General features: G+C 33.7%; 1 protein-coding gene across 1 annotated transcript; it reads left to right on the top strand.

The window, feature by feature from the left end:
• The first annotated feature begins 19681 nt into the window (after positions 1-19681).
• On the top strand, positions 19682-28699 carry LOC138337985 (uncharacterized). The gene is made up of 2 exons (XM_069288433.1): positions 19682-19969; positions 28619-28699. The coding sequence occupies exons 1-2, from the start codon at positions 19682-19684 to the stop codon at positions 28697-28699; spliced, it is 369 nt and encodes a 122-aa protein (XP_069144534.1).
• Positions 28700-72089: the final 43390 nt, after the last annotated feature.

Genomic DNA, 72089 nt, shown 5'->3' with positions numbered 1-72089 from the left:
TTCATCATAGAATGACCAAGTAACTACATATGATAGTTATATAACACCCTTATAAATCGTTGTTTCAAGTGTTATAACATATTATTATTGTATAATTATGGTTCAAATTACTAAAATTTGGTCTTATTGGATATTTTTTCATTCTAAATTGCTTAATTTATTGATTAAGTCATCATTGAAATGAGATATGTAACAACATATGCCGTTCTATTCGAAAAATTGCAACATAAATGTCATATGTGACAACATATGTATATCATAAAATTGTCTTTGAGGGGTTAATAAAATTAAATTGTCACCTAATTCAACATGTAACACAAATATATAGTCCTACAACATGTTTAAGTACAAAATTATAGTCTAATCCTCAATTCTATCAATGATTTTTTACAAAAACTATGATATCAATAGTTAATCATACAGTGATCAAGTAACTTCATATGAATATTACATAACATCGTTATAAATCGTTGTTCCAAGTGTTATAGCATGTTTTTATTGCTTAATTATGGTCAAAAGTACTACAATTTTGTCCAATTTGACATTTTCCATTTTTAAATCGTTCAATTTATCGATTAACCCATTCTTGAAGTGACATATGTGGCAACATATGCACCTCCTTTTGGAAAAATTGCAACAGACAAGTCATATGTGGCAATATATATATATATATATATATATATATATATATATATATATATATATATATATATATATATATATATCATAAAATGGTTTTTTTGGGTTAATTCAATTAAATTGTCACCTAATTCAACATGTAATACTAATACATAGTCATACAACATGTCTAAGCATAAAAATATGATCTAATACAACAACTTTCATCAATTTTATCAATTATTTTTACAAAGACTATCATATCACTAGTTCATCATACAATGACCAAGTAACTTTATATGATGGTTATATAACACCCATGTAAATTGTTGTTCCAAGTGTTATAACATATTTTTATTGTTAAATTATGGTCCAATAAACTAACATTTGATCTAATTTGACATTTTTCCATTCCTAAATCGCTTAATTGTCGATTAAGTCAACCTTGAAGTGACATATGTGACAATATATGCATATTTTGTTAGAAAAATTGCAACAGACATGTCATATGTGGCAACATGTACATCTTAAAATGTATTTTTTTGCCAGATAATATTTCAAAAGGAATAACAACCCACCTATCCTACAAATAAATAAGTGATAAAAATAACTAAAAAGTACTGATTCAAAATCAATAACTATTATATTTTATCTAAGAAGATATCAAGAATAAATTAGAAATGATGAGGGCGACGACGCTTTGCTGTAGAAGAAAATTGCAACATATTACAAATGATGTTGTAGAAAACATAGCAACAATTTGAATTGTAAAGAAATAATGGAACAAGAAATAAGAAAACAAAAATTAGAATGAAAAAATTAATTTGAAATATGAAATGAAATAACCTTTTATAGAGGAGAGGAGAGGAGAGGAGAGGAGAGAGGCAAAATGAAAGGACGATTGTTTTAGATATTTTTATTTTATTTTTTTAAAGTTTTTTTTGTTAATTCACAGTGTGACATCTGTTGCCACATATAACCTTTCTGTTGTGGTACATGCAAATAATTTTATAGTTTTTTTTACAACAAGAATTATATGTTGCCACAGAAAGCACATTTGTAACAATGAAATTTTGACATATATCTCCTTTCTGTGACATATGTTACCACATATCTCCTATCTGTGACATATGTTGCCACATATCTTTTTTCTGTGACATATGTTGCCACATATCTTCTTTCTATGACATGTGTTGCCACATATGTTCTTTATGTAATATATGTTGCCAAATATCTTCTTTCTGTGATATATGTTGTCACATATCTTCTTTCTGTGACATATGTTGCCACATATCTTCTTTCTGTGATATTTGTTACTACATATCTTCTTTTTGTGACATATGTTGCCACATATATCCTTTCTGCTGGGGCACATATATATAATTTTGCGGTTTTTTTACAACATAGGTTATATATGTTGCCACATACACCACATTTCTTCTTTTTCATAATAATTAAAATTTTTTCAATAAAAAATCATTAATATTATCAACAAAAATAAACACTTCACCAATTGTTTTATACAACTTATCAACAATTTTTTTTACAATGGTATACATACCCATCAATCTAATCAATGGTGGATATTGTTGCTTGACATCACAATTGACGACTTCAACTTTTTTTCTCTTTCTCTTTCGCTTTCTTTTTCAGTTTCTCTTTCTCCATCTCTAGGTCCTTATCATTATCCTTCCTGTTCTCCTTGCCTTTTGGGTTTTACTGTGACATAAAGCAGTAGTCATTGTTTTTTTTTCACTAATTAAAGATAGTGATTGAGAAATAGATTTTTTCAATCTTCTACACTTCAAATATTTATGGACAACTGAATAATTTTTTTTTAAAAATAATATGAACAAAATGATCATAAAAAGAACAACAAAACAACAAAAAATGAATTATCAGTGAATGTTAACATTACATATACATTTTCTTAAATTATGGCTTTTGGGTTTGTTAATTTTCTTTCTAAAACAATAAATAATATGTATCATTACACTATTATTCATTTTTCACATCCATATAATGATTTATTCTCGATTAAACCAAATAAAAAAGCGTAGTATTGTTTCAAAATTGTAAAATCTCTCAAAAAAATGACTTACTATTTTAAGTCAAACACAATTTTCAGTTCAGAAAGAGGAGAGAGTCACGACCGGAGATGAGAGGGAAGATAAAATAATGGGGGAGAATATTTGTTTTCATAGTTGGATTTTCAGATTTTCTAAAGAGGAAGAAGAAGAGAAGAGATAACATTGAGAGAAGAAGAAGAGAAAAACCTATTTTCATTTTTTTTTCCAAAAAAGAATGGTTTGGATAGAATTATAAAAGTTGAAAAAATGAAGCACTTTTCTGTATTTTAAAAAAGATTTGAAAGTCTTGAAAATGATAATTTGGTCCCAAATTTAGTTAATTACATTTTAAAAATGATTTGACTAGTATTTGGTCAATCTGTTACCAAAAACCAAATGAAGAGTTATTTGACACCTTTCATTTAATTTTCTCCCCAAACGTGTATAATACACCAAACGACCCCAACGTTTTCTTCTTCAGACGTGAAGGAACCTAGAAATTCAGCGAACGTCAACAATTGGCAGCAGCTTTAAACGGGCGCCTACAGCAGCCGTCGTGTCCCCCCTCTTTTCCCCCTTTCATGGAGTTCGTCTTTTTCCCATCCTATTTACTATTGCATTGAAAAATCACTTGGTTTTGAATTTCAAACTGGAAAAATCCACCCATTTTCCCCCTAAATCGACCTCAAAATTCCTGTATATAAACCTCCATCTTCTTTAGTGTTGGGGGCAGATAAAATCGGGAAGAAAAAAAAAGATAGAGAAAAATCAGGGAGAAAAGAGAGAGAGACAATTTTCATCCTCTAATTCATTCCTCGAATGGCTTCGAAAGTTGAAGGTGAAGAGTTCACATATACATAATTTTGAATTTTTCGAGTTCATTAGAATCTCGTAAAGTCAAGGTGATGGTAGAAGCTTCAGTGTTAAGCCCGTCGAGTCTTAGTCGCTGCCTCGAGAAAGGTACTCTCGCTTACTTTTATAACTCCATTTCAATGTAGCATATTGGGGTGTGTTCGATACTCTATGGCGAAGATTGTTAACAAGAGTGTGTTAGTTCGATTGTTTGCTAGTCTATAATCTTGTTTTTTTTGGAGTTTTAGGCTACCAGTTTGAATCCCGCATCATTGAATTTTTCTGTAGTTCTGTTTGCTGTTATGTTCATTAGTTCGAATTTTTATCCATATAACTAGGTGAATATCTGCCTCGCTTAACTCGAATTTCAGTTTTAATGTACTACTGTACAATTTCTATTTCTTCACTACTTACTTATAGTCTTAATCGTCTCCCTTGTCATTTTGATTCATCGTTATAGATTCTCATCCATGTTAGCTAATCTCGTAGAGTTGATTTCAATTATCACATAGCTTGAATGATATCCATCTCTATTTTGTCTTTAACACATGATATTAATTCTTTTCACTTCTTTGCTGCCAAGTTTTCTTATTCTTTTCTTTTCACCTTTGTTTGTGTGTGAGTAAGTCGAAGGAAGAATTGATTTATTTCGAAACTAATATTTTTGTTTTAAGATCTCTCGATTGTGTCTTTTTTTCCCTTATCATCCTAAGCTTGTTTCTCGGTTTATTTTTTTAGGTCCTAGTGTGTCTCTGGTTCATTCTTTTTTAAGTTTTAATTTGACTAAGCTTGACTTACTCGTTGATTCTCTCTATCTTTTAGCCATCTTCATGACTAGTGTTGGATAGAACTTAGTTGGTTTTTTATATAGTGTTATATTCATTTGATTTCTTCCTGTTGAGTATTGAATGTGTTCTTCTCTTGGATTTTATTTTTCTTTCATACTGTATTCCTGCATTTAGTTCATATATCAGCAATGGTGTAGGAATTTTGCCAACTCCTTGTTAATTAGTATTTTAGTGGACGTATAGATCGGAAGTCAGGATCATTGATTTGATATATTTTCTTACTCTACACTTGCATTATTTTGTTATGGTTGCATTTGTCTCTTATAAAAAATGATAAATTCGTTAAATCGTTGGTTTATTGTTAGTAAACAATATCTTTGATAGGAGATTTGATACTTGATTCTAGTATGTATGAGTGTGATGTTGGGACTTTGTTTCTTAGTACTATATCTGAGTCTTGTTCTTTAAATTTATGCATAGATTGTCATATGCTTCTTTCCCTTAGTTAATCTGTTTATTGAACTAAGTGTTATTACTATTTATTTTCAAGCTAGCAAATGCTCAAAAATGCCGATTTGCTCACATGCCACATTATCTAGAAATGCTAATATATTGGGTTGTATTCATTATTATTAGCCTATAACTTTTTTATTTTTCCCTTAAGATTTGATTGCTGATATGTTGTGACATGCTTAGAGAGTAATATTAATCGTCTTGTTATTACTTTTTCCTCCGCAAATGCTATATTTTTCATTTATTCTTTTGACACATGAAACTTGATCTGAGTTCACCATGAAATCCCATCTCCTCTCCTTGCATTTCTCATTGGCACAAATGCCCGACTGTACCTTTTATCGAGTCAGCCAAAGCAATAGGATGATGATACAAGGGCTGGAAATTGAAAACGTTGTTCCAGAAAGTTGTAAACACTTTATATACACTGGTATACAGATTCAATGCAAAAAATACTAGGAAAAAATGTAGATACAGGTTTGAGGCGTCAAGGTGGACTGTATACAGTGGGGATATGGGTTGATATGCAGCAATGGTACTGATTTGCAAGCTGTATACACTGATATACGACTTAAATATATACAAAAACGGGATTTTTGGTTAAACCCCAAACATAGAAGCGAATTAGGCCTAAGAAAAGCCTAAATTTAACCTCTCTCCTTTACTCTTAAATTATTTGATTGTGATTATTCATCTTTGTTGTTTATTAACTCGAACCATTATTTTGTTTTTAGTTTAACTTAATTAAATTCCCCAAAAGATGAACTAATTTCTTTTATGTTTGTTTGTTTGATTCAATGAAAATTTCATTTTATCAACTCTTGAATATATTTAGTGAAAAACTTTTATTTATGCTCCAATTAATTCAAAATAGTTTTTATTTCTTACTTAATCAAATTGTTTCAATTGTTATAAAAATGATTCGACAAAAATAATTTTAAATTAATCTAGTTTTGCCAAAATTCTAATTACCTGTAATTACTTTGATTAGTATCCCTTTTTCTTAAGAAATTAAAAATAAATCTTTATTTAATTATTTTATTAAATTAATTTTTTTTTAAGAAAATAGTCAAGAATATATTTAACTTAGTCGTAGGATAACTGTCTTATCCGGCGCTTCTAATGCCTTAAAGACCTTCTTGAAGCGTAATAAGAATCTATTACCCATTTTATCTATATTTTTTTAAAGGCTTAACATGTTAGAGTCTTTTTAAATCAAGTTTTCTTTATTTCTTTAAAAAATTAAGTGGCGACTCTTTTCAAAGTATTTTTCTTCAATTGTTTTATACTTAGAACATTTCAAAAAGTGTTTTTTCTAAAGATAGTAAAATCCATAACACTCCTATCAAGTGAGTTGGAACTCGTGGGAGTCCTCACAATCTCCCCTGAAGGTACCGGCAGTGCCAAACTTTGGAATACAAAATCTTCTACTTGCGCAATGGAATCTCTAAGTCTAGCCACATGAACTAGTGGCGGTTGAACCTCTGGTGCCGTTGCGACAAGCAGACCCTACGGCAGAGGAGTGAGAATTGAAGCTGATGCTGGTGCTACTGGGATGTGCCTATCGAATATCCCCAATAGTTGCTAGTATCTAAGTTAAAAAGGCATGAATATCAGGAGCTGCAACATGTGGTGGTGGTGGCAGGGATGGCCTCGACCCACTGGTGAAATACCTCAGAAACCCAATGATCTAAGCTAGAGTCTTGCATAGGAATAATGACTTGAAAATAGTTAAAATGATGTTTCTAGACCTAAACGAATTTAATTAACTTGGTTTGGAAGTATTAGTACCTAAACTTCAAGAAACAACCTTGATGTTTGACGAACTAATAACCTAAGTTAGTGAGGTGCTAGTGCTACTTATGTAGTTCAAAGGATACATTTATGGAGAAGTGCCTAGCTTAAGGAGCAAGCCAAGACCAAGAGCCAAGGCTTCATCAAAAGAGAGGCTACTGCCTCAAGCTCAACGGGCAGGATTACGACTCGTGGTCAACTTCACGACCCGTCAAGTTGTTCGTGGAGCTTCCTTAGACTTAGGGGAAGGATCTCCAAGTGTCTTAGACACTTCCCCAACCTTCACAAGGAGGAACACGACTCGTGAAGGTGGGTGTGGAGTTGCTTTACTTTGTCTGAGTGAGGGACGTTTGGAGGGACTACTGACCAAAGCACGACGAGCCACTTTACGGGCTGTGGTGCATGGTCATGGGCAAGGGGAAGTGGTCGTGAACTTCAATTAGAGTCTAGGATTGATGTCCCGTTTTGTGAGACTACTGCCTCACACTTCATGAGCACCACCACAAGCTTTTGAGCTCTTCACGCTCGTGGTGCCTGGATGGGGTCTGTATTTAAGAGTCAAGTTGGACTTAAATTTTAACAATCCAACTAAGTGAGGGATGTTTTGGGTATTTTAGGGGTTGAGTATATATTTATTTTAAAGTCATTTTTACCCTACTTAACCAATCAAAAACAAAACCCCCAAATTGAAATTAAAAGCTCCCCCTTTATGTCTACCTAAATATTCCATTGAAAAGGATCAATCTTCAAGGTTCTCAACCCATTTTATTGGATAAGTCTCTATTAAGGTATGGTTGTTTTTACTTTTGGGATTCCTTTCCCCAAGAGGTCCTTTCAAATATGTTTACAAACAAAAGATCTAGGGTTTTACTTTTTACATGGATCTTCTTCTAAAATGAAATCTATGAATCAATTATGATTAATTAGGGTTAGTTGGGTTTGTTTAGGTGTATAATGATGATAAATAGTTGTTGTTCACTTGAAATCCCCTTGGACCCATGTTTTTTCCCAATTTGATAAATCTTGAATTTAGTATGTTGGGTTTGTTGAGATGATGATTATGATTATTATTTTATGACTTCATCAATTGCCTTATATTATGTGTTTGTTATGCATGATGGGTTTTGATTGAGGCTTCAAGTGCCTGAAAGGGAAAAAAAAGGTATGAGTGTTGTTCCTCCATGGAACCTATATATGAAAAGTAAATCACTTAGGCGATGATGATTCTATAGTTATGTGTTGTTGTGGTAATGATGATAATGTTCCCTTATCCTTAACCCTATACACTTGATTTAGGGATAATATGTGTATGCATGCTAAGGTAAGATTGTTATATGATTGAAATATAGTTCTCATGATGATAATGTGTGTTAAAGTGAAAGGTTTACTCACTTGCTAGTGTTTCTAAAGTGAAAGAATTATTCTCACTTATGAATACCTATGAGCTCTTATGGTAAGATGTTAACATGAATGTCTAGTAAAGACTAGTGTGATCTTATGTAATGATTAATATTACTAATAAAGGGAATAAATGCTAGCACTGAGAGGACATGAAAATGAGATGGAAGCTTTTACGTCTAGCAAGTATGGCCTCCCACAAGGGTTCCTTATACATTTATCAAGTACGGGTTCCCGATAGATGTATTGTGTCATGAAATGGAAACCTTCTACGTTTAGCAAGTTCGGGTTTCTAATAACAATCTCCTTGTCCCTTTACTATGTGCCTACTTAGGATTATAACTTAGTGGATCCACCTAGATAGCTAGTATGAAAGGTTCCACCTTAGGTAAGTGGAAGCCCTCTATTTTCGGTGTGGGAGTGGAGTAGCGGATTCCATGTTGCTAAGATAATCTATGTTGGTTATTGCAATCTTCCCCTAAATGTAATAATAAATGAGTGAATTAATGAAATGTTATGAACTCTCACTAGGATTTTTTGAGGGGTTCTACATAGTGGAAGGGAGGCTATGGGTTTTTTTTTTGCATTGCACCAGTATTGCTTGGGTTGCTTACATGTTAGGTTGATATTATGTTGGTTTGGCTTATGATCCTTACTTTATGTGCATATTGGGTTTTGCTTGACAAAAAGCATCTTTTTAACAAATATGTCCTTTTATGCATGTTTTAGTGGTTTTATGTTCATAGTATCCATACTTAGTACGTATGATATACTAACCCATATTTTCTTACCTTTTCCCAAAGTTTAGGTTTGGGTCGTTGAGGTATTTCTAGAGGAAACTTGGATTTTCTATCTCCAAGTGGTGAGTCCTCAAGTCCGAGGACAATACACCTATATTCTAGATTTAGTTCACTTTTCTTCTGTTGAGAGACTATGTTGTAATATCGGATTATAAGGCTTCCTATTGATGTAAGGGCTAAGTCCCAATTTCTTAATTCATATGTCTAGATGGTATTATGAGACAAACTATAGATTTTATTTTCATATATAAAGTGAAGCTGAACTTCCAAAATAAAAGTTTTAAGTTTTTCGCTATTATTCTATGATATGTGCAATGATGAATGTTAAGGGCTTGTACATAACCTCCAAGAGGTCGAGTACGCCATGTCTTACTAGGGGGTGCTCTCTGGTCATGAAAACTAACGGTGGAGGTACATATGATGCATGGAGATCCTCCTCCCTATCTCGAGCCGGTGTTGTGGCCCTTCCTCGACCTCGGGTCAGTGTCTACCCCAAGCTGAGGCTCTGTCTGCAGGTCCTCGAGTGCATCACCTTGGGCTGTAACACCTCACATTTGAGCCATCCTGTGAAAGAGTGGAACAAGTGATATTTCAAGGAACCACTAAGACACAATCTGCACAAAAGTGAAATGAAAGAGAAAATCTTCCTAAGCACATTTTATAGCCTCCCAAAGATAAGCTACGGACGTCTCTGCAGGACTATACGAGACATTATCTCTGTATAAGTGAGACCGGTGAACATGTCTTTGATACCAACTTTTCATGACCCGATTTCTCGAGTTATGATGTAACCTACTATAACCCACAAGTAGGTAAGCCAACTCGTAACCCGTAATGACAAGCAATGGGTCTGAGGGAAAAAACTAAACAAGAGTAGGTAAAATTTAAAAAACAATACAAACAGGTGGAAGAAAACCAAAACATGTATATACAAATAAAGATCCCTCTCAAAGCGTGGAAGACACTAGTACAAAACTACTAACAAAACAGAGTACAAGTCCCAATAGTGGACAACAAAATTGGAATGTCTTGAAAGGTACAAGACATGTTTATATATACAGATGGAGACTTAAATAGTACAAAATGTTGTGTGCTTACCCCCATATTTGGATCACACTGCTACAAACCCGATCAACACTGACTATTGGTTCTCCAACCTACATCATGAAAATAGTTGCAAAGCGTAGCATGAGTACTTAAACAACAGGTACCCAGTAGGCATCATAGACATACTGAGCTTGAAAAGTAAAAACAATATGAAAAGAAGGAATAACACAAACAGTCAATAGCGGAAGTCTAAGTAAACAATGGTCTACAAAAGAGTGTATAAAGAAATAACTAACGTAATCTATAACTTAACTACACCTAATTGTACCCCTAAAAGCCCAGAAGGTACACTAGTGCGCAAGTTTAATTAAATAAAACATGAATGGACCCCCATAATCCCGAAGACTACATACAATAACTATAAGCAAAGAGAACTCCATATGAAAAACCAAGACTAGAGAACATCGGACTAGAACGCCAACCCCAATTAGTAGAATCTAATAGTACAGAGGTCGAACCTCGAACTAGATGCTCACCAGAAGTAGTGAAGTAATCAATCACAAGTATCAAGTAACTAAGCCCAAAAATCTAACCAGATTCTCTATATAGGTATCCATATGATCCTGGAAGAACCTTGAACTTGATGGTCTTCGAAAGTATCAATGAGGTTGAGGCTGGAGCTTGAATATGGGTTCCCAACAAATGTGCCAATGTAGTTGCTGAAAGAGTCCCAATATATTCATGATTATTAATATCTGTGGGCATTCCACGCTTAGTCATTTAATGTAAGTCCTTGAAACCGAATCGAAACCAAACTTTAAATCGCGGAGAAAAACCTAATGTCGCCAACGTAACTCATAAAGTTGTAGGATCATAGAAAACGTGATAACTGTCGTTGGAGCAGGAGGATTTCCTAGCTAAGGCCTAAACTATCAGACTCAAGTCTGCTACACCAGTCTACAAGGACCTTAGACGTTCGAGCTACGTCAGGGAAAACCTAAGGCCTATTGATTTTGAATAATGCATTTCCAAAACAAACCCTAGTCAAACCTAAACTAAGGCCCAACATACTTCAAATAACAGTAATCAAGCATACAAATACTCAACATCGAAAATAGGGTCAATTGAGAACATATAGCATGCTCACAGTTACTCGATAATTCTCAAAATAGGCCGAAAACATGATTTGTAAACACCTATGCATGATTCTGTAACTACCAACCTAAATCCCTACTAACCAACATGCATTCACACTCTCGAGCTTGATCAAAGACAGGGAAATCATAGCCTTTTGTAGGCCAATTAGACACTCTTCAAAATCAGTTTTCCAGATCTTTACGTTTCTGAATGACCTCTAAATGCTTCCACGCTATCATAAATAGATTCACAACGTTATTACAATTGTTTAGACACCAGAATTTTGAGAAACTAAGACAAACCAACTTCAGGGTCAAAATGGGAAGAAGAGGACCCGCACTGGAAATTCCGTAATTAATCCCAAACTTAGGTTCTTGAACACCCTCCCAAACTTGTGTTCAAAATCGGAATACGATTCCTATGCACGAAACAGTCCCAACACAAACATGCAACGGAAAACTCAAAGTTACACTGAAAGGGACAATAGCGGCAGCAACTATGAACAAGAAATTACAAGAAACGAGGGTCCATATGTTGAAATCAAACACACCATGACAATCATCAGGGAAAACCCCACAATCTAGACTCTTGAAAAACCCAATTCAAAGCTAAATTCGCAAAGAAATCATCTTCCGAAATTTCCCAAATATTGACCTCGAAAATGAGTTATTGAAGCAACTAAATCATAATTCTTACCTCCAACTAAGCTTTAAATATGAATTCCAATCACGCCAACACGTTCTCCTTGAAAAATCGCTTAAGATCGTTACGAAGGTTTAAAGTTTGAGAAATAAGGATGAAATGCGGTTTTAAAAATACAAAACTGATCGCTAAAAAGCCTAGAAATATGGTCGTAAGAATCCCAAAATCTAGTCTCTAAAAGAGCTTCACTAGATTTCAGGTTTGGCTTTTTCTTCAAAGTCTTTGACAAGGTGCTCGGAATTCAATCAGGACCCTATAAAGATGAAACAGATATTCTACCCTACTAAATTTGATATTCAAACTCAATAGCGTAGTCAAAATTTACATAAGAGATCATCTGGATAAAGAGTATGTTTAAGATCCAAAGGCCATTTTAAACAAAAATCCATCCATAGGATCAGAATGAGTCTGGAGGCCATTGAAGTCAAAGAAAAGGTCATTCTACACCAAACTCGACATTCCAGGGCTAAAGCGCTGATGGAATTTTTGTTTGAGGGAGTTTCTCAAGATTGTTGACCAAGTCAACCTTAATCTAAATATCAAAGGGTAAAACACTAAATGATCCAACCTCGCACTGAAGGCCTCAATACTTGTGCGAACCGTGCTACTAGGGTTGGGCATAAAGATCGAAAAACAAAAACACCAACCCAAACCAATCCAAATGATTTTAGTATTTTGGTTTTTAATATGTATTTTCATATTTTTCGATATTTGTTCAGCTTTTGGCATTTAATTTTTGTACTATTGGGTATTTCAGTGTACCAAAATATTTTATTTACAATATTATTAATATTTTATTAATATAAATAAAAATAGACAGAAATCAATTAGGTCAAACGTTAGCCTTTTACTTTTCTAATTTGCAGAATAGGAAATTCAGAGTAACACTATAGCAGGCAGCCACACATACCACACAACTTTCCTCCAGTTCGATCTTTCAACCATCAATCACGTTCCACGGTACTTGCCACGTCTTCTAGTAACCGACCAGTGGCCAACCATCACACACCACACAAGAACGCCTTCGACCAACATCATACAACAACGACCAATATCATGCAGAAGCCTTCGATCACAAGCGGTCGGCGAGGCGGCGACCACCATCAGGTATTTTTAATATTTCTTCTTCCATTTTAAGTTACAAAGTTTCAAAATAAATATTTCTTCTTCCATTTATTTTTCTTTTTGATTTCGCTTTGTTAATAGTTACTTGGTTAGTGTGTGAATTCATTGTGAAATATTTTTTTATATAGGTGGTTGAACAAAATGTAGGTGTCGCTGATCAAAGTCGAATAAGTATTGCTGATACTACAAATAATACACCTACTAATAGTAATGATGCATCAATTGGCACAAAGGAACCCATAAAAAAAGAAATGAAATGGATCCTAGATCTCCTGCTTGACAACACTTTGAATTTTTGTTGAAAATATTTAGTAGTTAAAGCAAAGTGTTTACATTGTAAACAAAACTGTGCTGTTAATACAACTAGAAATGGAGAAGTGGATTGAGACAACATTGGACTAACCAATATAAAATGTATAAGGCTCCGCATGTTGCACCTGACATTAAAAATTGTTAAATATTCAAAGTAACTGTTCTTCTATAGAGACTTGGAAATTTGAGCAGGAGATAGATAGGAGAGATTTAGTTGAAATGATAATTGTAAAATCTCACAACAAGAAACGAGTAGAAAAGAGGTTCAAATCTGGAAATATATATTTTTGGAAAGAATAATTAAAATTTGGAAAATTGACCAAGTTGAAAAAGTGAGTTTCGGCCATTTTCAAACGCCCATAAATTCTAGATCAGGATGAGTTAAAGGTAGACTTTCTTATGGTTGGAAATCCCTTTGAAATGTCTTTCCAACAGTGCCAATTATGCATGATTTCAATATCGTATGAGTGAGTTATAACTATCGGTAGTTGCGATGTTAGAATAAGGAATGTCTAATCTGGATTTTCAAATGGTGTTTGGGTCTTTTCCTTACCCCTTTTTTAATTTCTTTTTTGTTAATATTCTTAGAGTCTAAACTGATAGAATTTAGTTTACACTTTTACCAAAAGAGTTAGGGTTTTTAAAGAAGATAAAAGAAGAGGAGAAGGGGAGAAAGATAAGAGGAAGCAAGAACGTTCAAGATAGTCGAACATCAACTTATGGAATTTGTCGGGGGTGATCCATGTCAAGGTATGTGAGATATTCCCGTGTTGGGTTAGTGAAACCACACACCAACTTGTTTAATTCATTGATTGAGTAGAATGATTATTGAAAATTAAAGTTCTTGAAAAATAGTGAATTCTTATTGGTTGAGTTGTTGCATGTCTATAGTTTATTTGATTCATGTTTTCGGGTTGTTTTTTGAGTCTTATATATTGGGTATTGAGGGTATTCGTGTTTTTAAGTGTTTGGGGAAATATCCATGGATGTTTAGAAGGTGTAGAGATGTAAAACAGAGAAGAAAAGTCGAAATGCACGTCCGTAGGCCCTGGGGAGATGCACCTTCCATAGCCCCATAGGATAGTCTCTGTCATAGGTCCTCGCGGAGGCGCACCAACCAGAGCACCCCAACTTGGTCCCTAATGTTTGGGCTTGGTGCCCCACGCTTCTCAAAGCGCCAAGGACGCCAGTTCACCGCATTCATTCCCCATCCTTTTGTACTAGTTCTTAAATGATGTACCCACCACGTTTCTTAGTTGATTCCAACACTCTATGGTACGTCTAAACATCATGAAATCATCCATAAACATAAGAACATGAACCTTAAATCCATAATCCAATTTAAGGAAACTTAAGATCGAAGTCAAAGAAGTTAAGAGTCAAGTCCAAAAGTTAAGAAGCAAGTCAAAGCAAGTTTTTAAAGTTTCCAAGAGTATTTAATAAAAATGTTAAATTTATTTTAAGGCTCAAGTTAAAAGTTAAGCAAAAAGTAAAGAGTTGGATTCAATTCTCAAAAGTTATAAGGGAACTAAGTATTCCCTAAAGTTAAGTTTCAAGTTAAGTAAAGAGTAAAGCATCGAAGTTCTTCCTTCCAAGAAATAAAAGGGAACTAAGTATTTACCGAAGAGTTGTTTCAAGACTCAAGTTTCAAGCCAAATAAAAAGTATAGAGTAAAGCATAAAGAATTAAGTTGAATTTATTTTCTTCAAAAGTATAGGGAGACTAAGGATCGCTAAAGACATTTAAAATGTTTTTACATTTAAACAAGTATGGAAACTAAGTTTTTCAAAGAGTCTTTGGGCTAGTTTTCAGAAAAAGAGTTATAGCTTTATAAAATTAAGCAAGTAGGGAAACTAAGATTTCCAAGATTAAATTTGAGCTAAGTTTGTGAGCACTAATCTCAAATCTCAGGAAAAGTTGTTTTTAAAACATAAAAGATAAGTATATTTTTGGGAGTAGTATTAAGCACTGATGTGCGGATGCAAGTTTAATGGGTAGAAAAAGGTCATATTTTTTAGATGAATCCTTTTCAGAGTTTACTAGTGGATCCTTTAGGCAATTCAGGTCCTATACTCTGGCGAGTTTAGGATAGTCCTTGGCAGCATGAGGTAAAATGTTGCATGGTTCGTCAAGAGGTTCTACTTAGTATGAATGGGGTTATGGGACATCATTCATGAATTGCACGATTAGACTTTGAGAGGAATAATGATATCTTTTATTAAGATTAAAAGTATACATCAAATTATTTTGTATTTTTACATATGTCTCCGATTAAATTGTATCTTTGCATTCACAGAGTTGTAAACCATGTTTTAAACAACTTTCTTTATATTGCACATGTCTTTAATCTGCTATATAATGAAATGAGTTAGTCATAATGAGTTAGTTTTTCATGAGTTGACAAGAGTCAAGGTAAGTGTTCCTTCTTACTCATTTTAAAGTTTAAGTTGTTGTTCAGCATTCCACTAGCTTGCTCGTATATTCAATGTACTGATGCTAGTTGGCCTGCAACGTATTATGATGCAGACACAAGTAACTAGGATTAACATTCGACGTACCGTTGATCTAGTGAGAAACTTAAAGTAAGTTGGTGAGGCTTCCTTCATTTCGGAGGACATCTTTATCATTCAAGTTATTGTTTTTAGTTTTCAATTGTTAGGATGATTTAGGGTCCTGTCCCAACATCCCTCTTTATTTTAGAGGGATCATAGGAAGATAGAGTTAGTTTCTTCAGTCTTTTCATTTCACTTTTAAATGATAAGACTTGAGTTTCCATTTTGGATAAGTATTATTTAAGAGTTATTTCTTCAGTTATCTGTTGTGTTTAAGTCTTCCGTTGAGTTAAGTAAGCCAGGCCAAGGGTTCGATCAACGCCAATAATGGTCATTGGGTGCCGGCCACATTCAGGGTATAGGCTTGAGGCGAGACAATAATTTTGGATGAACTATCTTTTAGTTTTGTTGAAAAAGAAGGTTTTAAGAAGTTTTTGAGTAAGGTCCAACCTTCATTTTGGATTCCTTCTTATAGAACCATAACAAGGTACTCTTACGAAGTTTATGGTGAATTGAAAACATATTTGAAAAAGTCTTTAAGAGACATACAACCAAGAATTTGTTTCCCAACTGACACATGGACTTCGGTGCAAATAATCAATTATATATGTTTGAATGCTCACTTTATTGATAGGGACTGGGTTCTTCATAAAAGATTATTGAATTTTTTTCCTATCAATAATCATAAAGGTGAGTATTTGGCTGAGAGTATTTGTAATAATTTACTTGATTGAAATTTTGACAATGTCCTTACTGTTACGGTTGATCATGCCTCTTCAAATGATGTGACGGTTTTTGAGCTGTCCAAAATTAAATATGTGGGGAACTAATATGATAGATTTCACATCACTTCTTACGAGCACGGTAGAAGCGGTTTTCCAATTTAAGTGACGGTATTGAATTAGAGATTATTTTATTTTTTAAGAATCGCCACTTGGAATTGAGTTATGGTGTTCCTAGTCACCTTTATGTTTAATTCCTAACCAAAAGGAAAGGACTCTTTGTTTGGTTTGCTAACCACAAATTCAGGTAAGGAATTCTATTGACTGAATAGAAGGTATTAGGAATCCCTCGAGTCCCATTATTCTCGCACATTCGCTTTTATTGACTTATTTTTATCTTTATATATTTTTTGATAATTTGTGTCTACATGACATGATTGACTATTTTTGATTATTGATTTTTTATTAGTCTTAAACTGGATGCATAACTGCATTCTTGATCTAGTAACAATCCTAAAAACTGGCTATGCTAAATATTGCTTAATTTCTAGAATGCCTACGATTAGACTGGGTTCACACAGATTGCCGTAGAAGGGTTGTAAGATTTTTTTCCCTAATGAAGAAGAGCTAGTCTGGAAGGGGTACAACTCGAGTCCTCCATATCCCTAGATTTCGAACCTTAAGGCCAATAAAATGATGTCCAAGGGGTTATTATGTCATCTTGTGAGTATTAATGATTTAGATCATGACGTTCCTTCCATAGAATCAGTGCCTGTATTAAATGAGTTCAAAGATGTATTTCTTGATGATTTTCACGGAGTTCCTCCCCCTTGAGAGGTTGAATTTGGTATCGACTTTGAACCCGATACTAAACCAATTTCAATTCCTCCTTACAAAATTACTCCAGCTGAACTCAAAGAGTTGAAGCTGCTGTTAAAAGATCTCACTGATAAGGGTTTCATTCAGCCGACCTTATCCCCTTGGGGCGCTCCAGTATTGTTTGTGAAAACAAAAGATGGAACCTTTAGAATGTATATTGATTATCGACAGCTCTATAAAGTCACTATCAAGAATAAGTATCCACTTCCCAGTATAGATGACTTGTTCGACCGACTCCAAGGTCTAGTTTCTTATCAAATATTAATCTTCGTTCAAGGTACCATCAGCTCAGGGTTAGGGATGGAGACATCCCAAAGACATCCTTTCATACCCCTTATGGTCATTATGAGTTCCTAGTTATGTCATTTGGTCTCACAAATGCACTTGCTATATTTATGGATCTCACGAATAGGGTCTTCCGTGAATTCATTGACTCCTTTGTCATAGTATTCATTGATGAAATTCTCATCTATTCTAAGACCAAGGAAGAGCATGAACAACATTTGAGACTGACCTTGCAGGTACTTAGACAACACCAACTGTATGCCAAATTTAGCAAGTGTGAATTCTTGCTTAGATCAGTGACCTTCCTTGGTCATGTTGTGTCCGGCAAAGGTGTAGAGGTAGATCCCAGGAAGAGTGAAGTTGTTAAGAACTATCCAAAACCTCTTACTCCTATAGATATTTGTAGCTTCTTGGGATTGGCTGGTTATTATCGCTGGTTCGTGGAGGGTTTTTCTTCAATTTCTGCCTCATTGACAACTTTGAATAAGAATAAGGCCAAGTGTGAATGGACGGAGGCTTGTGAGAAAAGTTTCCAGTAGCTCAAGGATAGACTCACTTCAGCCCCGGTGCTTACTTTTCCTAAGTGTGGTGAGAATTACACCACTGTGTATTTTGATGCATCTATGGTTGGTTTGGATTGTGTTCTTATGCAGGGTAGTAAGGTGATAACTTATGCGTTCAGATAGCTCAAGGTCCATGAAAAGAATTATCCCACTCATGACCTGGAGTTGGAAGTTGTGGTGTTTGCACTAAAGTTGTGGATGTTTTCACAGACCACAAGAGTCTCCAATACGTGTTCACACAAAGAGAGTTGAACCTACGTCAGTGGAGATGGTTGGAGCTGTTGAAGGACTATGACATGAATGGACACTACCATCCAGGTAAGGCTAATGTTGTAGCTGATGCTCTGAGAAAGATGAGCATGGGAAGTACAACAATCGTTGAGGATGGGAAGAAGGAGTTAAAAGATGTACATAGACCAGACAGATGGGGTGTGCGGTTAGTTGAATCTACTAGAGGGGGTGTTTCAGTCCATCCTAGTTCTGAATCATCCTTAGTAGTTGAAGTCAAGAAGGGTTAGCATCTTGATCCTGTGTTGATAGAGCCGAAGGACTCAGTGTTAGTTAAGATGAATGATTCTTTTGCTTTGGGAGGTGACGACATACTTAGGTACCAGGATAGGCTATGTGTACCAGATGTGGATGATTTGCAGACTAGGATCATTGCAGAGGCCCATGGTTCTATATATTCCATACATCCAGGATCCACCAAGAAGTATCATGATCTTAAACAGATCTATTGTTGGGATGGCATGAAGAAGGACATTGCAGATTATGTGACCAAGTGTCCTAATTGTCAACAAGTTAAAGCAGAACATCTTAAGCCTGACGGTCTTACTTAGATTATTGAGGTTCTGAGTTGGATGTGGGAGGACATTAATATGGACTTCATGGTTGGTCATTCGAAGACTAGGAGACAACATGACTCCATATGGGTTATTGCGGACAGGATGACTAAGTCTACCCACTTTATCTCTGTAAAGTCTACTTACAAAGCTGAGGATTATTCGAAATGCTACATTGATGATATTGTGAGACGGCATGGGATTCCTTTGTCTATCATTTCAGATAGAGGAGCTCTGTTCACTTCACATTTCTAGAGATCCTTCCATAAGAACTTTGGCACACAGGTGAAGCTTAGTAATGTCTTTCATCCTCAGACTGATGGGCAGGCAGAGCACACATGGTGAGGGCATGTGTGATTGACTTCACGGGTAGTTGGGACGACCATCTACTTTTGATAGAATTCTCGTATAATAACAACCATCACTCCGGCATTGGGATGACACCGTTTGAGGCACTATATGGTAGGAGATGTAGGTCTCTAGTTGGGTGGTTCGAGGTTGGAGAGTCATCAATTTTGGGTCAAGAGATCATTCATGAGGCCTTAGAGAAGGTCAGAGTGATTAGGGACATGTTGACTATTGCTTACAGTCGGTAGAAGTTTTATGCAGACAACAGAAAATGGACCTTAGAGTTTGATGTTGTTCACCAGGTCTATGTGAAAATCTCACCTATAAAGGGGGTGATGAGGTTTGGTAGGAAAGGGAAGTTGAGTCCGATGTATGTTGGGCCATATGAGATCCTACAACGTGTGGGTGAGGTAGCCTATAAGTTGGCATTGCCTGCGGAGTTAGCTTCTATTCATCCAATCTTTCATGTCTCTATGTTGAAGAAGTGCCTAGGTGATCCAACATCGATTCTACCTGTTAAAGGTTTGGGGGTTGAGGAAAATTTGTCCTATGAGGAGGCACCTGTTGATATTTTAGACAGACAGGTCAAGCGGCTGAGGAACAAGGAGATCGCCACAGTGAAGGTATTGTGCATGAATCACCTAGTTGGGGATGCTACATGGGAGGCCGAGGCCTATATGAGATCCCGCTACCTCATCTTTTCAGCTCTTGAGGCTAGACTTTCTACTCTTAAGTCTAAGTTTTCTTATCTCTCCGCTAGTTGTTGCTATTGCTTGTTTGAAAATAGAATTTATGTTATGATCTGACTGTCATTACGCTAGATAGTTAGTAGTGTCATTCGGGGATGAATGTTACAATGGGGGGGGGGGATAATGTAACAACCCTAAAAAAATGGCTATGCTAAATAATGCTTAATGTGTCTAGAATGCCTATGATTAGACCCTATTCATACGGATTAATGCGCGTAAAACCAGACCTCTTAACTCTTGCAACAACCAAGTCAACTAACTTGGGGAGTTAGTTAATCTAGAAAAGGTTGGGTCCACCCATGTAGGGCTCCCGAATATGAAGATTTACCCGTATGAGTCTGTATCGGACTTAAAAAGGGAAATCTTATGTTTGGAGGGTCTAGGGGTAAAGTGGTCTTTTTCCAGGATAAGGGTAATATCGTAATTATCCTAAATATATAATTAATTATGTAATTAATCAGGTGGAGGCATATTTTGGGGAGAGAGGGCCGAAAATTGACTCTTAGAGTGAAGTCTTGCTCCACCCTGGTTCGAACCTAGGTGGAAGCAATGATTTAAATTATTTCTTTTATGTAAGTTGTTAAATTAATGTAATTATTAATATTTATTATTTATTGGCTGATAATAAAAAGGGAAATCAGATTTTTACCATTTAATAAAACCTTATTTGACTAAGTCCTAAACTAGACTCCTAAGCCTAAGAAAACTCTCATCTCTCACGCTCATCTCTCTCTTACGTCTCAATCATTCTCTTTAACGTTCTCTATGCCAAAATAACGTACAAGAACATAAAATTTACCAAAGTTCGTTACACTTGAAGAATCCACAATGAAAAATAAAATCAAAGGCTAAGCAATGTACACTAGGCAAAGGGAGGGTTTTTCCGCCGGAAGTTTGGTGTTGAAACTTGGTTTTGGACGTGAGTATTGGAGAAGGTTTGGGCAGCAACTTCAAGGTTTTAAAGTCATAAAAGGTATGAATTCTCTTCTCTCTTGGTCCCTTTCCCAAGAGAGCCCTTAAGGCTCAGTATATTCTAATCTAAAAACTAGGATTGTTCCCCGTTGCATGTCCTTGTCACTAGCTCCTATTGATTCATAGGTTGGGTATGTTTACTGGTAGATATTAGGTATGTAATGTGTTTTCGTGATGAATATGTTCATGAATGTGTGTTTGGAATTGTATGAATGGCAATCTATGTTTTCTGAATATATGACTTACGTGCATTTGGGTGTATTGTCGTGACTATTCTTCACGGATTAGGACCTGAAATGGCATGCTAGTTCTTTGTATTTTATGTACAAATGCTTATGTAAATCGCGATGCTCATATGAATTTTAATGTGGCTAAATTGAGTGAGAAACTCTTGGCTAAACGAATCCATGAAAATGAACCTAAAACGTTATAAATTAACCATGAAATTTCCTTAAGAACTAATGTGTAACTTGATGAAAAAGATGCTGAAAAAGATTGAAATCATGAAAATAAGTAATGAGAGTAGTGGAATTCGAACCCACAACCTCTAAGTCAGACTTAAGGGAATTAAAAGAAAATAAATGTTGAGGCGTGTGTGAATCGACCCACGACCTCTAGGCTGATGTAGGGATTAAAGAGAAAAATAAAGTTAGGCTGTGGGGATTCAAACCCACACCCTAATGGTCAACTCGAAAAAGTCAAGGAAAAAGAAATTAAAATAAAAGGGGCTGTGGGGGTTCGATCCCACAACCCCTCGGCTAAGAAAGAGAAAATTTAAAGAAAAGAAATTAAAAGGAAATGAAGGCGTTGGGGCTTGATATTGGGTCCTCAAGCCGTGTGGACAAAAATATAATAAATGAAAAATGTAAGTGTTGTCCAAGGGATTCGAAACTGTGTCCCCTTGCCCAAATTTCATATTAATACATAAGTCATACGTATATTGAATGTTCAAGAATAATGTTGTCACTTAGATCAAAATCGAGATCTTGCCATACATACAAGATGCATAAGTCTTGCACTATATAATCTTAGGAAGATAATAATCACTTAAACGAACTATGAATGAAGCCTCATGGTTTGTATGTATAGACCCATAAGTCTAGCATACGTTTAAAAATAAATGAACCTAAGATGTATATAATGAAATGATATAACCCTAGAAAGGTTAAGTACGAGTGTAAAACACACTAAATAGGCAATCTCATTAGCATACAATGAAATGAATATTATGTAATGAAATTATGAAACCCTAGAATGATTAAGTAAGAGTGTGAAACACACAAATGTTCAAGTGCATTGGCATATGATGAAATGAACCTTCACGTAAAAAGGGTGGGTAATTATGAAGAAAAAATGTGCTAATGTTAATGAAAGTGGTGACAACATGATAAGAGGCAAATGTGAAAGATGAGAGTAATCTCAAATGAGCCTAAGTAAATGTTACCAAAACATACTCACCTATGAGAGTGTAAAGTTAATGAAAAGACCAGTCTCTATGAACACTATAATGGAAGTATTGAGAATAATGTATATTGAATACTAATGATGAGATGATAAATCATCTATTGAGCTATGATGTCCTCATACTAGAAGCCAACTTCCATGACATATGAGTTGAATGTAATGGAACTTTATACTCAGCTCTGATAGGCTAGCTATGAGCGGTGATGCCTTCTTTTGGGAAGGGTGAAGGTTCACGTAACTCTCATGAGATGAGACTGTCCGGCATGCGGAGTATGGGTCTCCTTAGATCTCCTAGTCTTCAAACCTATACAGCCAATATAAGGATCTGGCGGGGTTCAATTCCCTTGTACGCTAGCATGCTTTGGGTAACTTTGGCCGGTGATTCCACCTCTTTTTGGTGTGGGGGAGACACTGGATTTCATGATGCTCACATTATCTATGTCGGTTAGAGTTAAAATTCCCAATGAATGAATGAGGCCAACCTCAAATTATGCACATAATGAAATGAAAGATACCAAAGGTGTTAGGATAGGATAATCAAGAGGTGAGATAGACTTATGTGATGACACTAGGTCATTCTTGATCATTGCACAACGAACCCGATGAAAGTCTTAAACTACATTCTAGATATAGTTGGTGTTTACACTAGCTTATGAATGAATGAAATGAAGTAGACTCTGTGTTTGCTAAAAAAGGCTCCCTAGTTGAGGTCCCATATGTTGAGCCGTCATTTTTGGGAAGTCTTAATGTTAAGTTCATGATTCTAGGGTCTCATGGCATATGAATGAATTACATGAAAGATTCTATGTGCTATATGCAATATTATATGCGCTATGTGTAAGATGTTATATGTTTTGTGCAATATGATACGTATGATGATGCATCTTACTCTCATGTCATGACTTTCCTAATCCAAATTTGGCAAGTGTACTGACTTGACTTTCCATAAGTCATGTTTTTAGGAAAGATCTATTTTTACTGATGCATGTACTTGGTATGTGTTTGAATATACTCATACTTAGTACAAGTGTGTACTAATCCCATAAAACTCTGTACTTTTAGGTGCAGGCGCAGGTGGATGCTAGAGCTTACAAGTTGACATTGCAGCTATCCAGATGTGGAGCTTTCATCGCGACTTGGTTGGCCCTCATGCTTTTGAGGATGTTTACCGTTATTATCTAGCTTATATGTAGGATTTAACTAGTGGAGCTTGTCCCTCTAGTGTTTCTATCCACTTTAATTTAAGACTTTGTATTGGTGTCATTTTTGCAAGAATACGTTTATTGCAATTATCAACTGTTTCTTTCATTTGATTATCTTTATATTAGTTGGTTGATTTGTGAACGCCTATGATGTTAAGTTTAAAATGTTTAACATGAAATAAGAAAATAAAAAATTCAAATTTTTCTGCTAAAACTAATCTAGATGAAGTAAGAATGACATATCTAGCCTTGTCTGCACCTCTAAGAGGTCAACGACGCCGGTCTCGTCTGGGGTCTAGACTCCAGTCGTGATAGATCTTGACATTTAGAGCCATAACTGTTTTTCCCTCTCGAGTTCATCACACCTAATAATCTCAATTTATACCTTTTGGTTTGGAATTAACAAAAAATAAATATTAAAACAATTTGGACAAGATTCGTCACCACATCCTTAAGTTTCTTTTAATTATTTCAAAGAAAGATGTGCAACCACATTCTTAATTGAAACCATTTTTTATCATGCCTAATACCCATCTAATACTATAAAAAAATATAAATAAAATCAATCTAAGCTTCTAGGATACTATATAAATTTTGGGTTATTTCGTATTCTTTTATTTTTATTTACTCTTAAAGTTAAGGTTAACATTAAGCCTCCACAGATAATGTTTTTTTATTTTTAGGGATAATGTATAAGTACCCTCTCAACCTATGCCAGAAATTTCAGAGACACACTTATACTATACTAAGGTCCTATTATTCCCCCTGAAATTATTTTATTAATAATTTTCTATCCCTTTTCGGCCTAAGTGACACTATCTTGTGGGCCCAACACTGGTTGATTTTTTTTCAAGTTAGTGTCATGTAGGGGGAAAAACGGGTAGAATACTTATAAAATAAGTTCAGGAGGTTAATAGGACCTTAGTATTGTATAAGTGTGTCTCTGGGATTTCGGATATAGTTGAGGGGGTACTTGTGCATTTTCCCTATTTCTTTTTATCTTAAAGCTAATGAAATAATTAGGTATACACATGTTCTAACTTCTTATTAATTCAAACAAAACAATGACGAATTGCTAAAAATAAATCTCATCCTTTGTTTGATAAATAAACAACAACAAATTTTCATCAAATAAAGCTATTTAAAAAGTGATATAACTCTTAACACATTATTTATTTCAATCAGATTATGAATAAACCAAAAGTGTAAGAAACTACAAAATAAACACATCAAATTCTATCAAGGTAAAGTTGAACCTTAAATGAAAAGTATAAGTACTGCAATATCTTGACAAAACCACGATAAGAACACTCACAATTTTTTGTGTGAATATGTGTGTATCTTTTTTTGTGTGCTAATTATTTTTCTTTTTTGCCCGTTTCTTTCGTCCCTCTATGTATTGTTGTTTTGTTTTATATATGGGTGTGTTTGTATAAGGAAAATAGGGGGAAGTGGGGTTCAGTGGTGTGAGGGATGGTGAGTTGTGTGTTCTACGTGGTAGTGGAGTGGGGATATTATGGTGTAGTGGAATGAGGATAATAACTCTTTATTATAAATTAAATATATAAAATTTACAAAAATAAATATATTAATTGTTTTGAACTGATAAAAAAATACTAAATGGTTAATTTAAAAATATAATTAAGAAATATTGTTTTAAATCTAAAAATAAAACTTACCTTAAAAGTGATTCTATTTTTGTTGTTTTCAAATCTTTTTAAATAAACATAGTAAAATAAGAAAAAGTCAAAATATTTAATTTTGATTTTAATAAAAAATATTTAACCTCTAGAAATGGTCTAAAATTTTAGGTTCCGTCAAAAATCACGTGTCTACATTTTGCCCCTCTTTGACTGGAAATATTGCTTCCCAGTATACACGTAAGTGTACGTAGTCGTGCAAGTAATATAGTTTCTTTTGAAATGAGTTATTGTTCCCAAGGGAATTATGATCAACTTATATCCACACTTAATTGCACAACTAAAGAGAAAAGTTACTACACCGCAGGTTGAATGTTTTATGAATAACTAAAATATTATGAATTGAATATAAAGTAAACAATAGTGAACGACTTTGATGTAATGTTTCAGTCAAGATTAAAAATAACTGCAGAGCTACAAAATATTATGAATGTCATGCATCATAAGATTGGCTTAGAACTAACTTCAGTTGTCAAAGTTGATAGTATGATCCGGGTTAACCACCTCTCATCGCCTACCCAAGTTAGCTATCAAACTACATCATTGAGCAGAGAAAAATGAAATAATTGGTGAGCATTTATATTTCATCCTATTTTGTAACCAAGAAAGGTGTTCGTCTTTTGGGCGTCACTCATGAACACTAATCGCCTCAAATTAATGGGCTGATCGAGCTATCTATATTCTCTTATCTATCTAACTTCTCCTATGGTCCATTCAAGGTTAGACACTAAATTTCTTCCTAGATGACCAGTCAAGAAATAGTAAAACAAGAATACTAAAGTAATTTGAATTGACAATCGAAGATTTATCCATAAAGCTTCAAATATTCAACAATCGATTCGTAACTGCAGCCCCAGAACTAGGGAGTTTAGCTACTCATACTCATATTGTTCAAGAAAAGATAATTGTTCATAAACAAAATTGTAAAATAGAAGAGTTAAGATGATTACAAACTTGATTCTTGCCCTTGCACAGTAAAAAAAATTGAACCGTCACAATGTATGGTAGTCCTAGAATCTATTTATATTAGTAGACAAAGTCCAATACAAATCCTATTCAAATCGGAACTCTTATTTAATGTTTAAAACTTAAAGAAGTCAGAATTCTCGTGAGGCAGCACTCCTCCATTATGCCTAGCAGTATCTAGTACTCTGCATATCCTGGCGTGGCGCGCCTTCATCACTCCTAGAGACCTCCTCTGCGTGTAGAGATTTGGTGCTGAGCGACAAGCCCTGGTGTGGCGTGCCTGCCAGTACACCGCACCTAGTTGCTTCACACTTAGTCACTTTTCCACGTCCGTCTCTTCTCCTTGTTTTTCTTCGACCCAACTCCAAATTCTTCGAGAGTTCCTGAAATTACTAATCATGTAAGTGCTTGATTAACAAAAACAACCACAATATCAAGCTAATAAATAAAGATTGTCCTCAATCACACAAGAATATGGGCCATTATCAACTACTTAGGCATATAAATGTGCCCAAGATTTGGTTTAGGACATCCTACATATTTGTAGTTCATGGAGATGAGTTTATAAGTTAGGATTAAAGCGTGGTTCCATCAAGGATCTGTGTCGCGACTCTTATCCATGCATAAAAAAATGAAAGCTAATAGTGAAAAGGAAAATAAAAGTACAAGCTTCTATATATGCAACTTCCCTTGAGTGTTCATTTGAGTCTTGACTTTCAGATATCACCTTGATTTTTTTTGAGTGAATATCTTTATCTTGAATTGAATTTGATGATTAACTTGCCCTTACAGTGAGTGTTTTTGGCACTCTTCAAAATTATAATTCGAATATGTTCTTAAATGACTGCATATTTTCTTGATCAGAAGTTAAATAGAAATACATGTTAGGAAGTCAGGTTGGTACATGCATTGAAGAAGTTGATTCTGGCTATCATGAGATTGATCATTCTGAAAAAACTTGAATCTTTATTCTTAAATTTCAAATTCATGTTTCGCTTGAGGAAACCTAAAAACCATCACAAACAAAAGATATAAATAAAATTTTTGCCCAAGTTTTTATTGCAAATTATTTTGTAAGTCATGAACAAATGTAATAAAAAATATTAACTCAGTTTACCGTAGGAGAAAATAAAAATAACGTCTTCGACTAGGAAGTGTTTATCCTAGGAGAAAAAGGAAAAATAGTAGTCTCAAACTAGAATTGTTTATCCTAGGAGAAAAAATAATTTCCAGACTGGGAAGTGCTTATCCTAGGATAAAAATAAAAATTAGGGGTCTCAGACTAGAAAATGTTTATCTTAGGAGAAAATAAAAATAACAGTCTCAGACTAGAAAGTGTTTATCTTAGGAGAAAATATAAAATACTGTCTCAGACTAGGAAGTGTTTATTCTAGGAGAAAAACAAAAATAACGATCTAAGACTAGAAAGTGTTTATCCAAGGAGAAAATAACAATAACTGTATCAGAATAAGAAGTGTTTATCCTAGGAGAAAACAACAATTTCAGACTAGGAACTGTTTCTCCTAGGAGAAAAATAAAACAACAACCTCAAACTAGGACGTGTTTATCATAGGAGAAAAATAAATAGAGTCTCAAACTAGGAAGTGTTTATCCTAGGAGAAATTGAAAATAATGATCTCAGACTAAAAATTTTTATCCTAGGAGAAATTAAAAAATAACGTCTCAGACTAGGAAGTATTCATCCTATGAGAAAATAATAACTTCTCAGACTAGGAAGTGTCTATCCTAAGAGAAAATAAAAAATAACGGTCTTAAACTAGGAAGTGTTTATCATGGAAGAATATAAAAATAACGTCTCAAACTAGAAAGTGTGTATCCTAAGAGAAAATAAAAACAATATTTCAGACTAGGAAATGCTTACCCAAGGAGAAAATAAAAAATAACAGTATTAGACTAGGAATTTCTATCCTAAGATAAAATAACTAAATCTCATTATGTAGGAGGGTCCGACTAATCCCATTGTCTAGGAGGGTCCTGCTAAACAAAATCCCATTGTGTAGGAGGGTTCTACTAATCTAAATCCCATTATGTAGGAGGGTCCTCCTAAACTAAATCTCATTATATATGAGGGTCTTGATAATCTGAATCCCATTATTTAGGAGGGTCCTACTAATCTAAATATCATTATGTAGGAGGGTCCTTCTAATCTAAATCACATTATGTAGGAGTGTCATGCTGTACTAATTTCCGTTTTTCAGGGGAGTCCTTCTACACTAAATTCAATTGTTCAGGAGAGTCCTTCTACACTAAATCACATTGTCAAAGAGCATCATGCTTAATAGAATCATCAAATAAAATCACCAAAACTTATTTTTTTCCCCAGTTTTCACTCAAAAAATATTAGTGAAGTTATTAACATAAATGAGAAATGTTTATACCAAAGAAAAATGCAGACACATGGATGCAATTAGGATGTTTTTTTTCTAAAACTGAATGATGATAGGGTGTTTGTTCCTAAAAATACCTCTAGGATATTTATTCCCTAGTAATGATATTGCTTTTTTTTTTTCATTCTAAAAATATGCCGCGGTTTTGTTTTTAAATTTAGGATTTTTGAAACTCTTTTGAATTTATCCAAATTCGTTCTTTCAATGATATAAAACTTTATTTTGTGAGATCGAACCCTGCTTTTAGACTGCGTACGTATCTTGTATAGCAAAAATCAGGTCAAACGTAGTTCATAAAAATCTAAAATTATTTTTCTTTCTGGATTTTTCCTACAAAAGACATCTTTTGAGAAATGAATCGGTTAATGGTTTACAATGTTTTGACTTTAGTTGGTACCAATAATTAGCATGATGCATATGAGTCACCTTCAACTACTTTCAGTCAAAGCTGAGGCCAACTTTGAGTAATCCTTATAGTTTCAAATGGTATCTCAAACATACTTATAAGGTATTTAAAAGATGAGTTCGTCTTGCCTAAATTAAGGGATAAAATTATTTATATCCTCATGTTTCAAATGCCCTCGCAACAAATGAAGTCTTACTTGACACAATAGAAGGTTCTAATCTTAGGATGTGTTAGATCGAAGACACTCACAGTTACAAAGATATTCAATACATGAGATTGAGATACCATATGTTTGACCCTTATGTAAGTATCCATTGATGTGACAACATAAAAAATGAGATCAAATAGGACTTCTGTTATTTGTTTGTGTTGTAGGCTTAGAGAAATGTAGGATATTCATTTGAGATAAAATGACTATTTCCTCCTTAAAATTTGCACGACTCCAAATATTTTCACAATTGACCTCATTTTTTGATAGTTTCTCCCCATTTATTTGCCTCTTTTTTTTTTTCAGTTTCTCATTTCTCTCCTCTTTGTTGGAGATTTTTTTTATTATAGCTTTTCTTTGTAATTTTTATGCCCCTGTTTTGGAACTTTTTTATACTTGACCTTTTCACTTTGGTATCTAATTTAGGTCTTTAGCGATGTATATCTAATTGATAGTGCCTTGGGGAGGGGGACCAATAAATAGTGCATTTATGCCTCAAAGTTATTTGAATAAAAAATTGAAATGTTAGTTATATGCATAACATGTCATCAAAGAAAACCTATAATCCTTTCCCAACTTAAATGTTGCTCAAAATTTCATTTAACTAACATTCAGACCAAGTTCTAGATAAACAAAGTCATGTCATTGAACTTTATATATAAACCTCACCACATAATGCATACAAAACATGAGTTTGAATTTGTTTTAGCCTTAACTTTAAGCAGAACAGTCTGTCAAATATTACATAAATATATCAAGAGATACCAAAAGAAGTCTATTGGTCACAACAAAGTTGATCTGTCTTGCCAAATAGTTTAACACTTTATTATTTTTATTATGCACAATCCTAAGCATGTTGGTACCAACCAAGTTAAAAAGTTCTAAATAATTAAAAAAACTTTTTTTTGCTTCAGTTTATGTGACGAGGACTTTTAAAGAAAATTCTTCGTTGGAGCGAACCTCAACATAAGGCTGCCTTCGTGTCTTGTCAAAGCAAGAATCAGGTCAAATGTAGTTCCGACATATGAGTAGATATATATTTTTTAAAGGACAAGTCCTCTGTTCTTAGAATGTATACATAATTTTTTTTGAATTTTTATACAAGGATTAAGAAATTTTTGTTTTTTACAATAACGATTACCGAACTCGAGGAATGTTGCCTACATATCTCATAGAGTTGAGAATCAACTGTGCGTAGATTGTTCAGCTTGGACAGTAAAAAAACTTTTAAGATATTAAAATTTTCTTTTGTGCAATTTTTTTACGATATTATGAAAGTAAAATATTTTGAATTTTCTTTTTACAAACTTTATAAAAAAATCTAAATAAAAATATTATCATTGTTTTCATTAAGTAGTGCAAAAAATATATTTTATTTTAAGAGATGTATAAAAACTTTTAAAGAAGAAATATTTTCGTATTTTCTACTTTTTAATTTTTTTTTACAAGATCAATTTTTTTTTATTGCATTAATCACACAAAAATGCGTCAACTTATGGAGACTTTCTAAATAAATGCATTTTCATTTAACACATAAAATGAACTAAGTGGTCAAGTAAGAGAGGGATATTGGTCCTAGACGGCCCCAACTCTTGTTTTGAGGCTCACATGCAAATGATGCAAAAAACCAAAATCTTTTAAGGATAAACATGTCTATGATTTAGTTTTACTAGGTTCAAACCAAAATAAGATAGGTATCCAGACTGTATTAAACGAGTGGATAACTCGAGCCAGGGAGGGGAAACTCATCGGTAACAGCGCTTATTCCAACTTCATTGCTAGTCCAACCCCGCCTAACATATGTGATTAAATATTTTTCACTAATTGTCAAGACACTTCAGCTTTATATCAAGGGAAAATATGATGCATAACTTCATTCCTAAAACTTATAATCTGTTGTTAAGAGAAAATTATTTAGTGTAGTTCAACAATATAAAATATAAAAAAAAAATAAGAAATGAGCAGCAAGTAATGAATTAGGTCATCAAGCACAACACATCCAATAAAATAAAATAATAAAATCAGTAGAAGTCAATATCACAAGGCTCGAATTCTGGTTAGTCCCTGTGGAGTCGGCAGAGATGTCACAACCCTTTATGGGTGCACGGTAGAAAAGTTTATCAAATTTAAGTGATGGTATTGATTTAGGGATTATTTTACTTTTCAGAGTCACCATTTGGAATTGAGTTATGTGTTCTTAGTCACCTTTATGTTTAATCTCTAACAAAAAGAAAATGACTTTTTATTTGGTGTGTGAACCAGAAATTCTGGTGTGGAATTCTGTTGACCAAGGGAATGTATTAGGCATCCCTAGGGTCTCGTGGTTCTAACAGAGTCGCTTTTATTAACTTATACTTATCTTATATATTTTTGGATAATTTGTGTGTACATGTCATGATTTGGTTATTTTTAACTGTGGATTTTTTTAGTCTTAAATTGGATGCACAACTACATTCTTGATCTAGACATATAGAGAAATAAATATTTTTTTCATCACACCTAATCATCTCAATTTACACCTCTTGGTTTGAATTAACACAAAATAATTATCAAAACAATTTGGACTAGGTGCGTCACCGCATCCTTGAATTTCTTTTATGTGTTCCAAAGAAAGATGTGTAACCACATTCTTAATTGAAACTTATTTTTAACATTCCTAACACCCATCTAATACTATATATATACAAATAAAATTAATATAAGCTTCTAGGATAAAATATAAAATTTTTGGTTATTTCATATTCTTTTATTTTTATTTACTCTTAAAGTTAATGTTCACATTAAGCCTGCACATATAATAATTTCTTTTTTTTAATCTTAAAGCTATTGACATAATTAGGCATACGCATATTGTAACTTCTTATTAATAAAAAAAAACAATGACGAATTGCTAAAAATAAATCTCATCCTTTGTTTGATAAATAAAACAACAACAATTTTTCATCAAATAAAGCTATTTAAAAAGAGATATAACTCTTAACATAGTGTTCATTTCAATCAAATTATGAATAAAACAAAAGTGTAAGAAACCACAAAATAAATACATCAAATTCCACAAATAAACAAGGTAAAGTTGAACCTTAAATGAAAAGAATAAGTACTGCAAAGTCTTGACTATATCACGATTAGAACACTCACAACTTTTAGCATGAATGTGTTTATCCTTTTTTTTTGTCGTGTGAAAATTGTATGTTGTTGCTTTCGAGCATATAATTCTTTTTGGTTTTGTCTTCTTCTTCTTTGTAGTGTGAATGTGTGTGGGTTGTGCGTCTTTTTTGGTGTCCTGATTATTTTTTCTTTTTCTACTGATTCTTCGTCACTCTGTGTATTGTTGTTTTGTTGTATATATGGGTGTATTTGTATAAGGAAAATAGGGGGAAGTGGGGTTCAGTGGTGTGAGGTATGGTGAGTTGTGTGTGCTACATGGGAGTGGGGAGATTATGGTGTAGCGGGGTGAGGATAATAAGTGTTTATTATAAATTAAATATATATTTAAGAAATACTACATGATTAATTTAAAAATATATTTAAGAAACACTAGTTTAAATCTAAAAATAAAACTTACCTTATAAAGTAATTCTATTTTTATTGTTTTCAAATCTTTTAAAATAAACTTAATGAAATGATATAAAATTTAAAATATTTAATTTAGAATTATAAAAGTATTTAAGCTTTAAAAATGGTTTAAAATTTTAGGATAGGTCAAAAGTTATGTGTCCACAATGGATGGTAAGCATCTTCATGTGAGATGTATGATTCACATACTTAATTTGATTTTGCAAGATGGTTTAAAAGAAATTGGTCCTTCTATCAAACAGGTGAGACACATAGTGAAATGTGTTAGATCATCTTCTACGAGGACAAGAAACTTCTTGAAATGTGTTGAAATACAAAAGTTAGAATGTGGTAAATTGTTGTCTTTAGATGTGCCTACTAGGTGGAATTCCACCTATTTGATGTTGGACACGACAGAAATTTTTGAGAAGACTTTTGATAGGTTTGATCTTGATGATGGTAATTTTAATTCTTTTCTTTCTACTAATGTTTGTGAAGATGGAACTTTTGTAGGTTCAATTCAAAATGAGGATTGGACTAATGTGAGATTGTCACAATGTTTGTTGAATATTCTATGAGCTAAAATTGAAAGTTCCAGGTTCACGGTATGTTACCTATAATGTTCATTTTGAGGATACATGTGAACTTGATGCATATCTGAAAGTATGTATGGCATGTGATGATATTGATTTGAGTAAAATGGCCACATGGATGAAAGAAATATTCAAGAAATATTGGGTTACTCCTGAAAAAGATGAACAAAATGATTTTTATTACTTTTGTTTTGGATCCTCGCGATGAATTTTTGTGTATTAGTTTTGCTCTTGAAGAATTGCTTGGGGAAGAAAAAGGAAAGATAGTGAATGAGGAAGTAAAGGCTTACTTGAAGAAGTTGTTTGCGATCTATGTAAATAAGTTTCAAAATATTCTGGATATCAATCACCCTCTTGTGATTTATCCGATTCATCTACTTGTGGTCTTTCTCAAAATGTGAAAAAAAAATTCTTTGAGAACTAAATTTTACATGAGAAACAAAAGCAAGATTCTGGAAGTTAAAGTGTTAAATCTGAGTAGGATAGATATATTCTTAAAGACCAAGAGCCTGAATATGAGTATTTTGATATTTTGATTTAGAGGGAATTTTAAATGGTAGTTTGGTCTTTTCCTTACTCAACTTAATTAATTCTTTTTAGGAACTGATAGCATTCAGTTTACTTTTTTGAAAAAATAGAGTTAGGGTTTTTGCAGAAAGAACGCAAGAGAAAAGAGAAGAGGAAAATTAAGATTCACCGTTTTGTAAGGATTTGGTTGCGGACTTTTTCAAATAATTGATCCCACAAGGTATGTGAGTCTTTCATAGCGTTGGGTTCGTTCACCCACACGCCAAGCATAATTCAGTGAAATATGTCCAAAAAGAGTTTGAAATTGATGTTCTTGACATGTATTCTTGAATTTGAATATTGTTCTTGAATTAGGATGAATTGAGGAGTTTATGTGAACCTTACATTGAGTATTAGGGATTTTTTGAGTTAGGTTCTTGAGTATGTATGCTAGTCATCGGGATTCAAAATTAATTCGAGAAATGTTATAAAGTTTAGGCGAATTGGGGCTGAAAAATGAATAAGGAAAAAGTCAAGTAGGGTTCCTGAAACAAGTCTATATTGCAGACGTGTTCCCTAGTGAGCAGAAATGAACTCGAATCCATAATTCTTAAGCATCAAGGGACCTTTTTTTTAATCAATAATCATAATTCTTGAATCCATAATGCAATTCAAAGAAAGTTAAAGAGTTAATTTAAGTAAAGTTATGAGTCAAGTCAAGTGAAATTCATCAAAAAAATTCAAGGGTCTTTTACTAATGTTTTAACTTTGTTTTGAGACTAAAAGTTTCAAGTTATGCTAAGAATAAAGAATTGAATTTATTTCTCAAAGAAGCTATAAGGGAATAGTATTCCCTTAGAGTTTATAAATGTTTTCACATTTGAGCAAAAAAAGAGAACATCGATTTCAAGAGAGCCTTGGTGCTAAGTCTACAGTACTTATCTCAAATGAAAGAAAGAATGTTGTTTTTAAAAACAAATCAGCTATGTATTTTGGGAGTAGTATTGAGCACCGATATGGGGATGCAAGTTCATATTTACTCAAGTCTCGATAAACCATGTAGCCATCATGGGTATCAAAGGGTCATACTTTTTAGATGATCACTTAAGTTTAGCTAGTGAACTCACTAAGTTAAGTAGGTTCTATATGACGGAAAAGTATAGGAAAATTTCTGGTAGCATGGGCATGACACTGTATCACCACTTAGGCTCATAGTGGTGGTTGTTAGTTAAACAATATCCCACACAAACTACATTACTTTCATATATGATTAAAGTTAAGTTTGTTAATATTTAATCTTTAATGAACTAAGTTGTCTTTGAGTTGTTTTATAAGTTTAAATATATTACATGTGCTTTATTGCTTTAGTTTTATACTCATACATTCAATATACTAATGGTAGTTGGTTGCATCGTCTTATAATGCGAACATATATAACCAAGATCAGCACCCAACGCCTCGTTGATCTAACTAGAGCACTCAGAGTCTGTTGTTGAGCCTCCTTCCTTTCTGGATGACTCCATTTATTTTGTTTTCAATTTTTTATTATCAGTATGATTAGGGGTCTTGTCCCAACATCCCTCTTTGTATTAGAGTCTTCATAGATAAGGAATTAGTGTCTTTATATTATCATTTTATGATAAAGACTTGGGGTTGCCATTTTTTGCCAAATTGAATGTCTGATTCTTTTATCATTCCAAGTTTTTTTATTAATTTATTTGATTAAGTAAATTTTATCATTTCAATAATGCTTAGAGTCTTCCCCTGAGTTAAGTAAGCAAGGTCAAAGGTTCGCTGGGGGCCAGCGATGATCTTCTAATTCTAGCCACATCCGGGGTGTAGGTTCAAGGCGTGATACATATGGTAAAGGATGAGGTATTTTGTGGAAATATAAATGATGTATACTTATATCCAAGACATTAAGGAAATGATTTGTGTTGTAACAACGACCTATTTTTGAATGTTGAGCTGTTGGACATTCATATATCTCGCTAATAACCTGTCGCTATAGCAGTTCTCAGACCTCTATAGCAAGGTAAGTTATCACTATAGCATCGTCATTATAGTGATTTTGATGTCTCTATAGTAAGTGAATGATTATTCTACACAAAAAACTACCAAAATTTCTACTTACTGTATTTCTATTCTTGAGATACGACACAAATTGGTGTGATTTTGGTCATCTGGCATCAATTTTCCCATGAAAATCACGGGTAAAGGTCACAATTTAACTCCTTGATCTTGATAACTATTTCTTAAGCCTTTAAAACTCAGTGGTTAATACCGGGGAAATTTTTTGAGCATGATTTCATGTTGGGAAGGACCTTTAGTTAGGGAAGGTGATCAAATGTTAGTCGAAGTTCGGATTCATTAGTAATCTGAGTAAATAAATTAACCAATTCTAATTCATTATTTATTCTAGACCAAGAACAAGCTTAGGCATTTCACAAGGTAGAAACTTGGGCTATTTACAGTTTTCAAGGGCTTGATTAGAGGTAAGTGATGGTTGTATGCTTCCAGATTATGTATATATGAATGTTTATTTTTTGTAGTGTCATGTTGTTAAATGTGTATTATCAATCATATGAAATAAATTTTGGTATTGTAATTTGTAAGTTTAGGTGGCCTTGTTCATTGTATTATTTGATTATACATGCTTCTTGGGTTATATGATTATACATTCTGGATGTGCCTCTTAGTTGGCTCAAGTAGCAGGCTGGTAAAATATATTGTTGATTTTCTCATATACCAAGCATGGTATGATTTTATACAGTTGGCTCGAATACTACGACTAGTATGATACTAGAGTTGGGTTAAGTTTTATTAGAGGAAATTAATTTTAAAAATATTTATTTAAAATAGTGGCCAAAATTGATTGTCAACAATATAGATTACATAAATCTTATTTTTATTTAAACTCTAATATAAGTGCATAATTAATTAATATTCTTTTCTAACTTTCAAAGAATAGTTGACTAGTTGCATTTAATTTTTAATTTACCCACTTCTTTTAGATTTAAAATTTAATGATTGAGTTCACTTGGTAGGTTGGTATACCACTTATATCTTATAAATATGAAGAGTTTTACTTTGAATCAATATATAAAAATTAAAAGATCTTCATTGAGATATTAGAAATAGTAACTTTGTATAAAATATGATGAAGGAATCAACCATTGTATCCACTATTTTTTGGGTGTTCATTTTGCTAGGTAAAGTTTCTTCTCCTTTTCCCCTCTTCTTATCTTTCCTTTTCCCTTTCCTTCTATCCCTCTCATTATCTCTTCTTATATGCTATGTAAAGAATTTTTCTTCTTTATACATACACACATAAATGTTAAAATTTGGGATTTGTATAAGATTGTTTATATGTTTACACGTATACCCATATTATTATCGTATGTTTAGAGTATATTTTCTCCCAATAACAATTTTTTTTATCACAGAAGAATGAGACCAATTTGATTGATTTGGTGGAAACCAAGTAAGAGTATTTTTTGATATTGAATAATTATCTAAGGGTACATTTAGATCTATTTAATTTCTCAATAGGCTATGCATGAAATTATTATAGAAAATACATAAATAATACTTTGATAGTTTAAAGTAAATATTATGATTAACTTTATGGCGTCACAGAGGCAATTATCATAGCCCAACCTAGTATAATCATACAAATATTAATATTTTAAAAGTCTCTTTTCCGTTAAGCTTAGTTTCTAACTAAATTCAAGCATTATAGAGGAAATATATATTTCTTCATTTTCCATTCATTTGAAGTTTGCAAAATAAAATATGATCAAGAGATCATATTGATATTAATTGATTGCCCTTAATTATTACAATACTGGTAGTAAGTAGAAGAAATTATACATGTTTTATTTCTATGTTTGTCAATGAGCTTACTTGAACTAATGACATTAACATTTATTTTTATTTTCTATATAGGTTCACAATCATGTACATTATTCGGAAAAGATTAAAAGTGTCAAATAACAAAAGATTGTGTTCCTTCTTGTCAACTTGGAATTCCGACTTGTACTGACGGAATTTGTGGATGTATTGAGGGAATAAGAAGGAGCGTTTCTTTTAATAAAGACAGTAGTTATTTGGGTAAATGTTCTTGTGGATGTAAACCACATTATGTCCTAGGATTTTGCATATGTCCTTGTTGTTAAAAGAAATAATTAAGAGATGTTTGAGGTTAAGAGAATACTTATATTATTATAATGAAAACTTAGAGAATATGTTATCTTATTTTAATAAAAGCATAGTATGCCAATTTGGTATTTTCACTTACTTCCTCCAATTCATACTAGGATAAATCTATTGTGATAGATATGAGCATATGTGAATTTAAGAAATCTACTAATTATTTGTGAAGATTTTATTTGGCTGTTAATTAGTTATTATCATGAAGGTTTATATTAGAACATCAATGGGAATCATAAACTTTATATTTTTAGGTTCCGCTATGAATTTGTGGTCCAAATCTTAATATACTAAAAGTGGTGTGCGTTTGCACTACACCATAGTTGTGGCCGACAATAAAAATCACTTATGACACAAGAAACCCTTGGCCTAACTTATAAAATCTAATAATTATAATGGACTAAACTGATGATCTCACAATCCAAATCACCATGTATACAACTCACATTAATACATTTATGAGTGAACCAATATTTAACATCCTAATTCATGCAACATCTAACAATTCTAGACAAAATATATAGGTAAGAAGAAAACTAATTCTAATTCATAAAATAGAAGTTTAAATAACTATAGAAGAATTAATAGTATTAATGCTCCAGAAAGAAAGATATAATAATGAAAAAGATTTGTGGAAACCCGAATACAAATAGCTCACTCTCAAATTTGAAAGTAGTGAAGCTAAATAGATGGTGTCCTAGATTCCATTAGATCAAAATTTGAACTCAAAAAAGGTGCAAGATGACTCTAGGTCCGTTCTTGGTAGGTGTCTCCGTCCTTTTGCCTCAACCTCTGTCTATGTCTCTTCCTTTTACCATTGGTTATGCTGGTAAAATTGATACTCTAGCTCTATTTCAGATAGTATCAATCATTAGAGTGAAGGACTGTCATAACCCAAAGTATACCCTAGACGTGACATGGCATAAAGGACCCCGAGAGGCCATATACAAGACACCAAGCATACATCATACAAGACAATAGTAAATCAAGAGATTTTAAAAGATAATTTCAAAACATAATAGTTTATAAAATGTAGAGAAAGTAAAACATTATCTCAAAGCCATCTAGTACATCAAGAGTAATCAAGATGTAACCCGTACATGAGATACAATACTGAAAAGAAGTAAAGACAATATGTCATAAAGCTCAGTCCTCAGATTATAAGGACTTACCAATCTTCAACTCTTCTATAGTGAACTCTAGCTACTGAGCGCCCAAACCTACATTTCTATAAGTATGTAGGCAAGAATATGTGTTAGTACAAAAAATGTACCAAGTATTATAGTAATAAATAAATGTATGAAATCATGTTGAAAATACCTTTTCTTGATATGCAATGACAAAGCTAAATCAAGAGTAAAAAGGTTAACAATATAAGACATAAAACATAGTCAATGTAGGCTAAAATCCTTAAAATATTAGTGCGATAATTCTAGAAGTAACCTCAATTTATTATTGTGAGATATTTATCTTAACCAACAATAAGACCATTTGAGCTATTAACATGGAATCTAGTATCTGCCCGCTACCCAAAAAGGGTGTCCTTCTTGACAATGTAAGACCATCAACTTCTAGCGATGTGGATAAAAAGAAACTAAAGTCTATCTAAGAAAATCATCCAATGGGGTACATACGTATGGAAAAAATTGATTGCTACTAGAAATCAGACCTCAAGCTACAATTAAGCTTCCATCTCAGTATGCTCTCGGTGTTAAGCGTAATTCCCAGGGAATAGTCATTCTCTTAACTTGTCTCACTATCCATTGAAAGGCACATCAAATAACCAATCCAAGCTAATGTTATATTATCACGCACTGAAAGGTAAAATTAAGCAACCAAGCCATGCTAGAGACATCATTAGAATGGCTCCTAAATCTTGACTCAAACTTTAGTTGGGAATTCCGTTCAACTCAAAGAATACTTTATCTAAGAGTCCCATTCACAATCATGCTTTCATGCGTATGTGAGAAACCCTTTCACAACAACATCAACATGGATGCTTTACTCTCATTGCAACTTAAATCATTTTTCATAAAGAATGTATATATCTTCATAAACTAATCTTTCATGATTCGAATGCTATATCATATGATTAAATTTATAAAATATGGATTTCATATGAGTTCATGAGAATTCAACTTAGAAACATTCACTTTGTTAAATTCATGCCTAAAAATACATAACACAATCAATTAGATAAACACTGAAAGGAACACCTTCCAATTAAATAAAACCCTAACTCAGTTAGGGAATTGAAATTTTCAAAATTGGAGAATTTAGGAATCCTATGGAGGAAAGGACTCCAAAAGGAATACAATCTTGATGCCAAAAGATAGTTATCAATGGTGAAATTCTAGGCTGAGCTTGAATGTGTAGACTTCTTCTTAAAACTTTAGACAGAGAAATATTTGAGAGGATGTCTTGGTTCTTTTTTTGGAATTTGAGACAATGAGTTGATTTAGGTTATTTCTGGGGTAAAAATCATTATATAGGGCACAAGATAAAGGAAAATGACACAGTATTGATTTGAAATAATTATGAAAATATCCAAAAGCCCGACTGAAAAGCTAACGAGATGACTTCAAGGATGCCTTAATGGACCGTGTAAGCCCACCACGACCCGTCTAACGGATCGTGAAAAATCTCTACCTGATAGGGATTCAGTATTTTGGGAATAAATTTTAACTATAAGAATGGAATTAGGAAAACTAGGTGGTTGAAGAAGATTCAATTATCTTTAATTTAATAGGATATGGTTCACAAAATTCATTTTGTGCTGAAAAATATGATCGCTTAAAGTTGACCCTAATCTCTAAGTCTGATAAAGCCCCTTAATGGATGACTGCACGGTCTGTGTGAAGCTTCACGGTCCGTGTATACATCAGTTGCCATCAACCAGTGACTAGGGGATAACTTTAAATCACCTAACGACCCCTTTGACGTCCTGTCAATATTACCAAAGTCCGTTTAGGTGTCCTTCATGGTGGAGCCTGCTTGGGAAGGTTTTGGAAGACTTCATGAGTCCATCAATTGGAGACTATTCTGCACAAAAGTTGATGTTTGTGCACATACCAAACTATGATGGAAATGTCATGTCATTCAGTTTGTGGAACCATACCAGTTATATGTGAATAATTTTTAAATATGTTTCTATTCATGTGTTTCAAAATCATAACGGCGATGACTAATTTCACTATTCATGTCTCTCACATCACATAAATAGGTAATACAAATAGCCAATTTCATGAACTTTAAGTTTATGTAATATTTAGACCACAAATATAATTAAAAAGCTACTTAATTGCTTAATCAAACAATAAGCTTCTAATAAATACATCCGATTAAACAAATTATAAATCTTTTGTGAACCAAAATACTAAAAATAATATAATAACCAAGAATGGGTCAAACAAATTAGAAAGGATTCAAGAAAAAAATAAGAAGAAAACAACACACAATCAAACATGTAAGATACAACACAAGGAAAAGTTAAAACAGAGAAATAATCACAAATACATGATACAACTAAAATTTGAACTTCAAAAAGAGATTGTTACATGAATTGTATAAACACTTTCTCCGTGTTGTAAACTTTTAAATTATGGCGGGAAATTGCAACAACGGAAAAGAGTAAATTTATAAATTTTTTATAAATAAAGAAACAAAATAGAGAAAGCACCAAGAAAATTAACAAGAGAGTCAAATTAAACATGATAAAACACAATTTTGATGGTAGTTTCTCTACAATTTCAAGAGATTCATTACACAACCTCATAACAATAATCTGAAGTTTGAAATAAAAGTGAGAACGAGTTATGTATTGGAAAGACAATTTTACTAAGTAACATGGCATGATTTCATGACAAAAGAATCAGTTTGTCCCTGAAACTATAAATACACCCTATAGGAACCAGGATATGTGACGTCTAGGTCCATATGGTAAACGCTCAGGTATTTTGTGGAGATATAAATGATGTATATTCATACCCAATACATTAAGGAAATCATTTGTGTTGTAAAAATTACCTATTTTTGAATAATAAGTTGCTTAACTTTCATATATCTCGCTACAACGGATGACCTCTCGCTATAAAAGTTCTCAGACCTCTATACAAGGTTAGTTGTCACTATAACATAGTCGTTATAGTGAGTTTGATGTCACTATAGTAAGGGAATGATATTTTACACACAAAAAAACTATCCAAAATTTTTGTTTTCTGTATTTGTGTTCTTCAGAAACAAATTAGTGTGATTTCAACAGCTTGCATAGGTTTTCCCACGAAAATCACATATAAAGGTCGCAATTTAACTCCCTGGCCTTGATAATTATTTCTTAAGCCTAGGTGGTCAATATTGGTGAATGTTTTGAGCATCTTTTTCATGGTGGAAAGGACCTTAAGTTGGGGAAGGTGAGCACATGTTGGTCGAAGTTGGTATTCATTAGTAATATGGTTAAATCAATAGGCCATTTCTAATTCATTGTTTATTCTAGACCAAGAACAAGTGAAGGCCCTTGGCAAGGGGAAAACTCAAACTATTTACAGTTTTCAAGGGGCTTGATTAGAAGTAAGTGATGGTTGTATGCTCCAAGATTTTATATATATATATATATATATATATATATATATATATATATATATATATATATATATATATATATATATATATGTATGTATGTATTTTTATTATTTGTAGTGTCATATTATCTAATGAATGCTAGCAAGGATATGAAATAAACTTGGTATTTTAATTTGTGAGTTTAAATGGCCTTATTCATTGTACTATTTGATTATACTTGCTTGTTGTGTTATGTTATTATACATTCTTAATGTGTATGTTAGTTGTCTCAGGTACCACGCTGGTAAAAACTATTGTTGATTTTCTCGTATAACACGCATGGTATGATTACATACAATTGGTTTGAATACTACTACTGGTATTATACTAGATTTGGGTTTAAGTTTTGTGAGAGGACCATGTATTAGATTGAAGTTCCACGAGACGACCTATATTTGTATTATGATCATCTGGATCATGTTTATACATTGGTTTGTTCTTGTACTTTTGTTTCATGTTATGTATTGATACCGTTAATTTAATGTGTAATTGTTTCTAGATAGTGTATTGCTTGTGATTACTATTTGGTAGTTAACTATTTATACATGTATGTTGAATCATTTGTGTGATCCTACATATACATTGTTGTTGTATACTGATATCGCACTTGTTTCTTGTATTGTTGAGTACAACAAATCTTGTAGCAACCGATTTGAGACATTAGTTGAGAGACATTTGATTTTCAATCTTAGGGTGAGCTTTGTATTTCAGGCTGCCATGAATTTATCTACATTTTTTATCCATTTGTTTGGACATGGACTATTGACTTTAGTTATGTTCAGCTTAAGGGGTGTATGTCAGTTAAACTCTTTTAGAATTTTTGTATGGTGACTTTAAGTTCTTAGGGTATTTTTGCATTGGATGTTTTTAGACAATTGAATTTCATGTATGGTGAATCAATTCATTTATGCCTAAATTATTTTCTTATATGATATAATATACTTGGTTTTGACTAAATACTGTTAGGTTGGTTTCAGGTTTAACTGGTTCTAACACCAATTCGTTTAGTGTTAGTGCCACTCATAACAGTTGAGATTGTCAAAAGTACTAAAATTTAGACAATAATTATATAATAGTTTACAAATATAAATAAAGGAAATTAATTTTAAATTTTTTCATTTAGCCAAATAGTTATCAAAGTTAGATATAAGTTGGTCAAAATTGAACGTCAACAATATAGATTACTTAAATCTAATTTTTATTTAAACTCTAAATACAAGTTAAAAACTAATTAATATTTTTTTAACTTTCAATAATAATTGACTAGTAGAATTGAATTTTAATTTACCCATTTCTTATAGATTTGAAATTCAATGGTTGATTTCACTTGGCAAGTTGGTATACCACTTATGTCTTAGAAATATTTATATGAAGATTTTTACTTTGAATCAATATACAAAAATAAAAAGATCATCATTGAGATTTGAGAACTAGTGACTTTAATGATGAAGAAGGAATCAACCATTATATTCACTATTCTTTGGGTATTCATTTTGCTTAGTAAGGTTTTTATCCTTTTCCCCTCCTCATGTATTTCCTGACCCCTCTCGCTCTATCCCTTATTATCTCTTCTTTTATGCAATGTAAATAATTTTTCTTCTTTATACACACAAACACATAACGGTTAATATTTGAGATTTGTATTACATTTTTTATTCAAATAATGGTAGTAACTTGAAGAAATTATGTATGTTTTATTTCTATGTATTGTCAATGAGTTTATTTGAGCTAATGATATTAACATTTATTTTTATTATTGACATAGGTTCACAATCATGTATAGTATACGGAAAAGATCAAAAGTGTCAAACAACACAAGATTGTGTTCCTTCTTGTCAACATGGAATTCCGACTTGTAATAACGGAATTCGTGATGTATTAAGGGAATAAGAAGGAATATTTCTTTTAAGAAAGACAATATTTATATGGGTAAATGTTCTTGTGGATGTAAACCACATTGTGTCCTAGGATTTTGCACATGTCGTTGTTGTTGAAAGAAAAAATTAAGACATGTTTGAGGTTAAGGCAATATTCTCTTGTTATAATGAAAACTCAGAGAATATTTTATCTTATTTTAATAAAATCACAGTCTGCCAAATTGATATTTTTACTTCCTTCTTCCAATTCATACTAGGATAAATCTATTGTGATAGTTATGAGCATATATGAATTTAAAAAATTTACTAATTATTTTTAAATATTTCATTGGAATATGAATATAGTTATAATCATGCAAAATTATATAATAATATCATTGGGAATCGTAGACGTTATATTTGTAGGTTCACCTCTAAATTCGTGAATCAAATCATAATATGCTAAAAGTTGTGTGCCTTTGCTCTACACCGTAGGCGTGGCCGTCATCAAAATCACTTATGATCCAAGAAACCCTTGGTCTAACATATGAAAGGTAATAAGAATAATGGGCAAAACTGATGATCTTACAATCCACACCACCATTAATACCACCAACTTTAATACATCTATGAGCGAACCAATACTTAACATCCTAATTCATGCAACATCTAGCAATTCTAGCCAAAATAAATATGCTAAAAGAATCTAATTCTAAGTCACAAAATGAATCATAAAATAGTAGAAGTCTAAATTATTACATCTTCGGAATTCGAAAGTCCTCATAGAAAACATCCTAACTAAAAAGTGTAAGAGTAAAAATAAATATAGGATAATTATTTGTATTAATGTTCAAGAAAGAAAGACATCATAATGAATAAGATTTTTGGAAACCCGAATACAAGTAGCTCACTCTCAGATTTGAAAGTAGTGAGGCTAAATACATGGTATCATATATTCCTTTAGAAAAAAATATGAACTCAATAAAGGTGAAATATGACTAGAGGTCCATTTTTTCTGCTTGTGTCCCTCCCTTTGCCTCTATCTCTGTCTTTGTCTACTCCTTTTACCACTAGTTATGCCGGTAGAATTGATACTCTAGCTCTATTTTACCTATTATCAATCCTTAGAGTGAAGTATTGTCATGACCCAAAGTATACCCTTGATGTGTATCACGATAGGGGAGCACCCCTAGACGTAACCGGTGTCTTCGTCCTCTTAGATGCCTTAAATAAGCCCTTAGCATACGTCATCGCATTTCGTAGGTGGAAAAATATGAAAAATTTAAAAACTTTACATGTGAAGTATACATAGACTTCTCATTTATCTATAGTTAAGGAAGTAGGAGATTGTTGCTATAACCCTCTTTATGATTTTTAGCATTGAAGTTTCCACCTCATGAGACTTTAGGTGAACATACATTCCACTATTAAAAGGGACAACTCTTACTTAGTTCACTCGGTGTTAAGCTAAATATTCCCTTTTTGAAGTTACTTAATGTCTTCCTTAACTTTAGATTTTATCGTAGGTCTTAGGATACTAACACCTTGAATAACATGATCATAACTATTAGGTTATATAATGAGAACTTCCTTTCATCACAACCCAAGAGTAAACAAGAAAATTACATCATAGTAACATTAATAAGATGCACAAGAGAATTCCTTTCAATTCTCCATAACTTTACCTTATCATGACCTCACATTCATCATAATAATAGCCTAATCATACATGCATAGCTTCATAATTTAATAACAACACCAAGTATAGGCCAACATCAACATAATAGAGTATTCATGATCTTAGATGTTTTACCTGTGGCTTCCAAGAATCTCATCAAGTATTTCATCCTCTATTACATCATATTAAACCCTTAAATCAAACATTATCATAAAATATTGGTAAATTAACAAAAACACATTCAATTTCAACCCCATTCAATCACAATCAACCTAATTCATAAACTAGGGTTAGGAAAAGACGGGAGTTCATCAACCTTTCTAGAGATTGAGGGAAAAGATTTATGGAATAATTCAATCAACACATAAACATACGTAAACCATCAAGAATAATCAATTTTAGACAACACATTTCAACATTGAAAAGCAAACCACGAAAATGGATAAAAAACATGGAAATTGAAGATCTTTGAAAACTAACTATGAAGATCATCTTGGGAAAAGTATTCCCAAGAGTTAATAGCCTCCATATATTGAGAGTTATTGAAGAATGATGAAGGAAAACTTGAATATTGAAGCCCTAAGATGAACTTGTTCTTCTATTCAATGGTATCGTAGAGTGGTGAGAGAAACTAGAGAGATGTGAGAGCTAATTGGGATTGGGGATTTATGAGGTATTAGGTTACTTTAATGACTAAGGGTGCTTATATAGTTCTCAATTAATTAATTAAAACCGTACCTAACCTTGAGTTATTTAATTAAATATTATCTAAACACCCCTAACTTAACCGAAATTGGACAGTGAACTTGGGGTCGCAAACGATGAGTCTACGTGAATGGACCATAGTCGAAACCACGGACCATCCTCGTCATACGTGGTTTGGATCAAAGAGTGGTTTTTTGGGATTTTTGTGAAAATTCTAAGTATGGAACAACTAGATCAATTGAAGGGGAGTCGTCCCATTGACCGTCCGTCGTTTGCCCCTCGTGGTTCACACTCTTTTTTGACAGCTTTTTAGGGTTAGATGTTAGGTGCTTCTCAAGGACCCTTAGGGTGGTCCTTGGGGAGTCATACCCGGATGTTTCGACCCTAAACACACTCTAAGATGTATACTAAACCTTTTAACCAAATTTGAACTTTATACGACTCTTAAAACCCCTTGAAACACATGAAGGCACACTAGTTCACCTTCACTAGTCTCCAGACATCGTGGTCGTTTCTTGAGTTTTGTTTCTAACAATTCGTAATTGTGTTTATTACATTTGTTTAAGCTTAGAAACAGTATCTTAAGGCATATTTCATCAAGTGAGGCTCTAGACTAGGTCATTGAACTTCCAGGTGTAATAATATCCCTCCTTGGGGAACATCGTCCTTGAATGACACGTTAACATATTTTTGAATTATGACTCAAGACTCGCAGCCCAAACAACACATGATAGATAACAATGAATCAAAAATCAAAGGAGGAAACATTCACTATATTCTTAACACAACAAAACATCACTTATAAGGAAGAAATCATATCAACTATCAAAATGCACATCTTACATTATTTCATATTTTTCAAGGAGAAAGGTCCTTATCCTTTTTCATGTGGCTCAAAATGTTCCACAAGAAACACCAAATAGTTCTCATTATTTCACGCTTGGGCAATTTCACAAGACATATCACATAATCAATATACAAAACATGTAATCAAGTATGAAGATACATCATTCAAGACATTTATGAAACATGGATTTTTAACCAAATCATGCAAAATGAAGGGAAAATCATTATGTTTCAAAACACATTAAGACGCTTCAACACCAACAATTTAGAGAAGTTACTAACCTCAACCTTGACTAGAAGAAGAGGGAAAGAGATGAGGATATCGGGATTTCATGTAGGCCTCGGCCTCCCAAGTAGCATTCTCCACTAGTTGGTTCCTCCAAAGAACCTTCATGAAATTTACCTCTTTATTCTTCAACCTCTTTACTCGTCGGTCTAAGATCTCAACTACCACCTCTTCATAAGTAAGGTTGGAATTGACTTATAAGCCTTCTAGGGTAAGGATAGACAACGGATAACCTATACACTTCTTGATCATTGACACATTAAATAACAAATGGACCGGAGCCAACTCAATTGATAGTTTCAATTCACAGGCGACTTTTCCGATGCGTTTCACAACATCATATGGACCCACATACCAGGGACTAAGTTTAACCTGCTTACCAAATCTCATGACCCTTTTCATGGGTAATATCTTCAAGTAAACCATCTCCCCTATGTGAGTACAATAATAACTTGATTCCAAATACATTTATCAATGGTGAAATTCTAGTCTTGCCTTGAAAACCTAGCCTTCTTCTTAAAACTTTAGAGAGATAAATATTTGAGAGGATGACTTTCTTGTTGTTGTTTTTGGAATTTGAGATAATTAATTGATTTGGGTGAATTTGGGGGTAAAACCCATTATATATGTCATAAGATATAAGGAAAATTGCATAGTATATAGTTAAAATAATTATGAAAATATCCAAAAGCCCTGACTTAAAAGTTAACAAAATGATTTCAAGGATGCCTAAATGGACAGTATAAGACCACAAGGGCCCGTCTAACGAGTCATGAAGAAACTCTACCTGATAGGGCTTAACTCTTTAAGGCATAAATTTTAACTATAAGTTTGGAATTAGGCAAATTAGGTGGCATTGGATAAAACACTCAATTATCTTTAATTTGATAGATCTTGGTTCACATAATTCATTTTGTGCTGAAAGATATGATCATTTAAAATTGACCCTAAACTCTTAGTCTGATATAGCCCCTTCATAGATGACTGCATGATCTGTGTGAATCTTCACGGTCCGTTTAGACATTAGTTGTCCTCGACCAGTGACTAAGGGAGAATCCATTCTAATTATACCCACCCAACGACCCCTTTGATGACCCGTGAACATCACTGAAGGCCATTTGGGTAACTTTAAAAGTGGAGCATTCTTGGGGAAGGTTCTAGTAAACTTCATGAGCCTATTAATTGGAAACCATTCTACACAAAATGTTGATGTATGTGTACATGCCAAATTATGATGAAAAAGACATATCATTCTATTAATGGAAACAAACCAGTTATATGTGAATAATTTTAAAATATTTTTCTATTCATGTGTATCAAAATCATAATGGAGATAATAATTTCACTATTCATGTCTCTCACAATCACATAAGTAGGTAATACAGATAGCCAATTTCATAAACTTTAAATTTATACCATATTTGTACCACAAATATTAATTACAAAAGCTACTTAACTGCTTTATCATATAATGTGCTTGTAATAAATTTATTCGACTTAGCTAATTATAAAGCTTCGTGAACCAAAATACTAAAAATAAGATGATAACTAAGAATGGGTAAAACAAATTAGAAAGGATTTAAGAAAAAAAAAGAAAACAGCACCACAATCACACATGTATGATACAACCCAAGGAAAAGTTAAAACAAAGAAAAACATACATGATACAATTGAAATTTGAACTTCAAAAAGAGATTCTTACGTGAATTTTATTTACACTTTATCCGTATTGTTGTAAAGACCGAGGAGCACCCATATTTGTAACCGGTGTTTCGTCCTCGAAAAAGACTTAGACAAGCCCTTAGCTTTCGTCATATCATGTATCATAGAATAAAAATGTTGGAATATATAAAACTTTTACTTTGGAAGTTCAACTTCGCTTCATATATGAAAGGAATCTAAATTTGTCACTGCATACCATCTTAACATGGGAATAATAAAAATTTGGGACTTAGTTGTTACATCAACAAGGAGTCTAGAATTAGGAAATACAATAATGTCCTCAAACATAAGCAAAGAATCAAAAGCTCGATCATAAGGGTCTTGTCCTCGGACATGAGGACTCACCAACATGGAGAAGCGAGTTCTAAGTATCCTGGAAAAGCGACCTTCATTCCTCAATAACCCCTACCTACAGTGATTGGGAGAAAGGGAAGAAAATACAGGTTAGTACATAACACATACTAAGTATGGCTTCTATGCATAAAAATCATCAATGCATGTATAAAAGGACATTTTAGTCAAAACATTATTTTTGCCAAGTCAATCCAATATACACATAAAGTAAGAATCATAAGCTTAACCCAACATCATATCAACCCAACATGTAGAAAACCCAAGCAATACTTGTGCAATGCAAAGAATAGAACCCTATAACCTGATTCAAAGCTAAGTATCACCTTAAGCAAACTACTTCTTACATAGATTCATAATCTCATATTTCATCATAACTTGTTATATTCATAAGACCATACATAGCTTAACATACATGAGTCATAATCAACATAATCAGAAAATAACATTACTAGAACCATCCCTTAGGATCCACAAGTGCAATGTGTAAGAAAAGTCCCATACCCTCCTTCACACTATGTAGGAAACCCCTAAAGAAAAGCCCTAACGAGAATTCATAAAATTCCTTTATTCATTTACTTTTACAATAGGGAAAGAGGTTGCAATAACCAACATTAGACCATGTGAGTTTCATGGAATGTGGGTTCTATTCCCACACTGAAAATAGAGGGGAATAAGGTTTTCTATTACCACACCAAAAATAGAGGTTAACACTTGCCTATGGTGCAACCTTTCTTACATCGCTATATAGGTGGATCCACTAAGCTAGAGTCCTATGTGGGCACATACTTAAGGGTCAAGGAGATTTACCAGAAATCGTAACTTTCTATACGTGAGGGTTTCCATCTTTGATACAACACATACCCTAGGGAATCCATACTTAATAAACTTGAGGAAACCCATTTGGGGAGCCGATCTTACAAAACGTGAGACCCCATCTCATTTACATGACTTATCGGTACTTAGCATCTATTTCTTTAGTAATCATCTTTAGTCATAAAACAAGTTCACATTAGCCTCTACTAGACTCTTATGTAAACATCTCATCATAATAGCTCATAGGTGATAAAAAGTTATACCAATCCTTTCACTTTAGAAATACTAGCAAGTAAGTAAACCCTTCACTTTAGAAATTCATTATAATCATGAGAAGTAACTTTCAATCATATAACCATCATAACATAGAATACAATAATAATTCATAGATAATTCAACTGTATAGTGTTAAGAATGAGGGAACTTATCATCAACACCACAACAACATATTAGCTACAACATCACAACTATCTAAGTAAATCATCTTACATAATTGAGTTCAAGAAAGAACAAACATTCATACCTTCTTGCAATTCATGGGACTTTATAATTCAATCACCCAAGAATGCATAATAAAATTCACAAAACAAGGTAATTCATGAGGTAATACTATAATTAACATCAATACAGCCAATTCACTTATTCATCATATTCACAATTCACCATATCAAGTCAAGGTTTTTATGAAATTGGGGGAGAACATGGGTCCAAGGGAATCTTGAGTGAGTAACAAGAATTAACCATAATTATATACTTAAACAGCATTGATTGATCATAATTTATCACAATTGATTCATAATTTTATTTTTCAAAAAAGACCCATGTATAGAGAAAAACCCTAGATTTGAGGGAGTTCGAAAACATCTTTAAAGGGACCTCTTGGGGAAAGGAATCCAAAAAGTGAAAGAAATCATTCCTTAACAAAGACTAGAGTCACAAACTGGAGTAGAAAACTTTGGGATTTGGTCTTCTTCTTCAAGCTTCAATGCTTCGTTAACGGAGGTTGAGTAGAGAGATAATTTAGAGAGAAGTGGGAGTAATTTAGGTTCCAATTTGGGGATATTATTTGGGTGGGTAAATGTGGTATAAAACTGAATTAAAACCAATATATAACTCTCCCCTAAAATACCCAAAAGACCCATCACTTAATTTGACCTTTTTGTGATGTCCAACTTGACTTTAAATTTCAGAATTTTCATTAGGAAACAAGTCCGTATCGCTGAGCTGTTCCCACAAGATTTTTGAAATTTTTTTTTGATACTGTAGATTCCGCAATGTGTCATTACACATACTTAACTTTTTGGAATATGGTGAACCAAATCCGCGATGCGTACTACTTTTTTCCGTGTACAATCGCCTGCTGTCTTGGGAAGCCTTTTGTCCAATAGTTGGGTCCTTCCCAAGGACCCCTAGATCGATCCTTTGAGGGTCGGTCCTTGAATTGTCGACCCTATAAATATTAATTTACCTATTTAAAGCATTTTTACAAGTTTTAGTCTTCGTACGACACTCCAAAACCTTCACAAGACCTAAGGACATTTACTAGTTCAATTTCACTTGTTTTCGAATTTCATGGTCGTCTCTTGAAGTTTAGGCTTTAACACTTCTAAATCAATTTATTACATTATTCTAGGTCTGGAAACATTAATAGTTGAAGCTTTATTCTACTTCATAGAATTTCTGGAGTTTTACAATATCCCCCCTTAGGAACTTTCGTCCCCGAATGACACCTTAAACCGCTCATAGGGAAAAAAGAGACTCAATACTAACAGCCCAACAACAACAATCACATGATGAGTCACAGCTCATTAGAGGAATTCTCAAATCCTTTCAACACATAATCATAGTATTAAAACATATGAACTTAATCCATAATTTATCACATACAAAAGCTCACCATTTCACATCACATAAGGAGGAACTACCTTCTACATTTAAATATGAGCTCAATATGAACATTAAATAATTGACACAAAAATTTCTTCTCAAAACAACACCAATAATACTCAATACAGCTCTCATTAAGACAATATAGCACACTACATATAACTGCAAGTTAACCATGAGGATATATTCATAAAACTCATTTTAAGCATAAATTTTTATAAGGATATATATATATATATATATATATGAACACACATAGAATTCATGTCATGGTCAACAACACATATGAATCTCAATTTATATTAAATTAAAATGAACAACTAACCTCAACCTTGACTAGAAGTAAAAGGAAAGAGATGAGGGTTTTGGGACTTCATGTCGGCCTCGGTCTCCCATGTTGCACCCTCAACTAGATGGTTTCTCCATATGACTTTTAGAGGTAATATCTTTGTTCCTTAATTTCTTGACTAGACGATCTAAGATATCAACTGGAATCTCTTCATAAGAAATATTCTCATTCACCCCTAAACCTTCTAACGTGATAATAAACACCAAGTCACCTATACATTTTTTGAGCATGGAAACATGGAACACCGGGTTAACAAGGGTCAATTTATTTGGCAATTTTAAACTTATAAGAAACTTTCGCGAGTCGCTTCATAATTTCATAAGGTCCCATATACCGGGGACTAAGTTTCCCCTTCTTACTAAACCTCATCACCTCTTTCATGGGTTAGATCTTCAATTAGACCCAATCACTAACTCAAGGTCCCTTGTTCTATTGTCGGCATATGACTTTGCTGACTATAAGTTGTTTTTAACTTATCTCTTATCATTCTAACTTTTCCCTGTGGCCTCATAGACTACCTCGGGACGAAAAAGTGCAAATTCAGCAACTTCAATGCCACACGCTCTCAACTTGTATTCTAGTGATTGGATGGTGCGCCCCACTTGACCATCCATTTGAGGGTGAAATGCGGCACTAAGTTTTACCTGAGTACCATGCCCATTTTGGAAAGACCTCCAAAAGAGATAGGTAAATGGGTACCTCTGTCCAAAATGATCAAAGAAGGTTCCCCATGCAACCTTATGATCTTCTTAATGTACAATCTATAATATTCTTCCTCCGGATAACAAACTTTGACGGGAAGGAAATAGGATGATTTAGTCAACTTATCCATAACAACCCATATAGAATTATGTTGCTAAAGGGTACAAGGCAACCCTACCACAAAGTCCATGCTGACATTTTCCCATTTCCAAGTTGGGATATCAATATCTTGAGTTAGACCTCTCGGTCCTTGATGCTCGGCCTTGATTGCTGGCAATTTGACCATCTAGCCACAAAGTTCGCTGTCCTTTTTCATTTTGTTCCACCAATAAATCTCAAGCAAGTCACAGTACATACTGGTGGCCCCAATATGGATGGAATATCAAGACCCATGAACCTCCTTTAAGATATTTTCCCTTATTCCATCCACATCCGGTAAACATAATGTTCCTTGGTTCCTAAGCACCCCATAATATCCTTGCGATAAAGTTTCTATAGATTTGTTGAGTACCGAATATTTAAATTCCATCAAGATAGGGTCAAGATGTTGTTGAGACTTTACATCAATAATAACAGATGAATTGAAATTATGACGGATCATGACACCCACTTTTTGAGAATCATCTAGTTGGACACCCAACCGAGCTAGGCTATGCACATCTTGGGCTAGATCTTTTTTTGCTTCTTCAACATGCAACAAACTAGGCATCGAGACACTACTCAAGGCATACGCAACCACATTGGCTTTCTCAGTGTGATATAGGATGCTCATATCATAATATTTTAAAATCTCTAACCACCTTCTTTGGAGAAAAATTCAAATCTTTTTTACTAAACACATATTGGGGACTCTTGTGATCGCTAAACACATCAACATGTACCTCATAAAGAAAGTGTCTCCAAATTTTCAAGGCAAACAATATGGACGCTAGTTCAAGGTCATGAGTTGGGTAGTTTTTCTCATGAACCTTGAGTTGTCTAGTGGAATATGTTATCACCTTACCGTGTTGCATAAGGACACAACCTAAACATATTCGAAAAGAACCACAATAAACACAATCCCTTCGGTACCCTCTGTAAGGTTAACACCGAAGCGGAGGTGAGTTTATCCTTTAATAATTGGCAGCTCTTTTTACATGATTCCTACCATTCGAACTTTGACTTCTTTTCGGTCAAGACCATCAATAGAGATGTGAGATATGCAAATCTATCAACAAACCTCCTATAGTATCTAGCTAAACCTAAAAACCTACGGATTTTTGTAGGACTAAAAGGTCTAGGCCAAGTTTTGACCGCATTCATCTTTCTCGGATCGACCTCTACACCTTCACTAAAAACTATGTGATCAAGAAACGTAATTGACCTCAACCAAAATTCACATTTAGTAAATTTGGTCAAGAGTTGGTTGTCCTTGAGGACTTGCAAAACTATCATCAAATAGTCCACATTACCATCCTCACACTTAGGGTATACCAAAATATCGTCAATAAAGACAATCAGAAACAAATAAAGATAACTTCTAAAAACTAGATTCATGAGGTCCATGAAAGTCGTCGGAGCATTTATAAGACCATAAGACATCACCTAAGAATTAAAAATGAACAAATCCAGTTCAGAATGTTGTTTTTAGAATACCAATACCTCTCACCCTAAGTTGGTGATAACCCGAGGTCAAGTCAATTTTCAAAAAGTAACTTGCTCCTTGGATTTGTCAAACAAAAAATCATTCCTAAGGAGTGGATACTTATTCTTTATAGTGACCTTGTTCAATTTTCGGTAGTCAATACACATCTGAAGAGATCCATCTTCCTTTTTCACAAAAAACACCATCGCACCCCACTCAATGGAGATATGCTTGGTTGAACAAAACCATATTCTAGAAAATCCTTGAGTTGAGCCTTTAATTCCTCCAACTCAGTTGGGGCCATTCGGTAAGGAGGGATTGATATGGTTTTGTATCCATCAATAAATCAATACCGAAATTTTTTTTTGCATTCGGGAGGAATTCTGGGTAAGTCATTGAGAAAAACTTTTGAAAAATTGTTCATTACCGGGCCTACTCTAATGGAGGAGCCTCGGAATCAATATCCTTGACTCTCACAAAATGATAGCGACATACCTTAGCAATCAATGTACAAGCTTTAAGACATGAAATGATTCGACTCTTTGGATCTAAGTTTCCCACCTTCCATCCCATCACGGGTTCATTAGGAAATTGAAACTTTATTACCTAAGTTCTACAACCAATAGAACCAAAACAAGCATGTAGCCAATCCATCCCCAAAATAATATCAAAGTCCAACATGTCAAGTTCTACCTAATTAACCAATGTAACTATATTAGTCAATGAAATGGGACAAACCCTATAAAATCTTTTAGCAACACCAGAATCTCCCACCAGAGTAGAAACCGAAAAGGGTTCATCTAAGAGATCGGGAAGCATATAAAATTTCATAGCCACTAAAGGCGTTAAAAATACAAAGTGTCACCGGGATCCAAAAATGCATAAACATTAATTGAAAACACTTGCAACAAACCCGTAACAAAATTTAAAGAGCTCGCTTGATCACCTCCAGATTGGAGAGCAGAGAAGCAATTTTTCTTACGAGCATCGGGGTTGGGAGCACTTGCTTGTTGTTGAGTATTCTCCATTTCGTAAGACTTTAACATAGTGTAGTCCCTCTTCCTGTGGAAACTCTTACCACAACCATAGTAATTACCCCTGCCAACTAGGTACTTGCCTTCATGTTTTTTACCACACTTAGCACAAATAGGCTTCTCAACATAAGGACGACCACTTTTTGCCTCTTGAGACTTGAGGATAACCACTTAACTTTTTTAAGCCTTGGAGTGTTAAGAGGGACATGATTGGGGAACCACTTCTTGAACCTCAAATCTAGCCTTGGAGGAATTCCCATCTTTGGCCCTTGTCCTCTTCATTTCCTACTAATATGCTTAAGCTTTTTCACCTCAAGTTTTTCGACATGAGCCATGAGACTAGAGATGTCCATGCTAGGAATCAACATAGTCGACCTATATTCATTAACCACAAGGTTCGATATCCCCATAAAATTTTTTGTTCATCATAGCCTAGAATCCGCTACCATTGTAGGAACATGTTTGGATAGTTGAGTGAACTTGATGCTATACTCCTTCACACTCATACCCCCCCTTGATGAAGTTTGATGAATTCTTGCATTTTCCACTTCCTTAATTCCAAGAGAAGAACGTATCAAGTAAAATCGTCTTGAATAAAGCCTAACTAACCGGACATTCTCTAATGGGTATATCCTGCTTCTATTGTTCATACCAAACTTGAGCCACATCTTTAATTTCATAGGCGGCTAGTTCTGCCTTCTCTTGAGAAGACACACACATACACTTTAGCACCTTGAAAACTTCATCAATGAACCCTTGCAAGTCCTACTCCACTTTAGATCCAAAGAAAATAGGGGGGTTCATCTTCGTGAAATCCCTAATCCTAGAAACAGTAGTGAGCATTGGTGTTCACTTTCACCCTTGAATCCTTAGAAACTTGAGTGGCTAACACTTGAGTCAAGCTATGAATACCCTCCCTTTACTCAACTTTAGACATAGCCCCTTATTCAATAGGAACTTGAGAGTTTTGAGGAGCATGAGGGGGAACCACCTAATCTTCAATCTCCTCATCTGCCCTTCGAGCATTGTTCCTTCTTCTATTGATTACCTATAAGCACAAGATAAGGTTTAGAAAAAAGGGCTAGATAGAGTTAAGACTCTTAGGCACAACTAGGAATTACAAAAGAGTGGAAGTTCCTAAGCATCTCCTAGCCTCTCATTCATAAGTGTGGCGTGCTTCACATCCATGAAAAAGACTCCACTTAATGTAGTATTTTGTGAGATAAACCCTAAATGATTCTCAACCTGGTTGTGATACCAAGTTCTTAACAGCCAGGAGCATCCCTAGTCGTAACCAGCGTCTACATCCTCGAAGAGGACTAAGACAAGCCTTGAGCATTCATCATATCATTATCATAGGATAAAAATGCGGAAAATTTAAAACTTTAACTTGGGAAGTTCAACTTTGTTTCACATATGAAAATAAATCGAAATTCATCACTTCATTCCATCTAAACATGGAATATAAAAATTTGGAACTTACCCTTGCATCAACAAGGAGTCTAGAATTAGTAAATACAATAATGTCCTCCAGCATAAGCAAAGAATTAAAAGCTAGATCATAAGGGTCTTGTCCTTGGACATGAGGACTCACCAACTTCGAGAAGCGAGTACCAAGTATCCTTGAAAAGCGAACATGATTCCTCCATGACCCGAACCTACAGTGTTTGAGAAAAAGGTAAAAAAATATGTGTTATTACATCGTACTTACTAAGTATGGCTTCTATGCAATAAAATCATCAATACATGAATAAAAGGACATTATAGTCAAAATATGCTTTTTACAAAGTAAATCAAACATACATAAAATAAGAATCATAACTTTAACCCAACATGCAGACAACCCAAGAAATACTTTTTCAATGCAAAGAATAGAACCTCATAACCCTATTCAAAGATAAACTTAAAGAACCTAGTTCATACATACATTCATAATCTCATATTTCACCATAACTTGCTATATTCATAAAGAACATATATATCTTAACATACATAAGTCATAATCAACATAATTACAAAAAACACTTCTAGAACCATCCCTTAGGATCCCACATGTACAATGTGTAAGAGAAGTCCCATACCCTCCCTCACACTATGTAGCAAACCCCTCGAAAAATTTCTAATGAGAATTCATACAATTCTTTTATTCATTTACTTTTAAATTAGGGGAATAAGTTTAAATAAGCGACATTAGATCATGTGAGCTACATGGAATCTGGTGTTCCAGTCCCACACTAAAAAGGGAGGGTGAACACTTTATTAAGGTGTAATCTTTCGTACACAGCTATCTAGGTTGATCCACTAAGCTAGAGTCCTATGTGGGAACATATTTAAGGGTCAAGGAGATTGTTACAAGAAAACCTAACTTGCTAGACGTGGGGGTTTCCATATCATGAGACAACACATATCTTATTAAATTAGGACTTACTAAACATGAGGAAAACCATGTGGTGAGCTGGACTTACCAAACTTAAGACCCTCATCTCATTTATATTCGGTGCTAAGCATCTATTACCTATAATTATTATCATTAGTCATCAAATTATTTCACATTAGCCTTTAATAGACTCTTACTTAAACATCTCATAATAATAACTCATAGGTGATCACAAGTAAGAACAATCATTTCATTTTAGAAACACTAGCAAGTGAGTAAACCTTTCACTTTAGCAACTCATTATAATCATGAGAACTGCCTTTCAATTATATAACCATCATAACATATCATACATTCATACTATATAGATAATTCAAGTGTATAGGGTTAAGGATGAGGATAACTTTGTCATCAACACCACAACAACATATTAGCTACAACATCATTACTATCTATGTAATTCATCTTACATAATTGAATTCAAAAAAGAAGCACCATCCATACCTTCTTTCCCAATTTCATACTATAATCACCCAAGAATGCATAATAAATTCATAAAACAAGGTAATTCATGAAACAATACTATAATTAATATCAATACAACCAATTGACATATATCATCTTCACAATTCACCATATCAAGTCAAAGTTTTTATGAAATTGGGGAAGAATATGGGTCCAAGGGAGTCTTGAGCGAATAACAAGAATTAACCATCATTATATACTTAAAAACATTAATTGATGATAATTCATCACAATTGATTCATAATGTTTTTTCAAAGATGACCCGTGTAAAGAGAAGAACTCTAGATTTGGGGAAGTTTAAAAAAATCCTTGAATGGACCTCTTGGGAAAAGGAATCCCAAGCGTGAATAAAACCATACTCTAAATATTTAGACACGAATTTGGATAGAAAACTTAGGAATTTGATCTTCTTCTTCAAACTTCAATGCTTCTTCAATGGAGGTTGAGTAGAGAGAGAATATAGAGAGAAGTGGAATAGTTTGGGTTTCAATTTGGGGATTTGATTTGTTTGAGTAAAGGTGGTATGAGAATGATCAAAAATTAATATATAAACCTACCCTAAAATAACCAAAATAACCATTACTTAATTTGACCTTTTTGTGAAGTCAAATATGACTTCAAATTTAAGAGTTTTCGTCGAGAAACAAGTCCGCATCGTTGAATTATTTTCACAAGATTTTCAAAATTAATTTTTAAGACAATAGAAGACGTGACGTGTCCGCAAATAGGGCCAAACATTTTTTCCATATGTGAACCAAGTCCACAATGCAAACTATTTTCTTCCATGAACAAATCGCATGCTACCTTGGGCAGCCTTTTGGCCAATAGTTGGGTCCTCCCTAAGGACCCATAGGGTGGTCCTTGGTGAGTCAGGCCTTGATATTTTGACCCTATAAAATTATTTTACCTATGAAAAGTATTTTTATATGTTTTAGTTTTCATACGGCACTACCGAAGCTTCACAAGATCTAAAGACGTTTACTAGTTCAATTTCACTAGTTTTTCGACCTCATGGTGGTCCCTTGACATTTAAAATCTAATACTTCTAAATTAAGTTTATTACATTAGTATTGTCACAACCTGGGTCTAGGCCCTAGCCAAAAAGGCTTCCTTGACTACTCAGAGATCGCAGACAAGCCTACCTACGTCGTCATTGTATTCGTTTGGTTAATTTTAGCGGAAATTATGAAACTTTTTGTTTTGTTTGAAGTGTACATAGACTTCATAGTTATAGCATGCATACGGGTATAAAGAAGTTAATTACTCATGCGTATCAACCATCTAATAAAGGATTATTCAATCTTGAAATAAATAGTCTTATATCTTAAGTAACAGTTGCCAAAATGACACCATTACATAATTCATAACAAAATAGGAAAAAAATACTATTGCAACATACTCCACTATACTAAAACTTTTACTAATTTCAAAACAGAACATCAGGCATCCTCGAATGCATGAGTACCTACCAAGTTTGGATGAAAAGCTCTAATGTCCGAACAGCTCCAATGAATGTCTTCAACACCCTCCTGAACCTACACCTAAAATAGTATATTGTATGGGATTAGTACACACTTGTACTAAGTATAAGTATATGCCAGTACACACAAAGGACATGCAAGATTAAGAAGATATCTCTCCTAACGATATGAATTATGGAAAGCCAAGTCGGTTGGACATGCCAAATCAGATTAGGAAAGTCATGCTATGAAAGTAACATGTATCATCATTCTTTTCATATTCCACACAACACATAACATATTTCACATACCACGTACATATATTACATATCATTTGTTCATATGCCGTGAGACCTTGGACTCACGGACTTAACATTAGGACTTCCCAAAATGAGGGCTCAACATATGAGACCTCAACTAGGGAGCCTTTTTTAGCTAACACAGAGTCTGTTTCATTCATTCTTATGTACTTCATTTTAATTCGTTCGTAGGCTGGTGTGAACACCGGCTATACCTAGGATGTTTTTTAAGACTCTCATCGGGTTCACTGTGCAATGACCAAGAATGACCTAGTGTCGTTACTTGAGTCTAGTTCACCTCTTGATTATCCTATCCAAACATCTTTAGTACCATTCATTTCATTATCTTTAATACATTGAGAAACTTCAACTTTAACCGACATAGATCATGTGAGCATCATGAAATCTGGTGTCTTCCCCACTTCGAAAAGAGCTGGAGTCACTGGCCACGGTGAAACCAAAACATCCCTAGCTTTCTTAGGTGGAAAACCACAGCTAGTTCCCTATGTTGGCAGCATAGTTCAAAGACTAGGAGATTTAGGGAGACCCATACCCACCTTGGTGGACAATCTCATCTCATGAGAATTACGTGAACCTCTGCCCTTCCCTAAAGAAGGCATCACCACACATACATAGCCCATCGGTTCTCCGTTTAAAGTTCCTATTTGCATTAAACTCATACATCATCGAAGCTTGCTTCTATCATGAGGTAGTCATAGCTCATTAGATGATTTATCATCTTTTTTTTACGTATTAAGTGTAAATTGTCCTTACATTTACATATAGAGTGTGATTGAGACTTGTCTCTTAGTTTTCAACACTGTCTTAGGTGAGTACTTTTGGAGACCTTATATTGCCGTAGGTACAACTTGTATCACTTGTACTAGCCTCGAGTTGTGATGTCACTTTGTTCTTTCTTAACATCTTTTAATTTCATATGTACTCACCTTTCATTATTTTCTCATCGTATAACATACATATGCTCTCTTGGAATTTACATTGACGGACATTGATTCTAGGCGTAGATACAACTTCTCTCACTTGTACTAGCCTATCCTCATGTAGCCACTCTTTCTTTTCTTATTCATCGTTTAGCATAAATATACTCCCTTAGAAATTTCATTTAGTGACATTGATTTTTAGGCGTAGATGTAGCTTGTCTCACTTGCACTTGCCTATAGTCATGTAGTCACTCTTTCTTTGCTTATTAACTATAAATTCATTCATAACACATTCTTTTGGAGTATTCTTGATATTTGACTTTACATCATTCTACACTCCCGTAGGTGATTACATTTCGTAACATTTTCCCAGGCTTGGTTGAGACATTCCTCGCCATTCATCTTAGCCTCTTATCATGTTGCCACGATTTTCATTAGTTTTTGCATATTTGCTCTTCATAATTACTCACTCCATTACGTTAATGGTCATTTCGTCATATGACAATGCACTTGGACTTTTAGTGTGTCTTACTTAACCCCCCTGGAGTCACATCAATTCATCACATACATCTTAGGTTCACTTACTTTTAAACGTACGCTGGACTTATGAATCCATACCTACAAGCCATGAGGCTTCGCTCATAATTCGTCTAAGTGATTCATACGTACCCAAGATTATGTGGTAAAAGAATTATGCTTCTTGTAAGTATGCCAAGGTCTCGAGTTTGATTCCTATGGTCAGCATTCATTAAATATTTATTCACGTAAGATTTATGTATCAATACGGAATTGGGCAAGGGAACCCGGTTTCGAACCCCTTGAGCAACACTTTGTCTCATATTAAATTTTTTATTTATATTTTTCAGCTTGGAGACTTGAGGTCGAATCCCAACACCTACATTTCTTTTTCCTTCCTCTCTTTTTCGATGGAGTCCAAGAGGATGTGGGATCGATCCCTCTCAACCTCACCTATTCGAGAGGTTGTGGGTTTGAATCCCACACTCCTTATTTTTATTTTTCTTTCATTTTTCTTCTATATCCCTCACCTATCCAAGAGGTTAAAGGTTCGATCCCCACACACCTCTTTTTTTTTAATTCTTTTCCTCTTTCATTTCTTCACTTGAGCCTTACCCCATTTCGAATCTCCCTTACCTCATTTTTATTATTGAATTTCTAATAGCTTGCATATGGTGAGGTCTTGGGTTAATCCCTAATGACCTCACATCTTTACAAAAAATTTAAAAATTTCAGCATCTCACTTGTTGCTTAGCCGAGACCAAATTTCCAGATTTGGTCATACATTATTTTCCAGATTCTAGAAATTTGGTCACGTTTTTAGTCCATTTTTTTCGTCATTTGTACATTAGATTCTTAGGTAATTTGCTGGATATTTCATACATTATTATGTGCATCTTCTCCAATTAATCTTACACAAAAACACAAGGCTTAAAAATGCCATTTTATGCTCCAAAATATGCCCAAGAACACGGCTACACACACATTGCACACATTTTCATCATCAAATAAATCCAAACATACATACATAAACATAATCATCACAAGAACACATTATATACCTTATTTCTTCCAGCAAACATACCCAACCTACAACAATCGATGAGAGCTAGTGACAGGGACATTCAAATGGGAACATTCCTAGTTTTCGGATTACAATTCGACTGAATCTTAGGGGTCTCATGTGAAAGGGACCAAGGGGAAGAAGACCCATACCTTTTTTCGTCGTTTAACACCTGACAAGTATGATCTTAAGTGTTGCCAACTCCCACGAAAAACAAATGCTTCTCCAACAAAACTCACGCGCAAACCGTTTGAAAAATGCTTTCACTTTTCGTTTTTGGTTTAGTTCTTCTTTTGAGTTTTTGTGTGCAAGTTATTCAAGTGATGAAATTTGATTTTTTGTTCCTTTTTTATGATGATGGACATGAGAGTGTGAGTAGAGACGTTAGACAGAGAGTGGAGAGAGATCAGAGTAACTTTAGGAGTTCTGTTGAAGACTTAGTCAAACTAGGACTCCTTGTTATTTATTTACTTTATTATTAATTTTATTATTAAAAATCTTAGTTTCCCTTAATTAAATCAGAAAGTTAAATACCAATTAATTCAACTTAATCATTAAGTAACAATTAATTCAATTCAATCATTGCTTCCACCAAGGATCGAACCTCGGTGAAGCCTAACTCATGAAAATGAGTCGATTAAGGTCAACCCTACCCCAATTGTCCACAACTTATATTAATTATTTAATTAATTAAATAAATATTTAGGGTAATTAAAATACTACTCTTAGCCTGGAAAAGACCATTTTACTCTTAGACCCTCCAAACTTAAAATTACCCCTTTCAAGTCTGGTTAAGACTCATCGGGCTGAATCTTAATATTCGGGTGCCATACATGGCTGGACCCAACCATGCCTAGCTCAAATTACTCACAAAGTTGGTTGTCTTGGCTTATGCATAGGTTTAGAAGTCTGGTTCCACGCGTATCAATCCATGTGAACCCGGTTTAATCTAGGCATTCTAGGTACGTTAAGCATTACTTAGCGTAGTCAATTTCGGGTTGTTACATTAACCCCCCCCCCCTCCTTAGGAACATTCGTCCCCGAATGACACTACTCTTTATTAACAAAAAATCAGTCATCAATAGAACATATGCATACATAAGCATTTCTATACTTTTCATTTGTGAATATTTGATTCACATATTAGCATAATGGTGCACATCTTTGAAACCTACCAGCAGGTTCAAATTAATAGACTTAGGAAACTATTTCCTGACCTAGTCTCATCAAAGCATTCAACATAACTAAACATATAAGTCACACAAATCAGCAACCAACATGATGACTCAACATATTAACCTCATACTAGTGCATAAAACCATAAACAGTCAAACATATGAAAGACTACTTAAGGTTACACACTCGGGACATCACCAGAAGTGCCTTCCCCTAAACCCCTGAACTTGAGTGTGAAAAATCGTTGACCTCTCCTATTCGTACAATCCTTCATCATGTGGACCAGGTTTACCACAACTGTAACAAGCGTTATAGCCCATCATACACTCCCCTCCATGCAGTTTTCAAACACTTTCTACAAAGTGGCCTCTCCTGAGGTGTAACTACTTCATTGTTTTTCTTAACTCTGGGCTCTCATCTTTCTGAAACACCAAAGTTGATGTTAGATACGCTCTTAATGCCAAGTAATCAAAATTTCACAAGGCACGATAATATTAGAATAAGGAAAAATTTCCTAAGCTTTATGCAGTCTCTAATTCATGATAGTGGTGCGCTTCACTACCATAACTTATAAACCACCTAACGTTGTTGATACGAGCCTGATGTTTTGGATATTTAACCTATATATCTGATACAAACTTTGTCACGACCAGGGTCTAGACCCTAGCCAAAAACGGTGTCATGACCTCTCAGAGGTTGCGGACAAGCCTACTTACGTTGTCATTACATTCGTTTTGTTAATTTTAGCAAAAAATTTATAACTTTTATTTTTCTTGAAATATGCATAGACGTCATAGTTGTAGAATGAATACGGGTATAAAGAAGTTCATTACTCATGTGTATCAACCATCTAATAAAGGATTATTCAATCTTGAAATAAATAGTGTTATATCTTAAGTAACAATTGCCAAAATGGCACCATTACATAATTCTGAACAGAATAGGAAAGAAATACTAGTGGAACATACTCCACTAGCCTAAACCTATTAGTAAGCTTGAAACATAACAGCAGGCATGCTCGAATTCATGAGGATCAACCAAGTCCAGATGAAAAGCTCTGATGTCCGAACAGCTGCAATGAATGTCTTCAACACCCCCCTGAACCTGCACCTAAAATAGTATAATGTATGGTATTAGTACACACTTGTACTAAGTATAATTGTATGAAAGTACACACAAAGGACATGCATGATTAAGAATATGTCTCTCCTAATGATATGAATTATAGAAAGCCAAGTCGGTTGGACATGCCAAATTAGATTAGGAAAGTCATGCTACGAGAGTAACATGTATCATCATTCTTTTTATATTGCACATAACATATTTCATATAGCACGTACATATATTTCATATCATTCGTTCATATGTCGTGAGACCTTGGAATCACAGACTTAAAATTAGGACATCCTAAAATGAGGACTCAACATACGGGACCTCAACTAGGGAGCCTTCTTTAGATAAGACAGAATCTACTTCATTCATTCGTTCATAGGCTGGTGTTGTCATTACTTGAGTCTAGTTCACCTCTTGATTATCCTATCCAAAAACCTTGGATATCATTCATTTAATTATATTTCATACTTTAGGAACTTCAAGTTTAACCGACATATATCATGTGATCATCATTAAATCCGTTGTCTTCCCCACACCAAAAAGAGGTGGAGTCACAGGCCAAGGTGAAACCAAAACATCCCTAGCTCGCTTAGGTAGAAAACCACTGGCTAGTTCCCAATGTTGGCAGCATAGTTCAAAGTCTAGGAGACTTAGGGAGACCCATAACCACCTTGGTGGATAGTATCATCTCATGAGAATTACATAAACCTCCGCCCTTCCGAAAGAAGGCATCACCACTCATAGCTAGCCTATCCGTGCTACCTTTAAAGTTCATATTTGCATTCAACTCATACATCATTGAAGCTTGCTTCTAGCATGAGGTAATCATATCTCATTAAATGATTTATCATGTCTTTTTTACATATGAAGTTCAAATTGTCCTTACACTTACATATAGAGTGTGATTGAGACTTGTCTCTTAGTGTTCAATACTCTCTTAGGTGACTACTTTTGGTGACCTTATATTGCGTAGGTAAAGTTTGTCTCACTTGTTCTAGCCTCTTATTGTGATGTCACCCTGTTCTTTCTTAACATCTTTTCCTTTTTCTTTACTCATCTTTCAATATTTGCTCATCGTATAACATACATATGCTCTTTTGGAATTTACATTGAGAGACATTGATTTTAGGTGTTGATACAGCTTGTCTCACTTGTACTATCCTATCCTCATGCATCCACTCTTTCTTTTTTATTCATCGTTTATCATAAATATACTCTCTTAGAAAATTCATTTAAAGACATTGACTTTTAGGCGTAGATGCAGCTTGTCTCACTTGCACTTGCCTATAGTCATGTAGTCACTCTTTCTTTGCTTATTAACGATGAGTTCATTCTTAACACTTTATTTTGGAGTATGCTTGAGATTTGACTCTTCATCATTGTACACTCCCATAGGTGAGCACATTTCGTAACATTTTCCCAGGCGTGGTTGAGACTTTCCTCACCATTCATCTTTGTATGTTATCATGTTGCCACTACTTTCCTTAGCTTTAGCATTTTATCTCTTCATAATTACTCACTCCAGTACGTGAATGGTCAATTCTTCATATGACAATGCACTTGGCCTTTTAGTGTGTCTCACAGTCTTACTTAACCCCCCTTGAGTCACATCAATTCATCACATTCATCTTAGGTTCACTTACTTTTAAACGTATGATGGATTTATGAATCCATACCTACAAGACATGAGGCTTCATTTATAATTCGTCTAAGTGACTCATACTTACCCAAGATTATGTGTACAAGACTTATGCTTTTTGTAAGTATGCCAATGTCTCGATTTTTATTTCTATGGTCAGTTCACATAAGACATATGTATCAATACGAAATTGGAAAAGGGAACCCGGTTTTGAATCCCTTGAGAAAACACTTTGTCTCACATTAATTTTTGTTATATTTTTTTAGCTTGGAGACTTGAGGTCACATCCCAACACCTACACTTCTTTTTCCTTTCTTTTTCCTTCCTCTCTTTTTAGATGGAGACCAAGAGGATGTGGGATCGATCTGCCTCAACCTCATTTTATTTTTCTTTATTTGTTCTCCTAACTTCCTTACCTATCCGAGTGGTTGTGGGTTTGATTCTCACACCTATCATTTTATTTTTCTTTCATTTTTCTCCTATGTCCCTCACCTATCCAAGAGGTTGTGGGTTCGATCCCCACACACCTTGTTTTTTTTAAAATTCTTTTCCTCTTTTATTCCTTCACTTGAGCGTTACCCCATTTTGAATCCCCTTACCTCATTTTTATTATTTAATTTTTAATACCTTGCATATGGTGATGTCTTGGATTCAATCCCTAATAATCTCACATCTTAAAAAAATTAAAATTTCAGCATCTCACTTGTTTCTTAGCCGAGACCGAATTTCCAGATTTTTTGGGAAATTGGGTCGCGGTTTTTGTTAATTTTTCATCATTTGTACGTTAGATTCTTAGGTAATTTGCTAGGTCTTTCGTACATTATTAAGTGCATCGTTATCAAGTAATCTTACACAAAACAAACACAAGACTTTAACATGTCATTTTCATGCTCCAAAACATGCCCAAGAACACTGCTACACACACATTGCACACATTTTCACCATCACATATATCCGAACATACATACATGAACATATCACGAGAACATATTATATCCCTAATTTCTACTAGTAAACATACCCAACCGACAACAATTGATGGGAACTAGTGACATGGACATGCAAAGGGGAACATTCCAAGTTTTCGGATTAGAATTCGATGAATCTTAGGGTTCTCTTGGGAAAGGGACCAAGAAGAATAAAACCCATATCTTTTTTTCTTCGTTTAACACATTTCAAATGTGATCTTAAGTGCTGTAAACTCCCACGAAAAACAAATGTTTCTCCAACAAAACTCACGCGCAAAATATTTGAAAAATGCTTTCGCTTTTCGTTTTGAAGTTTAGTTTTTCTTTTGAGTTTTTGTGTGCAAGTTCTTCAAGTGATGAACTTTGATTTTTGTTCCTTTTTGCTGATGATGGATGTCAGAATGAGAGTGAAAGATGTGAGAATGATAGTGAAGAGAGATGAGAGTAAGTTTAGAAGTTTTGGTTGAAGACTTAGTCAAACTAGGACTCCTTGTTATTTATTTATTTTATTATTAATTTTTTAATTAAAAATATGATTTTTCCCTTGCATAAATCAGAAATTTGAATACCAATTAATTTAACATAATCATTAAATACCAATTAATTAAATTTAATCATTTCTTCCACCAAGGATTGAACCCAAGTGAAGCCTAACTCGCGAAAATGAGTCAATTAAGGTCAACCCTACCCCAATTGTCCACTCCTTCTATTAATTAATTAATTAGTTAAATATTTAGGATAATTATAATACTACCTTTAGCCTGGAAAAGACCATTTTACCCTTAGACCCTCCAAACTTAAGATTTCCCCTTTCAAGTCTCGATTAAGACTCATCCGGGTGAATCTTATTATTCGGGTGCCCTACATGGCTGGACCCAACCTTGCCTAGCTTAATTAACTCACTAAGTTGGTTGGATTGGCTTATTCATAGGGTTAGAGGTCTGGTTCCACGCGCATCAATTTGTGTGAACTTGGTCTAATCTAGGCATTCTAGGTACGTTAAGCATTACTTAGCATAGTCAATTTTGGGTTGTTACAAGTATAGGTCTAGAAACATCATTTTAAACATTATTCAATAGGTGACGCTATAGTCTACGTCATAGAATTTTCAGGGTGTTATAGTTGCAAACATTTATATCATGGTGGGAAATTGCAACCATGGCAAAGAGTAAATTTATAAATCATATGTAAATAAAGAAACAAAATAAAAAAAATAGAAAATTAAGAAGAGACTCAAATTAAGAAAGACAAAACACAATTTTGATGGTAGTTTCTCTATAATTTCAAGAACTTCACTAGACAATTTCATAAACAATATACTAAATTGTGAAATAAAGAAGGTGAGAACGATTTAAGTATTGGGAAGACAATTTTACTAAGTAACATCACATGATTTTTCCTAAAAAAAGAATCAGTTTGTCCCTTGAAACTATTAATACACCCTATAGGTTTTGGGATAGTCTAGGTCCTTATGGTAATGGTAAAGGGTGAGATATTTTGTGGAAATGTAAATGATGTATATTTATTTGGGTTTAAGTTTTGTGAGAAGACTGTGTATTAGATTGAGGTTCCATGAGAGGACCGATATTTTTATTAAGATCAAGTGGGACATGTTTATGCATTATTTTTTAATTGTATTATTGTTTCATTCTATGTGATTTATAGTCTTAATTTGGTTGTTAATTTTTTCTATAACAAATCATGTAGCGATCGGTCTGAAACCTTAGTTGAGAGACATCTGATTTCATGTCTAAGGGTGAGCTTTGTCATTTAGGATTCCATGCATTTATCTACATTTTTTATCCATTTGTTTGGACATGGACTATTGACTTTAGTTATGTTTAGCTTTAGGGGTGTATATCAGTTGGATATTGTTAGAGTTTTTGAAAGGTGACTTTAAGTTTTTAGGGGTTTTCCTGCTTTGGTTATTTTTAGATGAATTAGTTGCATTTATGGCGACTCAATTCATTTATGTATAAAATATTCTCTTATATTATCTAGTATACTTGATTTTGATTAAATGGTGTAGGGTTAGTTTCAGGTGAAGTTGGTTCTAAGATCAATTTGCTTAATGTTAGTGCCACTTATAATTGTTGAGGTTGTAAAAAGTACTAATAATTTAGACAAAATTTATATAATAGATTAAAAATATAAATAAAGAAAATGTATTTTTAAAATATTTATTTAACCAAATAGTTATAAAAATTAGATATGAGTCGGTCAAAATTGAACGTCAATAATATAGATTTCATAAATACAGTTCTTATTTAATCTCAAAATATAAGTGCAAAAACTAATTAATATTCTTTTCCAGCTTTCAAAGCATAGTTGACTAGTTGCATTGAATTTTGAATTTACCCACTTCTTTTTTATTTAAAATTTAATGACTAATTTCACTTGAAAAGTTGTTATACCACTTATGTCTTATGAATATGACGACTTTTACATTGAATCAATAAAAAAAAAAAGATCATCATTATTTTTTGAGAAATAGTGACTTTGTATAAAAGATGAAGAAGGAATCAACCATTGTATTCACTATTCTTTGGGTGTTCATTTTGCTCGGTAAAGTTTCTTATCTTTTTCCCCTTTTCTTATCTTTCCTTCTCCCTCTACCTCTCCCTCTCACTATCTCTTCTTAGATGCTATGTAAATGAATTTTATTCTTTAAACGCACACACATAAAGGTTAACATTTGAGATTTGTATTAGATTTTTTATAAAAATAAGGGTATCAACTTGCAGCAATTATATAGGCTTTATTTCTATGTATTGTTAATGAGTTTACTTGAACTAATGACATCAATATTTATTTTTATTTTTGATATAGGTTCACAATCATGTATAGTATTCAAAAAAGATCAAAAATGTCAAACAACAAAAGATTGTGCTCCTTATTGTCAACTTGGAATTCCGACTTGTACTGATGGAATTTGTGGATGTATTGAGGGAATAAGACGGAGCGTTTCTTTTAAGAAAGATAGTATTTATTTGGGTATATGTTGTCCTGGATGTAAACCACATTGTGTCCTAGGATTATGCACATGTCCCTGTTGTTTGAAGAAAAAATTAAGACAAGTTTGAGGTTAAGATAATACATCTCTTTTGATAATGAAATCTTAGTGATATTTCATTTTAATTTAAAAATATCATAGTTTGCCAATTTGATATTTTCACTTCCTTCCTCCAATTCATACTAGGATAAATCTAATGTGGTAGTTATGAGCATATAAGAATTGAGGAAATCTACTA

This window comes from Solanum lycopersicum, chromosome 8, assembly GCF_036512215.1.
Source record: "Solanum lycopersicum chromosome 8, SLM_r2.1".
Lineage (NCBI taxonomy): Eukaryota > Viridiplantae > Streptophyta > Magnoliopsida > Solanales > Solanaceae > Solanum > Solanum lycopersicum.
This window is presented reverse-complemented; position numbering and strand designations above follow the sequence as displayed.

Bases quoted from the DNA above. Each gene is read 5' to 3' on its own strand.
- LOC138337985 (XM_069288433.1), top strand. From the start codon at position 19,682: ATGAGGTTTGGTAGGAAAGGGAAGTTGAGTCCGATGTATGTTGGGCCA. The intron at 19,970-28,618 runs GTATTGTGCATG...TCCGTTTTTCAG, and splicing joins AGGAGATCGCCACAGTGAAG to GGGAGTCCTTCTACACTAAA.